This window comes from Bombus affinis, chromosome 2, assembly GCF_024516045.1.
Source record: "Bombus affinis isolate iyBomAffi1 chromosome 2, iyBomAffi1.2, whole genome shotgun sequence".
NCBI lineage: Eukaryota > Metazoa > Arthropoda > Insecta > Hymenoptera > Apidae > Bombus > Bombus affinis.
Window position 1 is genome coordinate 4,896,779 of NC_066345.1, and position 72,089 is coordinate 4,968,867.

Below are 72,089 nucleotides of genomic sequence, written 5' to 3' on the forward strand. Positions count from 1 at the left end.
GTAAGATGATCGCCGGGTGTCGGCATGCCTTTGTAGTGTATGTTTAGCTAACGTGGGGACCCGCTATAAATCTTAAGATTTAGTCAAGCGAAGTCCTTCAAATAGACTTTGTTGCAACTACGGGAAGATAGGAGAAACCTATCTTCCACGAACGATGCCCCCGTCAACAACCTCCCCTCAAGGGCGGCCAGCATCTCTTTCAAAACGCCGATATGGAGATCGACCAATTAGCAACAGCGCTAATTTCCCTCACCTTTGGAACGAAAGCTTTCTTTGACGAATCCGAGGATCTCATGTCCTTAGACACACCCATTATAGTTTTCCTCGACGGCATCGTCGAGACGGAGAGTCATTCTTTCGAGCGATCTCATTGACGAGTGACAGTACTAACCAGTGAATACCTCACGTCTAGTTAACAAAGAGTTAGACTTGAACTGTGCGAGAACATACGTTTATCATCCCGTGACCGCGGATTCGTTTCGAACCTAAGGTCATTATCACTAGTGCTACGAGTGCCTAATCTTGTTAATAAGCCTAATAAACTCTTCATTGTATCACGGCAATGGCTAATTCTAATGAGAATTCATTAAACGCCCCACTCCATAATCCTGACTTCAATCCGACATATATATACATATTATGGAGTAATAGGGTGTTTAAATAATATGTATGTAAACTTCCTAAGAGTTCAAACGCGGATAAACAAAAGGACTTTCTCTGTTAACGGACAATGTGACCTTATTTGTCGTTACGGATAACCGATTTTCTAAACAGTCATTACACAGACGGACGGTTAGAGAAGAAGAAGGATTTCGAACATTAGAAATAGACACGGTCACAAGAAAGAAATTTTTATTTAGAGTATTGAAGATTGACAGAGGAAGAGTGGTAGTTTAGGACGTGGAAAATCGATTCTCGATTTTCAGACTTAGAATCGATCCCTAGATTATCCAAATTTGGACATTATATGTATATTGGGAACAAATATATTACAAATGACTGTGGTACAAATCACGCAAGTGAGAAAATCATGCTATTGGATCGGGGATCAGAAAATCATGCTATAAATGTCATCGAGGGGATACACCGCCACGACAGACGAAGTGTCCGTTAAGACCATTATTGGCGAATCACCATATCACCAACTCCTGGCAGAATTTCCGGACCTCACCCGCTCACCGATTTTTGGAAAAGAGAGGACTCGACACGGTGTGGTACACCGCATCGAAACCACGCCTGGCTCGCCGGTCTTAACATGATCGAGCAGGGCGTGATGCGACCATCAAAAAGCCCGTGGGCATCACCTCTGCACGTAGTGCCGAAAAAGGACGGAAACCTGCGACCATGTGGCGACTACCGTGCGTTGAACGCCCGCACCATACCCGACAGGTACTCATCGCCACATATCGAAGACTTCGCACAACATCTGCATGGTAAGCGAGTCTTCTCAAAGATCGATCTCGTCCGCGTATACCATCAAATTCCGATTGCGCCCGAGGACGTCGAAAAAACCGCGATAGCAACACCTTTCGGTCTTTTCGAAACAACAAACATGATATTTGGGCTTCGGAACGCCGCGCAAACATGTCAGCGATTCGTCGACAAAATCACACGTGGGCTCGATTTCGTCTACGCGTACATCGACGATTTCCTCATAGCATCGGACGACGAAAGTCAACATCGCGAACATTTGAAAATTCTGTTCAACCGCCTCAATAATTACAGCGTCGTGATAAACCCCACGAAATGCGAATTCGGCGTGCACGAAATTACTTTCCTCGGTTACTCGGTAAACTCCGACGGAATTAAGCCGCCGCCCGAACGTGTCGAAGCGATTATAAAATTGTCGAAACCCGCGAACGCTAAACAACTACGTAGGTACCTCGGTATGATAAACTTCTACCAACGTTTTATACCGGGGGCCGCAAAAACACTTAAACCGCTCAATGACCTGTTAAAAGGCACGAAAAAGGGCAACGCGCCCATCGAGTGGTCGGAACAGTCGGAAAACAGCTTTCGCGAATCGCAACGTGCTCTCGTGGATGCCACGATGCTGGCGCATCCGATACCAGGTGCGACTATCAGCCTCACGGTAGATGCATCCGACTACGCAATGGGTGCAGTATTACAACAACGCGTGAATAACGAATTGCAACCGCTAGGGTTCGCAACGAAATCTCTGACCCCCGCTCAGCAAAAATATAGCGCGTACGATGGCGTGGATCATCAAAGTCTCGCCGCCGCGCAAGAAAACGGCAACGAACTAAGCGATATTGTCAACTCCGGCACAACCGCGTTACAATCCTACCAATTGTTTTACGGCTGGCACTTTCCAGAACTTGGAAAGATTATTACAGATAATATAGCATTTGTTAAAACAGTAAAAGTAATTGGAACAAGAGAAAATACTATAAATTCAGATTTATATGAAATATTATCAGAAGATGTAGAGGAAAAAGTAAAATAGGCTGCTGAGATATCTATGGGAACTGGGAAGCTTTAGCAGCTAAATTTCAATAATTTGATCGCATAAATGTCGAATATTTAAAATATCATCTTCAGAGATTTCAGTTCCCATAGATATCTCAGCAGCCTCTTTTACTTTTTCCTCTACATCTTCTGATAATATATCAGATAAATCTGAATTTATAGTAATTATAAAAGTAATTATAAAAAAAACTGGAATGTAATTCTGTTGAGGCAAATTTTAATCCACAGCTTTTTACTCCAATCTGAATTTATAGTATTCTCTCTAGTTCCAATTACTCCAAGTAGTTGGAACTAGAGAGAATACTATAATTACTCCAAATAGTTGGAACTACAGAGAATACTATAAATTCAGATTGGAGTAAAAAGCTGTGGATTAAAATTTGCCTCAACAGAATTACATTCCAGATTTTTTTATAATTACTTGGAGTAACTGGGACTATAGAGAATACTATAAATTCAGATTTATCTGATATATTATCAGAAGATGTAGAGGAAAAAGTAAAGGAGGCTGCAGAGATATCCATGGGAACGGAAGTCTCTGAGGACGATATTTTAAATATTCGACATTTATGCGATCAAATTATTGAAATTTCTCAATATAGAACACAACTATATGATTATCTTAAAGCAAGAATGATGGCAATGGCACCAAATTTAACTATTCTTGTCGGAAAGTTAGTGGGAGCTCGTCTAATCTCACATGCTGGGTCTTTAATTAATCTTGCTAAGCATCCAGCATCTGCTGTGCAAATACTTGGTGCTGAAAAAGCTCTCTTTAGAGCATTAAAATCAAAAAAAGATACTCCGAAATATGGTTTAATTTATCATGCTCAACTTATTGGACAATCTTCAACAAAAAATAAGGGAAAGATGTCCAAAATGTTAGCTGCTAAAGCTTCATTAGCAACTAGAGTAGGAAGGGATTAAACCTAAAAATCTTAGATTAAAGATATGATTAGCAATCATATTTATATCTATTATATTTTGGATATAACGGAGTAGTAGTCTCATTTCATTCAAATTTTAATATCTCTATTTTTATAGATCTTTATATTACCGCATTAATTTGTAAGCGATTCTTTCGTCAAAACACATCTCTCAAACACAAAGAGTTATTTAAAACTTGATTTGATCTAGAATTTGCCTGCCGCTTAGTGTTTTCTTCCACGTGAAATTTAATACACCTTAACGGACAGACAAAATTAGAGTTTGATATCTTCATATTTCATATTACTGTGATACTATGTGCTGAATGTGGAACTCAAATAACTGTTCCATCGTAAAATAAGAAATAGAATTAAATATAATCTTCATTAGCATCATGATGGTTGGAATAGTAATTGAAATTTTCATAGTAATAAAGTCTAAGGGTATCAGATACAAAATACTTAAACGAAGTCATTTTGTTATATATTTCAATATCAATAAATATGCTTGTATGGATGCTTAATCTTTGCAGTTGTATTGGATATAATTTGATTTTATAATTATGACGAATATGTATATCGCGTAATTTTCAATCATATATACATATACTAATTATCATTATGTTACTGATATAAATTCTTTATATTATAATATGTAAATATTATATTCATATATTAATGCCTTTTAGAAAGGCGACTTGCAAGAAAAGTTACCATAAACAGATAATAAATAAAGCACAGACAAGAAAATGTTAGTACTTACGGGAGAAATAAATACCCGCGAACACCATGCTCGTCGAAATTTCTATGTCGAGTTTAATGACCAGACGAAAAATGCATTCGACTCACTATTAGATGCGATATTGTCATTGATATTGCTGTGAAGCAAGGGAAGTCATTATGAAGCCGCTGCCAAATAGAAATTATCGAGTCCCGTGAAAAAAGCGAAAACTGGAAAAAATCTGTAAGAAATCATAGAATTTTATGTGATTGATTTTTAAACACAGTGTTAGTTATTTGTACAGTTTGAAATATTGAAAGAGTGATCTGTTTTAAACATAAGATTTTAATGCAATATCCAATTCAAGAATTTAAAAGTTTAAAGCTTGTTGAATCTTCAAAAAGATTCTCTTATTTAATAATAATTTACATAAAATACAAGTAATAAAATTAAATGAAGCACAGAATACAAAATTACTTACATTCTTGTCTTTGAAAGCTTTACTAGGTCCTTTCCAGGCATCAGCAAGTAGAAGAGTAAAGGAGTGAAAAACCTTTAATAAAATATGAATTATTAAAATTTGTTCTAAAAAAAAGACAATGATGATTGCTTAACAAAATTAAAGGTAGTGAAATATTTCTTTTTTTTTAACGTTTTTGTCGTGATGGACGGCCCTGTGGGTGACCGACACCTCCTTTTAAGGAGGCGATTGTTCCCGCGACTAGCGCGCGGGATTGCTGTTCGCCAGAGACCAGCCTGAGCCTGTCATCGGCTCGCTTTGGTCTCTTGCGTCTCCTCAATATGGTGGTGGATACAATTTGGCGTAATGAAACATATGAAATATTCCAATTTGTTCTCAAAAACACATCGTTAATTGTTTAAAAAGTTGAATATAATGAGAAGTTAATTTTCAAACTTATAATTTTAACAAAAAGAAGAATTGGTATTGTCAAAGCAAATCTGATTAAATTTAGTATAAAGATTAGAATTCTAACATACAAATTTAGAATTTAGAAATTGAGAATCTAATGGTTTTTAAACAATGTTCATCATTTTTATTATATATTTCAATATTAAAACTTAAAGATTCTGTTTTAATAGAAATTAAAAATATCGTTGACCATCGAACAACATGGAGGTTAGGGGCACAGTCATTTCGCGTAGTCGAAAATCCGTTTATAATTTTTGGCTCTCAGAAAACTTAACAGCGTATGTGCATATTTGTATATGTACATACATGTCTTATTACTCTATTTCTACAATAAAATAAGTCAGAGGAAAGAAAATGTTATTAAGAGAATTACTTACATATAAGAAAAAAAAAAAGTATTAAAATACCGAAAAGAACACTAGCGTAAGGAATGCAGATCTAGTTGGTTATTTCGTATAGACTGAATATATTCATACAAATAAGCACGCGTTTGGCCGGTAGTGTCATATACACAAACAAAACAGTACGCCAGTGTCGCCAATCTTCTTTCTAACACAACAACGCACAATACATATAGTAGACGTGCATGTACTAATATGTATATATTTACATTATTTATACGTATATTATATTTTTATGTGATATTGTGATGATCGACATTTGATTGATCTCGCATCGTCAATAATATGGATATTGTTTGCCTGATCGCCTTTAAGCAACGATATCTCATGTTTTTTTATTCGCATGCTCTTAATTTGCCTGCTAATTCTAGTTTGTTACAAAGTCACGTTTAATATTATACAAGTAAATACACAGTATATACTTGTGTACTGTGAAAGTACATAGAACGAGTAAAAGGCCTGTGTACAAAAAAATCCTTGTTATTTAAATATAGTTCAAAGAGAATACGAATAATAAAATAAATAAAAATATAATATATAAAAATACTTACATTCTTGAGATATAGGAGAGACTACGATTCAACTACCGAAAGCAAATGTTAAAAAAGAAAAATAAAAATAAAAATCCACATATTGATTCTAATTTCATGTATTATTAATTTAATTAAATTGTTTTTATATTCCAAGCAGTCTAAATAATATTGAAATTAATACTAAATATTATTAAATATTATTAAAATGAAATTTTTAATATTTTTCTTCCCTTTTCTTCTAGTGACTGTTCATGAAAATAATGTTTCTCCAAAACTGCAAACTAATTATTATTGTACATATTTAAGCATAGGATAAAGATACATCACATTGTACACAAGAATAAAAAAATGTATAGTTATTATATTTAACACCAGAACTACCACACCAGTCGAATCGACTGGTGTTACAATTTTATTTTAAAATTCCTACGTCTTGTTATATCTTTTTTCAGCAATGATATAATGACTTTCGCAACGATAACTAAAAGAATAATATAATGAATTTTATTTTCTTTTTTATGTATTCAAACTCAAAATAATTTTGTATCAAGGCTATTTATACCAATACCAGTCTAAATGATTGGTACTTGTCAAAGCGTAAAAGGGTGCTGTAATCTGTTTATCGAACCCCAATTAACCAGTTTCCTCGTTTTGTACAACTTCCCGCACGTTTTTAAAATTTTTACTGCGTGTCATTCAATATGATGATATCAGTTATCAGGAAAATTCCGGATCGATCGCTGGATCGCTAGATGCTAACGCTACATGTTATGTACTACATAGCATGGAATCGCTTCTGTAAGAAAATAATAAATCAATAAATATAAAAATATTCTATTATTACGTATCTTGTAAAGACCAGTCATTTTGACCGATTTTCGTAGAAATAGCTTCGTGTTAACTATTGATAGCTCTAGTGTTAAAATATAACTGTATCGAAAAATTGAGGGCCATATTGAATATTCGTCGTTATAGTTTCGAATATATCGTACGTGACTACGGTGTCATTAAATGCAATATATACATATATTTTTTTATTTATTACATATAGTATACATTACAGCACGTGACTTTGTAACAATAAAGCATGGCGTATTTTCTCTATACGTTAAGTGAAGCTGCGCAATAAGAGAAATAGAGACGCGCAGAATGTGTTCAAACCTATCTGTAACGTCTTTTTGCAAATAGGAAAAAGCTATCGAAATCTATTATCGAGTTTAAAACAAGCCGAATCTTACCATATCTGTATGAATATTTTCCAGATCCGTGATCGATCATCGTAATATGTATTTGAATACATGTGATCAACCAATAATCTGCGAAAAAGAACATACAAAATATTAAAATAACGGACAAATTATATAAGAATGAAACAATAATCAATGTTACAATCTCATTACACGTAATTAATCAACGTATCATTTGAATTTGATGAAACTTCCTCATAATCAAGCAATAATTTATAGAGAAGAATACACAAAATGTTGAAATAAGCGTATAGAAAAAACAAATTGTATAAAAATGAAATAATAGTTAATATTAAATACTCAAGAAACGAGTTTACCGGCAAATGTGTCTACCAAAATGTGTCTTAACCTAACGTCCAACCGCTTTGATCTCCAAGACTAAACTGATACCTCGATTTATATATCGCCCCGGTTTATGGTGACGAGGAGTGAAGGTATAGGGATACACGCCGGTCAAGCGTGTACGATTAGGACTCGGCAAATTCTTGAAAAACATGTTTTCAGTAGCGACCTTATTACATCCCAAACAAAGAAACGATATTAGACTGAACAAGGATATGTTCGTAGAACGTAATACGCGTCAGCTAATATCTCGAGATATTTCGATAAATTGCAACGAACAAAATATATGTATTTAAAGCGTAAGAACCTGCGCACGAGAATTTAATCGACTACAATTTAATCGATTACAAATTGCAATATTAAAAATTTCAAGGAAAGTTTTGTTTCGTTGGAAATTCATGGAAATTACTATTTTTTAAGCTGGTATGTTATATTTTTTTACATTATTTGATGCATTTTTCTGTAGTTCTCTACAAAGAGGTATTAGAATATTTAGGTTAGGCACGACATATGACCAGTTTAAAACATATTTTAACTGTAATGTAAAACGTATCGTATGAGAGAGACAAATAAAGGCAACGGCGTGCTTTTGTTTTGTTTATGTTTTCGATCGAACGAAACAGTTTAAATTTGTTTGATTTATCAAATTTATTCATTCCGTTTTAGATTTTTAAAATTTATTTCGTGTTTTCTAAATATATTTTATATTTTAACGAATTTGATAGGAAATGAGTTTCTAGTAGAAAGACGAGAAAAAAGATTTCTACGACAACAAGTTTTATTTTTCGAATGCTTTTATCAAGTATAATTACAAAATCAAGCAACAAGAATCTCGTCCTTACATCGTGTAGTCTTAGAACAACGGTCGTCAATAATTTATAGGTACATATTTAACAAACGATATACATACATAGTAGTTGTATCTAACGATAGTAGTCAATACTCGGATAATTTTCTCCATTATTATTTTTTCTGCTCGTTATTTTTCTCATTTTAAATAGCACTATCGCTATACAGTACATTCGTTTAGTATAATTATCGTTATAATGTAACCATATCCTTACTCATCCTTAGCCTACGTCACTAATATTTCTCAAGTATGGAATTGTTAAGCTATCGTTTATTAAGTTACGCATTAAAACGTGTCAAGTGGTCAAAGATCGGGACGCGGGTGTCGATATGAATGAGTCTCAGACGGTCAACTCATAATGAAGTGATAAGAAGAGGAATTCTGGCAGTTCTGGAAGTGACAAGTTACTTTTCTTCCTTTCAATCGTTCCACGTTAGCCTATCGCTTGGCTCGAAATGAATTTTTCTTCTTTGTTGCTCCCAGAATATCATAAATGAGTGGACATTTTGGTACGTCGTGTCGAGTTTTCGCGAGTCGATAAGATAATTGAAAAGAGCAGATTTCGCAATGACTGATTGTTTGGTTGTTTTTCAACGTTTATTGTCATTATACGATTTAGGCTTGTCGCGCGTTTCCTTCTATCGCGAAAAAGTAGTCGTGAATTTAACGAAGCTAGAAATGAACGATTATCGTTGAGCATTGGTAATTCGTGAATTTTGCCAAGGAATCGCAGATTCTCCGACGTTATGTTACAATTTTCGCGAATATCAATCCGCTCGCACGAGACGCAACTAACGATCATTTAACTGCGACAGTACATATTTGTATATAGCGCATAATTATCTAATGAAAATGTAAGTGAAAGGAACGGATGAACACGAAACGGAATAAAAAGGAACGAAGACAACTCACAGTGACATCAACCACGTACTACAGCATTGAACAACGACATCAACGATTGTTCAATGAGCTACATCTATCAGTTTTAGAATTCGTATGCTTTACTTGTTCTTACAGAACTATTGTTTATTATTATCGTAATGTCTCGCGGGTTTCGACTCTTGTTACAAAATACGATATTTTTACAGAGGCGAAGAATAACATATGTGCAACGAAATGTCCCTCGAGATAATATGCATCGAACGACGAACGGGAATTGTTAAGTTATATTTCGTGCTAATTACCGATATATCGACAATGAATACATTGTATGATACGCTAAATATTTCAAAGAGAACAAACGGAAATATTTTACGTCCACGATGTTTTCTTATTTTCCATTTTGTGTGAAATTATGCAAGTTTCAAGAATTGTTTATTATTTAGTGTGTATTATTTAGTTACAGTAATATCTCAAAGAAAGATACTTTCGCATTTTTGTAACTCCATACGCGTTAGACAAATTTTGTAAGAACTTATTTGTAATACGTGTTCTGAAATACGAACTACTGTAATTTCACAAAAAGCTGTTTTTATTAGCACGTTTACATAAAGAAATGGAGTCGTTCGAATTTCGTATAACTTCCAGGAAATCTGTAATTATTTCAAATTGATCAAAGGAAATGTAGCGGATTTCATTAAAAAAGTAATTGGATTCCTATTAGATGCGAAATATATATTACATAATTAACATGATTAATATACGATACGTGATTAAGATTACTGATAAACTTCAATTTAACGCGTTGATAATAGATGAGATATACCCTTTTAATTTCTCACTTTAAATTGTTTCCCATGCGTTTGCAAAAATGTAATAAAAATGCAAAACGAATTACCGTTATAGGTAGATCTATACATAACAAATGAAATATAGTCTTTTAATTTCTCCCCTCGAATTGCTTCCTGCCATTAAATATCCGAAATTAAGGAATAAATGGAAAATACGGTTGCGTGATTTTTTATAAACGTTCGAAAGACAAAATATCGAGTAACAATCTCAAGTGACATTTGGATGCACATACATTCAAATCAATGTTCTCCTCTCCTCCGTTTCTCTTATAGATACATTCGTACAAACGGGTACGTCCCTAAATGTTTACAACTAATCGGTTATACGTAAAGTTACACGCTAGATTCGTGTCGTACAACGAGCTACTTACGATCGTGATACCTAGAATAATTTCTCTTAACATGTCGGGTAAACGGGATATATAAAACATGCGACAGTTTACCTGTGGATGTTCGTAACCCCTAGTCCGGGACCAATCGTATTCACCGTGAACAACGTTTCAACATTCTGTTTGTTCGTTCGATCTACTCGAGCATCCCAGTAGTTCGATCAGAGCCGCCATGGGCTTAGCTAGATTATTATTACAATGTATCGTTAATTAGCTTGTTGCTTTAAGGTAACCCGATTTTATATAGTGGCAGCTTCATATTACGATTTACTTGAGCAGACTATGTAGATATAAGTTCCTTTCCAAAATTGCTCGCAACGTATCGACGAGTCGATCGTTTCTTCTATTCACAACGGCAATACTCGAACGAAGCTAGGAAATAAATCAAGGTTCTTAGACGGTCGATAATCGTGTCGCAGTTGTTCGTTTGTTTAGGTTCGTAACGATCGAAACAAGGAAAGTCACGGGGAATAGATTTTCTCCACGATGCCTCTGGCAAATATATTTTCTCAACCTAAAGCGTTGAAATATAAATAATCTAATTTAATCAAGGAAAAATTAGGAAAAAATTAATTTGTATCTTTTTTAAGTGATCTATTTATTTAAAAATATTTCTATGCACTTTTATATATTGTTAGGAAGATGATACAGTTACACTGTACATGTAATGTGTGTAATGTGTGTATGTAATGTGTTAGAAGTATCTGGAAGAGTCGATTGACAACAAGCGTGCGTGTGAGTAGGTTTTCGAGGTCTTCACAGTATAAGATATATGTATAACTGGTGTGTGCTAAATAGAGGAAATTATTTGTATTTCCGAATCCCTCCTATATCTTTACGTGATAGCAAAGTGTGGTTTATAGTTTTGCAAGTTATTTAGTGCGTGGTTTTTCAATCTTGCGAGTTAGTTCGAGTGAGTTTCAGTAAGGGAAGAAAGGTTCAAAGGATATAAAGAAAAAAAATATACTTTGAGCACGTAAGAACGCTTGAGTAAGAGATAAGGAATTAATTAAAATGGAGAGATCGGAAATTATGATACCTATATTCGATGGTGAGGATTACGGTATATGGATGCAAAGAATAATGATGTTTTTCAGGTATAAAGAATGCGAGATTGTCACAACTAGAGTGGAAACCGAAACAGACAGTGAAGACTGGGATAAAAAGGATCTGAAGGCAATAAATATAATCTACAGTCATCACAAATAGACAATTGGAATATATTAGAGAAGAAAAAACAGCGTATGAAATTGTGAAAAAGTTCGATGAAATGTACTTGAAAGAGTCGAAGGCACTACAGATCGTATGTAGAAAGAGATTGGAAAAGATAAAACTTGATAACTACAGTGATTCAGCATCGTTCTTTAGCGATTTCGAAAAATTAATAAATGAATTAAAAAGTGCGGGCGCACAAGCGAGTAAGAGAGAAAAACTAAATTACATGCTGAATACGTTACCTGAAGAATACAGCTACATAGCGGATATAATAGATGCATTGAAAGAAGAAAATCAAACGATAGCGTATGTGAAAAATGAAATTGAAATAGCGGAGAAGAGAAATAAGTCAAATCGAGGAGAAATGCAACCCCTTTTCTGCAAAAAAGGAAGGATGCTTCAGATGTAGAAGAGTAGGACACTTTGCGAGAGAGTGTCAAAATGGTGTCCAAGCGGGAAACAGTAACAGTTATTGGCGTGGTTCAACATGTGGTCGCAGCAGAGGAAGAGTAAACAAAGGCAATACGAGCAGAGGACGTGGAAATTTCCATCATCAATCAGCAACCGGCACGAGCGAGGATGGCAACTCAAGAGCAGGCACATGGTTAGCAACGGCGCACGCAGCACACAGCAGCGAGGTGAACGAGATAAGTGTTAACGAAATAATGTGGCTATTAGATAGCGGTTGTACAGATCACATAATTAACGATGTCAATTATTTTGATAAATCTATCGACCTTAAAGAACCGGTAAATATATATTTGGGCGATAATAGATCGATAAAGACAACAAAAGTAGGAAATGTTATAAGCTACTTTGAAGTATTTGGAAAACAAAATAAAATAAATATGAGTAAAGTTTTTTATGCGAAAGAAATGTCCGCAAATTTGATTAATTTAGGCAAGTTAACAGATAATAAGAATACGGTTATTTCAAAAGGAAATATTGCAAAAGTAATAGATGAGGACAATAAACTTACAGCTCTAGCGTTCAAAGAGAGTGGGACATATAGAATTTTTCTTTTATTTTTTTTTATTTATTAGAATATTTACAAACAATTTTCGTTGAGAATTTTCAGTAGCTTCATTTGGCGTGATACAATGACATGGCTTATAATAGTTTTATATTGTTGGTTCTAGTAGAATCTAAAGATTTAATCTAGAGGGTATTTTCTTTTTAGTCTGCGGATCTGGTCCGTTGTGTCTAGTAGTTGGGTGACTAATGGGTTGTGATGGTTGTTGACTCTTGCGTTATATCTGCTTCTGGACTTGTGTATTTCATCTTTGACTGTAGGTATCTTGAAGTTGCGGTGGATTGTTTCGTTGGTAACATACCAGGGTGAATTTATTAGGGATCTTAGCGTTTTCGATTAGAAGCGTTGAAGTGTTTCAATGTTGGAATTACTTGCTGTTCCCCATAGTTGGATTCCGTAGGTCCAGACAGGTTTTATTACGGTCTTATAGAGCGCAATTTTGTTCTGCGTACTTAGGTTGGAGCGACGGCCAGTGAACCAATAAAATTTTTTAAGTTTGTCCTTGAGTTACTTCGATTTGTCTACGATATGTTGTTTCCAGGTTAATCTCCTGTCCAGAGTCATGCCCAGGTATCTGACTGTGTCCTTGTTAGGAACTGTTATATTGTTAATGGAGACCTGTGGGCAGGTTTGTTTTCGCAGCGTGAAGGTTACATGTGTGGATTTTTTTTCATTAATTTTGAAGCCCCATTTATGGAATCACTTTTCCATTGAGTCGAGACCTCGCTGGAGAGTGGATGAGGCTATTATCGGGTTGGCGTGGGACGCTAATAGCGCTGTGTCGTCGGCAAATGTTGCTATGGTTATTTCTGTCGATATTGGTAAATCGGCAGTGTAGATGGAGAACTGAAGGGGTCCGAGGACACTGCCTTGGGGTATGCTCGCTTCTATTGGGAAAGTTGTGGTAATGGCGTCTACGTATTTAATCATGAATTGCCTTTTGGTTAGGTAGGACTTTAGGATGGAGTAGTAAGTGTGTGGTAGGACTTTTTTAAGTTTGTAAATAAGCCCTTCGTGCCATACTTTGTTGAATGCCTGTTGAATATCAAGGAATACCGTTGAGCAGTATTTTTTCTTTTCGAGGGTTTGGTTGATATTGTGTGTTATTCGGTGGATTTGCTCTATTGTGGAATGCTGCTTCCGAAAAACGAATTGATGATCTAGCAGGGTTTTCAGATCCTCTAGGAGTGGAATGAGTCGATTCGTTAGCAACTTTTCGAATAGTTTTGACAAAGTAGGTAGAAGACTAATTGGGCGATAGGAGCTAGTTTAGTTTCGTGTATTGGTTTTCCGGGTTTAGGGATGAGCGTAATTTGTGACGTTTTCCAGGTTTTAGGATAGTATTCAAGGCGAAGAATTGCGTTGAAGATTGAAGAAATGAGTGCAATCCCTTTTACAGGTAGTTCCTTAATTGCTTTGTTACTTATTTGATCATGTCCCGGTGCTTTCCTGGGGTTCAGACGATGGATTAATTCAGTAACCTCTAAAGAAGTGAAAGGTTTAATGGGAGAGACATTTGAAAGGGAGAATGTAGGTATTCTGTTATTTCCGGAGCGGTATTGGAGGAATGAGGTTTAAAAACGTTGGATAGGTAGTTGGCGAACAGGTTGGCTTTTTCTATAGAGCTTCGTGCCTATTCGCCTTGCGGACAGTGAATTGGAGGGATTATTAGCGGGGGACGCGTGAGTTTCCTGGAAGCCTTCCATAGTGAGTAGCTGGAATCGGCTGTGGGGGACAAATTGGCGAGATATTTTTGAAAACAATCATTTTTATATTTTTTGATGATTTTGGTTAACTTCCTGGTTGCGTTGTTTAGTTTGCGTTTGTCGTCCGGTGTTCTATCGGTCTGCCATACTCTTCTTAGTCTTCGCTTTCTGTGATGTTGTTTAATATGTAATGGGGATATTCGTGTTTACTGATAGAAGTCTTAATAGGTGTTGAGGAGCGGATAGCGTTTATTATGCTCGTGTTTAAGTATTCTGTGGCTGTTTCGATATCTTCCTTTGTTTTTAGTGAGATTGAGGCAGAGGTTGAGTGATTAAAGACTTCTCTAAAGAGCTGCCAGTTGGTGAGTTGGTTGTGAATGGGGCCATTAGGTGGGTTCTCGATTAATGCTGAACCGACTGTTGCTATTACGGGGGAGTGGTCGGAAGAGAGTTCAGTCGAGGAGTTGATTTGAACATATCTAGGCGAGATATTTTTGATTGTGAAGAAGTCGAGTAAATCGAGGATTTTGTTAGTGTCAGTGGGCCAGTATGTGGGTTCATATGTGGTGAGGCTGTTGAGATTGTTGGTGTTTATGCTTTTCAAGAGGTTTTTGCCTCTTGCTGTGACAAGTCTGCTGCCCCATTGGGTATGTTTGGCGTTATAGTCTCCTCCAGCTATGAATCTATTGCTTAGGGCGTCAAAGAGGCTGTCGAAGTTCTCTTTAGCAATCGAGTGTCTGGGAGGGCAATATACTGCCGAAGTGGTGATTGTACCATGGCAGTCTTCTATTGCTACGTTTGTAGCTTGGAGGCAGTCTTCCTGAAATGATGGATGCTCGTAATGCTTAATGCTGGATTTGATAATGATTACGGTGTCGCCGTGGGCATTTCCACTGAGATGTTGAGTGTGGTAGAAGTTGTAGCCGTGTATTTTGAGATAGTTTTTTCGGTGAAGTGGGTTTCGGATATGAGCATTACGTCGATTTGCTGTTGTTTTAAGAATAGTTCTAGTTCAAATTTGTGCTGAGCTAGACCGTTGGCGTTCTACAGAGCTATACGCATTGGTTTTATTTTGCTTCTGTGCGTATTAATTTGTCCATAAAGAGTGTGAGTAGTGACAGCAAGTTGTTAATTTGCTCAGTTTGCTTCTCGATTAGTTTTTCAAGTCTGGTGAAGTTGTCTGTGTTTTGTGGGGTGGGAACACTATTTTCTGAGTGTCCACTGTGGGTTTTCGAGTTGTTTATGTTTCCTTGCGCCGCCTGGGCATAGGACATTGATGGTGAGGTGAATTTTTGGGGTCTAGGTTCTTGTTTGGTTATCTCCTTGGGTCTCAGTTTTGGATACTTGTTGTGTAGTGTTTTATAGGCTGAGCATCCTTTTTAGTTTGCAGGATGCTCTCCTTGACAGTGGATGTACTTCGCGGGGGTTTCTGTGGATTTAATGCATTGGTCAGTGGGGTGACTACCTGCACATTTTACGCACCGGAAATTATGGTTGCAGTATTTCTGCGTGTGGCCGTACCTTTGACACCTTTTGCATTGTACTATCTCTTTCTTTACAAGAGGTGGTTCGATCTTAACTATGGAGTTCATCAGCCGGTTGACGCTGTAGATTTCTTTGTTACTTTCTTTTTGTTTTATATCTATGAAAAATAGCGATAGTGGATTTTTTGTGATTCTATGTCTTATGTTGCTGATGTTAGTTACCTCGTGGCCAAGCTTTAGAAGTTCGAACTTTAGTTCGTCTAGGTCGACTAAGTGGTGGATATTGCGTAGCACCACACGAAAAGGTCTTTCTTGCTTGAGCTGGTATGTGTGGAAGTTTGCATTCAAGGTTTTTAGCAACTTAGTTAATTTTTTATAGGCGTCTGGGTTGGTCGGCAGAATTTTTACGTGGTTATTATTAATTTTTAACTTGTAGTCCTCTTTGCTGATATCTTTGGGTATGTAGTTTATATGGGGCAATTCTTTGGGTATGTAGTTTATTTACCGTTTCGGTTGTGTTCATGGAGTCTTCTGTAGTCTCAAGTATTGAGAACCTGTTGTAGGTGGTCACTTGGCTAGCTGGTGGTTTAGTTTGACTCTTGTTCACATTTATACGTTATATTTATACGTTATAAGGTAATAGTATATAAGGTCATACGTTAAAAAGTAATGGTATATAACGTTATACGTTATTACGTAATTGTATATAACGTTATGCGTTATATGGTAACACTATAGAACATTCTACGTTATATGGTAATAGTATGTCGGAGATGTAGGGGCATCGGGCCTTTCTTTGGGAATATCCCCAATACTTGGACTCGAGGTGACATAACTAGTCGCCGAACGAAGCCACGGTCACGGGATGAACGTTTTATCTAACAGAGGAACTACCGATGTTGAGGGACACGCTGTATTAACAATCAAGCTCCGGCCAGGAGCAATGTTGGTTTTACGCGGGACTGCCTAGTAACGGCGCTTGGAATTTTGTTAATATCCCCGATCAATATGTAATTGACAAATGTGACCGTATCAGTCTTTTATTCTTGTGATCACCTTGGAGAGTTTACTGATATCCTCTTGGCAGTCAGTCAGAAAGTAACCGAGTGTCTGAGCTAACGTCTCTGTGTGTTACAAAATATATTCTATTGTACAAAGAGTTTACCCGTTGACCGTGGATTTGTTATTGAATCCAAGAACCCAAGAACATATTTATATGTGAAAATACAATCTTTGTTGTGCAACACGATGGCTAATTCTAATGGAGAATTATCACGCGCCCGAAATCCTAACGAAAGCCCGACATATATATATATAATTTATAATACATATACATATATATGTAAACTCCCTAGAGTTCATATGAGACAGGGATTCTTTTTGTTTTAAGGGTAGCACGACAGGCTTTGTTTCACGGACAGAGCAATCTTCTTTTGTTTTATGGACAACCATTTTTGAGAGGCACGCTTTTTCCCAAACGGACGGACAGAGAGTTCCATTAGAGACAGACAAGGTTACAGGATAGTTATTTAAGATTTTAAAGACTGAAGAAGAAAGATCGGTAGCTCAGGACGTTGAAAATCGATTCTCGATTTTCAGGTAAACATTGTACAAAACTTGTTATTTCTCGTTTATATAATTATTGTTATTTATTGTTATAGATGGATATTAATTGTTGTTTACTTTTGTGTTTTATCTAATTACTTTATAATAAAAAAAAACTCAATTTTCAGACTACAGAATCGATCCCTGAATTATCCCAAGATTTACGATCTTACATATATGATAAAATTACATCTCACATACATATAAAATTATCAAATTTTCTAAATTAAAACAGAAAGATAAGGATCTTAGCAAGTAATTTTTAAGATAAAAAATTGTGGTATTTAGATAAAATAGTATCTGAAATGGAAATTTTTGATTCTTGTAAAAGTTATCTTAATAAATCGGCCCATCATCCAAATTATCGTCTTCATCATCGTAACCTTCTCCATTATCGAAATAATTATTCACGTAATCAGTTCCCTCATCCATTTCCTCATCTAGTTCTTCTTCCTCATCTTCTGCTTGCTCATCATCCTTTCCTTCTGCTTCTTCCTCCTCCTTTTCTTCTTCCTCTGCATCACTTTGTTGCAAATTCTCTTTTTTCTCTAATTCTTGCAACTTTGATTCTATATCAACGTTCTTACGTTTTGTCTGTGAGTTCTTACATTTCTGTCCTTTATGCTTTCGCAATTGAAGCTTTAATTCTACAGGCATTCTGCTCCAATCATATCTGCTCTCGTAACTACTTTTATCAGTAATCAAGTCTTGATATCGATCTGAATACCTCTCAATATCTTTTTTAACTACTAAAGGCAAAACATTGTTAGGCGATTCTCTCATATATTCTGCATATCCTTTCTTTAATTCCAACAAATAGCTCATTTCTTTAGTAATATTTAAAGGCAATGGTTTATATTCTAGAAGAGGATATTTTAATAGAGGTTGTAAGACTGGTGGAGGTAATGCTTCTCCTTTAGCAAAGCCTAACTGTTCCGTACTGATTGACATGGAAGGTTTACCTCTTCCCCTGCCACGTCCCGCCATGATAGTATTATATATTTATCTTATTATTATATTCAGTAGGATAGAAAAAGGCAATGTTTATTCCAAATTTATTAGTAGTTACAAGAATATGTGTTTAATTACTCTGGTCATTTTTCAGCTTAAATGTGAGTATGAAAAATATGAAATATCAGTACTTTAGAAAATTACCTCAGACATTTTAGACCATAAGTTATTTTTTACTTTAATAATCAGGAAATAAGAAGGATATTTGACAAAATCGAAGACTTCAGCAGCTAATTCTGTCTTATATATTTTTAACTGATCTCTGCAAGAACATAAGTAGTAATATACTTTAGTATATACTTCAGTAATATACTCAATCTTCAGTTTATAATATGATACATAGATATAATCTCAGTAATATTTAATAGTCAGATTCTGTAAGTAAGCTTAAATAGAATATATTAAATAAATAAAATACATGTTTTTAACAACTATAATATTTGTTTTAATGTATCAAGAAGCGATAAATTTGTTAATATTATTATAAATACATCAATGATACTCTAAATACCATTATATCTGAATAATAATGTAACTCATTGTATATACAACATTTAATATAACTTCTGAATTTTATTTTCAAACATGTTACATTTATTTTCTATGAATAAAATATTTAACTTACGGTGGCTGAACTTCGTTTTGAGCACACCGAATTTGTAACTTTTTTTTATATAATATGATAATTTCTTACAAAATGTAAAATTCAAGTAGAATCCAAAAATACTAGTCCTAAGGCGTGGAGATCAGTATTGTAAAAATACTGTATACTTGTACGTGTATAAAATTAATAACTAATGTATGATTTATTAGTACGTTATATTTACTTCACTCATAGTTATGTCATATTATGATCATATAAACTCATACACTGCGAAAGCACGATCATATAAACAGACTTCGATTCGACGTGACTTCGATTTGACACTCGATTGAAACCAAATATATAGAAGGAACCGTCCGAAGAATGGACCATGATAAATCAACATGGAAGACAAAACAAGGATCTCGTTCTGCACATGCGTGATGTACTATGGATGTTTCAGACAGAGACAGAGACACTATATTTATCTTTGTCTCATACAACATATTTATCATACTTTTGATGTCTTCGATGTTGATTTTTTGTGACACAATTTTCAGACGGTTTACCCTAGCGAGTTTTCATTGATGATTGATGAATGATGACATGTACGTGTGGTTTTGGAAGTTTCATGACAGCACCGTTATGCGGCTTAATAATTGCATACGATACCAAAATGGTGATACCCTCACCAATCCCCCTCCATTACAGTTGCCGGACTTGCGTATACGTGGGTATATATACTATCGCGCAGTACATAGTTTTATACGACCGTGCTTATTGCTTACGAATGTTTCATGAAACTAGCTGGCGCCTTTTATCATGAACGTGAAAATTGTTAAAAACATTAATATTTCTAACCGTGAAAATAAATTAACCAAAATGTTAGTGTTATTTGAAACTCCTGCGGGATATGCAATTTTCAAGGTAAATTATATTAAAAGCTGTAATTTAACACTTAACCTAAAAAATGTTGCACGTGTTCGTGCTGCTAATAATTTTAGGTTTACTTTAACAATTTAAGTCTCTTCTTACGTTTTAAATACGGTGTAAATACCTTATTGGCTTAAATATGTACCATAAAATCACGTTTGTTTCTTACAGTTACTTGATGAGGATAAGTTAACAGAAGTAGAAAATCTTTATCATGATTTTGAAACACCTGAAGCAGCTAATAAGATGTAAGTTGATATTTTTGACTTTAATTTTGCATTATAATTATTTTGATAAGTTCTGTTGTTAAAAAATGCATTAACACCTTTAATAGAAGTAATAAATTCGATAGTGCAAGATATTGCATTCAGAACAATTTTAATTTTAATTTTAATATTAAATATCTTGCATTACAGAGTGAAGTTGAAACACTTTGAAAAGTTTGCAGACACTATTGAGGCTCTTGTAGCTACAACTGCAGCAGTAGAGGGTAAACTGTGCAAAGCATTAAAGAAAATTCTTAAAAAACATTGTAATGAACTTCAAGAACAACTAGCTATGGCCAACACTAAGCTAGGTAATGCTATAAAGGATGTGAGATTAAACGAGCTCTCACTAACTCTCCGACAAGAATAGTTAAATTTGGTGCCATTGCCATCATTCTTGCTTTAAGATAATCATATAATTGTGTTCTATATTGAGAAATTTCAATAACTTATAGTATTCTCTCTAGTTCCAACTACTTGGAGTAATTGGAACTAGAGAGAATACTATAAATTCAGATTTATCTGATATATTATCAGAAGATGTAGAGGAAAAAGTAAAAGAGGCTGCTGAGATATCTATGGGAACTGAAATCTCTGAAGATGATATTTTAAATGTTCAATATTTATGCGATCAAGTTATTGAAATTTCTCAATGTAGAACACAATTATATGATTATCTTAAAGCAAGAATGATGGCAATGGCACCAAATTTAACTATTCTTGTCGGAGAGTTAGTGGGAGCTCGTTTAATCTCACATGCTGGATCACTTATTAATCTTGCTAAGCATCCAGCATCTACTGTGCAAATACTAGGTGCTGAAAAAGCTCTCTTTAGAGCATTAAAATCAAAAATAGATACTCCGAAATATGGTTTAATTTATCATGCACAACTTGTTGGGCAATCTTCAACAAAAAATAAGGGAAAGATGTTCAGAATGTTAGCTGCTAAAGCTTCATTAACAACTAGAGTAGATGCATTAGGAGAAGATGGCAGCTTTAATCTTGGTGCTGAAGCTAAATAAAATTAAATAAATGCTGAATAAAGCTAAAATGGAAGCACATTTAAGGACTTTAGAAGAAGGGAATTTTCATAGAATTAGTGGCACAGGGAAAAGCAAAAGCATTTATATAATGTTACATTAAAAGTGAATATATTCACTATTCTGTTTATGAGGATATAACTCTTTGACATGGAAAAAGAATACATTCTGAAATTGAAGATAAAAATCGCTGATCGAAGAAATTATAAAGTCAGATGAAGAAATGCCTAAGAAAAAGAAAAAGAATGAAGTTAATGACAGTGTAGATGAATCACAGTAACTCAGGAAGTAGCTCAGTCAGAAGAAGTTCTGACGAATCAGGGGGTAAGTTTTTATTTTATCTATTTTATGAATTTTAAATGTATAATATGATATGAATAAGACTACAAGTAGAAAATATAGTATGTACAAACTTAATATACGTATAAAATATGTTTTTTTTTTTTTGTTATAGAGCAAATAAAGAAGAAAAAGAAGAAAAAAGGTAAGGATCAGGAGATTGAAGAGACTACATTTACAAATGAAGAAGCAAGTGAAAAAGTTATGAGAGAAAAAAGGAAAAAAAAGAAAAAGAAATCTCAAGATGAATGAAATTTTTCCAACATATGCAATTTAAAAAAGTAATTTTTTACAAATATGACTGTTCATTATCGATTGTAAACTTATATATAATTAAAAAATTAATTTTCTTTAAATATACATATAATGTTTAAATTTGGATAATCCAGGGATCGATTCTAAGTTTGAAAATCGAGTTTATTATAACAATACTTAAATAAAATACAGAGGTAAACAACAATAAATAATAATTAATAACAATAAATAATAATGAATAACAAAGCTTTGTGTACCTGAAAATCTAGAATTGGTTTTCCACGTCCTGAACTAGCACTCTTTCTCTGCCAATGTTCAATACTCTAAACAAAAATTTCCTTCTTGTGACCGTGTCTATTTCTAATGCTCGAAATCCTTCTTCTCTAATCGTCCGTCTGTGTAATGACTGTTTGGCAAATCGGTTATTCGTAACGACAAATCAAGTCACATTGTCCGTTAACAGAGAAAGTCCTTTTGTTTATCCGCGTTTGAACTCTTAGGAAGTTTACATACATATATCAAATTATGTTTTTATAATAGAATTTAATTATATATTTTTAAATATAAACAATATAATCATACAATTTATTTGTGGTTCAATATTGTACCATTCCTGTTGTGTTCTTTCTCATAATTCATGAACACCTGAAGGTGAATTATATTTTGCCAGCCTTCTTTGCAAAATGGACCACAAATTTTCGATCGGATTCATATCTGGACTTTGTGTTTGCCACTTCATCACAGAAAAATTTTGATTTTCTAGCCAGATTTTAACTATTTGTGCAGTATGCTTAGGATCCCCGTCTTGTTGAAATACTACTTCACGTTCATTATATTCAATAGAATTAACTACAGAAGGTAAATTATTTTGTAAAATGGTCAAATAATGCTCTTTTCGCATTATATCTCCGATTCGAACTAAGCGGCCGACATCTCTGTGAATAAAGCAACCCCAACACATAATTGAGCCAGTTCCAAACTTCATAGTTTGTTTTGTTCCACCTGGTTGATCACTATTCTCGGATGTAGTCCAATACTAGGACCTTCTGTCGGATTCGAATCTGTTAATTTTTGTTTTGTCACTCCATATAACTCTTTACCAATCTTCGATCGTCCATTCTTTGTAGGTGTTAACAAATTGTTTTCGTCATTTAATATTTTTGTTTGAAAGAGCTGATTTACTTTTTTTTTTCCTTCGCTCGAAAACGAATTCTCTTTAAAGAGCGACGAATGGTCCATTCGCTAGCACTTATTTCGATTTCCTGAGCAGCAATTTTTGGTGTTTTGTAACTATCCGACCGAATACAGCGTGCAATTTCACGTGCTGCTCTATCCGAAATAAGTCGCGGTCTATCGTTTTGTAAAGAAATTGGTCCACTAACATACTTTTTTCTTATTCCTGCAACTATCATATGACTGACACTACATTTTTCTGCAATTTGCCGCAATGACAAACCTTTATCACACAAACAAATAATACTGTTCTTTTTATATTCACTAAGTGGTTTAATCTTGGATTAAGCATATCAAACTGAAAGGTAATCTGACAATGGTGTGGAACAGTTGACTGCGAAACAGTGGACAATCAGTGCTTATTGACAGTTTCGTTTCCCTGACATTTACATGCTATTATAAACGTTTCTGACGAAATGCGCAAAACTGTAAACATTGTTTCAAAACACAATTATTATAAAATATTCTGTACATTATTAATTTTAATGAAAATGAACTATTACATTTCGTTAATCAGACGTAGCTTGTAGTTACTGTTACCTAATCTTTACCGATCATTTGAAAAATTAGTCATAGTATCGCCTTTTACATAAAATCAGCGGAGTGTGTTTACACTTTTGCCCGTCACTGTATATCCATCCGTGTCATTTCGCGACAGGTGGCTTTGGCACATTGGTAGATATTTTTCTACCGGTCAAACTCACATTATTGTTATTTTCATTTTAATTGTACGTTTTTCTTCAATACTTCGTTGTAATCTATTATTCTTTTACATCTTACAATCTACAATTCTTTTTATTATTAAAATTTCAAGTTTGAATAAAGTTTTATTTTACATTGTTTTAAGTTTTCTAACAATCACAAGCACGTTTTCAAGAACAAATTATAATATTTAGTATCTTCTGTTATAAGTTTTACATAACTTCCATTTTTTTCTTCTTCTTTAGGAAAGATGTAGCGGTGTTTCAAATTTGAGCATGTAAGAATCTTCGCACTTTATATTTTATTAATTTTATTCCTTGCATTTAGTTGTAATTGTTATCAATTAAAAACTAAAATCTTGTTTTAAATTTTTATATTAGAATTTCAATTTTAATTTTAATTAGAGTTTATTATAATTTTAATTTCTTTTTCTTTTTAATTTCGTTTTAAGTCCTCATAAAGTTTCATATTTTATTATGTTAAATTTTTTGATCCACCATCACATTTCTCAAAACAAATTATAATGATTCATATTTTGTTAAAGATATGTCATTTCTTACCCTTCTTCCTGTTCTCTGGAAAGGATGTAGTGGTGTTTCAAACACCAAAAATGTATGTAACTGTGTATTTTTTATTTTATTTAAGTCGGTTCCTTATATCTCATTTAATAGTAAAATTAAGTAATAATTAGATAATTTAAAAAATAAAATTTGTTTGAAAATTTGACAACTTGTAAATTTTTCATTCTTAAATTGAATATTATTATTAAAAATTTTTATTTAATAGAAATTTTATTATTTCAAACTTTTAAAGTAATTAATACCGTCATTACGAGTAAATTAAAATATTCTATGCTTTGTTACAGTTTTCTTCCATCGAATTCGACGCTTTCAATTTGATGACGACTTGATCACGAATCCCTTGGATCAGAACAATATCGAGGACAACATTTAATCGTGAGTCGTATGCGTTTTTGTTCCTTTGGTCACTCAATCATGTCGAAGGATGAAAGATCCGAATCGACACAGGTAATTGGTTGCATACGTAGAATTTTTGACGAGCATAATGACCGCGGGTATTTATTATACCAGTGAGTAGTAACATTTTCGTTTATATTTTATTTATTAGTTTAGGATAGGTTTTCTTGCACACCGCGTTTTTAAATGTTGATGATAATATATATAATATATGTCGGGTTTGCGTTAAGATTAGAGTTAGGGTTAAGGGCGTGAAACGAATCCCTATTGGCATTAGATGTGATCATTATGCAATAGAGAAGATATTTACTAGTGCAAATATGACTATGATAGAATTTGACAAGTAATCGCGATAATTAGATACTCGAGAAGCTAAAGACAATGATCCTAGGCTCAATAACGAATCCGCGGACAACGGGATGACGAACTCTACTCTTCTGTAGCGTCTAAGTTGTACTCAATGTTAATGCAAGGAGCAATCACTACGTATAAGGATGACAATTCAATCGTTGATGAGGTCGTACAAGAGAGTGTCTCTCCGTCACGGTGACGCTGTCGAAGAAAACTATGATGGGTGTGCCTAAGGGCACGAGATCATCGGATTCGCAGAGGAAAGTCTTCGTTCGAAGGGTGAGGGAAATTGACGTTACTGTTAATTGGTCAACTTCCATATTGGTGGTTAGAGAAGGATGTTAGCTGTCCTTGGGAAAAGTTGCCAGTGGGAAGCGTTCGTGGATAGATTTCTCTTATCTTCCCGTAGTTGGGGCACAGGCTATTTGTCTATTTGAAAGACTTTGTATAATTGAAACTTAATATTCGTAGCGGGTCCACGCCCAGCTAAACATATACTGTGAAGATGCGTTGGCATCTGGCAATCATCTTACCCGAAGGACAAAGTCTGCGTGTGGCGAGCCACGGGGCAGAAACCATTGAAACGTTTACCGTCGTGCCCCGTCCCAAGTATCTCTTTTAAGGAGAGCTATAGAATTACTTCATGCCTTTGTTAGACAAAACGTTTATCCCTTGACCGCGGCTACGTTCGGCGACTGGTAGTCGCCTTGAGCCCAAGCTCACTATCATAAATCTCGAACAATCGGAGTGACATTTGTTTAATCTAAATTACGACATTACGGTATTCCCGAGAATCCAAGGAGAGGTTCCGGTGTTTTTCCATCTCCGACAAATATATAAGTATTATGATATTTACATATTACAGTATAAAGTATTTTGTGTAAATAATATAATGTTGATAATAATATAATTATATGTCGGGTATTCGTTAGAATTTTGGGCGCGTAATAATTAATAAGTTTAACGAAAGCTATTGACAATGTTCTTGGGTTCAATAACGAATCCACGGTCAACAGGTAAACTCTTTGTACAATAGAATATATTTTGTAATACACAGAGACGTTAGCACAGACACTCAGTTACTTTCTGACTGACTGCTAAGACGATATCAGTAAACTCTCCAAGGTGATCACAAGAATAAAAGACTGATACGGTCACATTTATCAATTACATATTGATCGGGGACATCAACAAAATTCCAAGCGCCGTCACTAGGCAGACCCGCGTAAAGCCGGCATTGCTCCTGGCCGGGGCTTGATTGTTAATACAGCGTATTGTAGTATCGTGGACAAAAGGATTAAGATATCGGCCGAATCGTAAACAATGTCGCGAGAGCCGCGGCATCGCCGGGTACATCAATGTGTCGTCGGTCCGTTCAAGTGAACAGTATCGTGGAGAAGGCCTGCGTGACCCTGGCCACGGGCGTTTTCGGGACACGTGCGCGATAGGGCGGGAAAAGACAAAAGAGATGCTAAAGGCGGTGTTAGTTGAGACGCCGGCGAGAACGAATGCAAAAGGCGAACAGTATGAGTTGAGATGCGAGAGCGTGCGAGTGCGGATGCCGAAGACGAGAGTTATAGAGAGTGATTTGATCGGGATAAGACTTTTGTGATTTAGTTCAAGTTGAACATTTATCGTTCTCTGCCCAATTAATCTCTGTTATTTCTATTTATCTTAATAAATAGTATTAGGAAAATTTTACAAATCTAAATTATCCTAATCCTATCCTTTTTCCGATACTACAGTATCCCTCAACATCGGCACTTCCTCTGTTAGATAAAACGTTCATCCCGTGACCGTGGCTTCGTTCGGCGACTAGTTATGTCACCTCGAGTGCAAGTATTGGGGATCTTCCCAAAGAAAGGCCCGATGCCACTACATCTCCGACATACTATTACCACATAACGTAGAATGTTCTATAGTGTTACCATATGACGTAGAACGTTATCTAGTGTTACCATATAACGTATAACGTTATACACTATTACGTAATAACGTATAACGTTATATAGTGTTACATTATAACGTATAACGTTATATACCATTACTTTATAACGTATAACGTTACATAGTATTACCATATGACGTATAACGTTATATATTATTACCTTATAACGTAGAATGATATATACTATTAGCATATAACGTACAACGTTATATAATATTACCTTATAGCGTGTAACGTTATATAATATAACCAAATAACGTGTAACGTTATATAGTATTACCTTATAACGTATAACGATATATACTATTAGCATATAACGTTTAACGTTATATACTCTTACGTTATAACGTATGACGTTATATTGTATTACCATATAACGTATAATGTTATATACTATTACCTTATAACGTATAACGATATATACTATTAGCATATAACGAATAACGTCATATATCATTACTTTATAACGTATAAGGTTATATTGTATTACCATATAACGTATAACGCTATATAGTATTACCATATAAAGTATAATGTTATATACTATTACCTTATAACGTATAACGATATATACTATTAGCATATAACGAATAACGTTATATATCATTACCTTATAACGTATAAGGTTATATTGTATTACCATCTAACGTATAACGCTATATAGTATTACTATATAATGTATAAAGTTATATAGCGTTACATTATAACGTATAACGTTATATAGCATTACCATATAACGTATAACCATATGTAGTATTACCACATAATGTATAACGTTATATACCATAACTTTATAATGTGTAACATTATATAGTATTACCATATAACGTATAATGTTATATACTATTACCTTATAACGTATAACGATATATACTATTAGCATATAACGTTTAACGTTATATACTATTACGATATAACGTATAACGTTATGTACCATTACGATATATCGTATAACGTTATATACTACTACGATATAACGTATGACGTTATATAGCATTACGATATATCGTATAACGTTATATAGCATTGCGATATATCGTATAACGTTATATACCATTACGATATAACGTATAACGTTATGTAGTATTACGATATATCGTATAACGTTATATACTGTTAGGATATAACGTATAACGTTGTATAGTATTACGATATAACGTATAACGTTATGTACTGTTACGATATAACGTATAACGTTATATACTGTTAGGATATAACGTATAACGTTATATTGCATTACGATATATCGTATAACGTTATATAGCATTACGATATATCGTATAACGTTATATAGCATTACGATATATCGTATAACGTTATATAGCATTACGATATAACGTACAACGTTATATACTATTACGATATAACGTATAACGTTATATACTGTTACGATATAACGTATAACATTATATAGCATTACGATATATCGTGTAGCGTTATATACTATTACGATGTAACGTATAACGTTATGTACTATTACGATATATCGTATAACGTTATATAATATTACGATATAACGTATAACGTTATATTGCATTACGATATATCGTATAACGTTATATAGCATTACGATATATCGTATAACGTTATATAGCATTACGATATATCGTATAACGTTATATAGCATTACGATATAACGTACAACGTTATATACTATTACGATATAACGTATAACGTTATATACTATAACGATATGACGTATAACGTTATGTAGTATTTCGATATAACGTATAACGTTATATACTATATCGATATAACGTATAACGTTATATACTATATCGATATATCGTATAACGTTATGTAGTATTACGATATAACGTATAACGTTATATACGATAACGATATGACGTATAACGTTATATACTATTACGATATAACGTATAACGTTATATACGATAACGATATAACGTATAACGTTATATACTATATCGATATAACGTATAACGTTTTATACTATTACGATATAACGTATAACGTTATATACTATTACGATATAACGTATAACGTTATATACTATTACGATATAACGTATAACGTTATATACTTTAACGGTATAACGTATAACGTTATATACTATATCGATATAACGTATAACGTTATGTACGATAACGATATAACGTATAACGTTATGTAGTATTACGATATAACGTATAACGTTATATACGATAACGATATAACGTATAACGTTATATACTATTACGATATAACGTTTAACGTTATATACTATTACGATATAACGTATAACGTTATGTACCATTACGATATATCGTATAACGTTATATACTACTACGATATAACGTATGACGTTATATAGCATTACGATATATCGTATAACGTTATATAGCATTGCGATATATCGTATAACGTTATATACTATTACGATATAACGTATAACGTTATATACGATAACGATATAACGTATAACGTTATATACTATATCGATATAACGTATAACGTTTTATACTATTACGATATAACGTATAACGTTATATACTATTACGATATAACGTATAACGTTATATACTATTACGATATAACGTATAACGTTATATACGATAACAATATAACGTATAACGTTATATACTATATCGATATAACGTATAACGTTTTATACTATATCGATATAACGTATATCGTTATATACTATTACGATATAACGTATAACGTTATATACGATAACGATATAACGTATAACGTTATATACTATATCGATATAACGTATAACGTTTTATACTATTACGATATAACGTATAACGTTATATACTATTACGATATAACGTATAACGTTATATACTATTACGATATAACGTATAACGTTATATACTTTAACGGTATAACGTATAACGTTATATACTATATCGATATAACGTATAACGTTATATACTATATCGATATATCGTATAACGTTATGTAGTATTACGATATAACGTATAACGTTATATACGATAACGATATAACGTATAACGTTATATACTATTACGATATAACGTTTAACGTTATATACTATTACGATATAACGTATAACGTTATGTACCATTACGATATAACGTATAACGTTATATACTATATCGATATAACGTATAACGTTTTATACTATTACGATATAACGTATAACGTTATATACTATTACGATATAACGTATAACGTTATATACTATTACGATATAACGTATAACGTTATATACTTTAACGGTATAACGTATAACGTTATATACTATATCGATATAACGTATAACGTTATATACTTTAACGGTATAACGTTTAACGTTATATACTATATCGATATAACGTATAACGTTTTATACTATTACGATATAACGTATAACGTTATATACTATTACGATATAACGTATAACGTTATATACTATTACGATATAACGTATAACGTTATATACTTTAACGGTATAACGTATAACGTTATATACTATATCGATATAACGTATAACGTTATGTACGATAACGATATAACGTATAACGTTATATACTATAACGATATAACGTATAACGTTATATACTATAACGATATAACGTATATCGTTATATACTATTACGATATAACGTATAACGTTATATACTATAACGATATGACGTATAACGTTATGTAGTATTACGATATAACGTATAACGTTATATAATATATCGATATAACGTATATCGTTATATACTATTACGATATAACGTATAACGTTATATACTATTAAGATATAACGTATGACGTTATATACTATAACGATATAACGTATAACGTTATATACTATAACGATATAACGTATAACGTTATGTAGTATTATGATATAACGTATAACGTTATATACTATAACGATATGACGTATAACGTTATGTAGTATTACGTTATAACGTATAACGTTATATACTATATCGATATAACGTATAACGTTATATACTATAACGATATAACGTATAACGTTATATACTATATCGATATAACGTATAACGTTATATACTATATCGATATAACGTATAACGTTATATACTTTATCGATATAACGTATAACGTTATATACGATATCGATATAACGTATAACGTTATATACTATATCGATATAACGTATATCGTTATATACTATTACGATATAACGTATAACGTTATATACTATTAAGATATAACGTATGACGTTATATACTATAACGATATAACGTATGACGTTATATAGCATTACGATATATCGTATAACGTTATATAGCATTGCGATATATCGTATAACGTTATATACCATTACGATATAACGTATAACGTTATGTAGTATTACGATATATCGTATAACGTTATATACTGTTAGGATATAACGTATAACGTTGTATAGTATTACGATATAACGTATAACGTTATGTACTGTTACGATATAACGTATAACGTTATATACTGTTAGGATATAACGTATAACGTTATGTACCATTACGATATATCGTATAACGTTATATACTACTACGATATAACGTATGACGTTATATAGCATTACGATATATCGTATAACGTTATATAGCATTGCGATATATCGTATAACGTTATATAACATTACGATATAACGTATAACGTTATGTAGTATTACGATATAACGTATAACGTTGTATACTATTACGATATAACTATAACGATTACGATATATACTATAACGATATGACGTATAACGTTATGTAGTATTTCGATATAACGTATAACGTTATATACTATATCGATATAACGTATAACGTTATATACTATATCGATATATCGTATAACGTTATGTAGTATTACGATATAACGTATAACGTTATATACGATAACGATATAACGTATAACGTTATATACTATTACGATATAACGTATAACGTTATATACGATAACGATATAACGTATAACGTTATATACTATATCGATATAACGTATAACGTTTTATACTATTACGATATAACGTATAACGTTATATACTTTAACGGTATAACGTATAACGTTATATACTATATCGATATAACGTATAACGTTATGTACGATAACGATATAACGTATAACGTTATATACTATAACGATATAACGTATAACGTTATATACTATAACGATATAACGTATATCGTTATATACTATTACGATATAACGTATAACGTTATATACTATAACGATATGACGTATAACGTTATGTAGTATTACGATATAACGTATAACGTTACATAATATATCGATATAACGTATATCGTTATATACTATTACGATATAACGTATAACGTTATATACTATTAAGATATAACGTATGACGTTATATACTATAACGATATAACGTATAACGTTATATACTATAACGATATAACGTATAACGTTATGTAGTATTATGATATAACGTATAACGTTATATACTATAACGATATGACGTATAACGTTATGTAGTATTACGTTATAACGTATAACGTTATATACTATATCGATATAACGTATAACGTTATATACTATAACGATATAACGTATAACGTTATATACTATATCGATATAACGTATAACGTTATATACTATATCGACATAACGTATAACGTTATATACTTTATCGATATAACGTATAACGTTATATACGATATCGATATAACGTATAACGTTGTATACTATTACGATATAACGTATAACGTTATGTGCGATAACGGTATAACGTATAACGTTATATACTATAACGATATATCGTATAACGTTATGTAGTATTACGATATAAGGTATAACGTTATATACGATAACGATATAACGTATAACGTTATATACTATATCGATATAACGTATAACGTTATATACTATTACGATAAAACGTATAACGTTATATACTATAACGATATAACGTATAACGTTATATACTATATCGATATAACGTATATCGTTATATACTATTACGATATAACGTATAACGTTATATACTATTAAGATATAACGTATGACGTTATATACTATAACGATATAACGTATAACGTTATATACTATAACGATATAACGTATAACGTTATGTAGTATTACGATATAACGTATAACGTTATATACTATATCGATATAACGTATAACGTTATATCCTATATCGATATAACGTATAACGTTATATACTATAACGATATAACGTATAACGTTATATACAATTACGATATAACGTATAACGTTATGTACGATAACGGTATAACGTATAACGTTATATACTATAACGATATATCGTATAACGTTATGTAGTATTACGATATAACGTATAACGTTATATACGATAACGATATAACGTATAACGTTGTATACTATTACGATATAACGTATAACGTTATATACTATAACGATATGACGTATAACGTTATGTAGTATTACGATATAACGTATAACGTTATATACTATATCGATATAACGTATAACGTTATATACTATAACGATATAACGTATAACGTTATATACTATATCGATATAACGTATAACGTTATATACTATTACGATATAACGTATAACGTTATATACTATAACGATATAACGTATAACGTTATATACTATATCGATATAACGTATATCGTTATATACTATTACGATATAACGTATAACGTTATATACGATAACGATATAACGTATAACGTTGTATACTATTACGATATAACGTATAACGTTATATACTATAACGATATGACGTATAACGTTATGTAGTATTATGATATAACGTATAACGTTATATACTATATCGATATAACGTATAACGATATATACTATATCGATATATCGTATAACGTTATGTAGTATTACGATATAACGCATAACGTTATATACGATAACGATATAACGTATAACGTTATATACTATTACGATATAACGTATAACGTTATATACGATAACGATATAACGTATAACGTTATATACTATATCGATATAACGTATAACGTTTTATACTCTTACGATATAACGTATAACGTTATATACTATTACGATATAACGTATAACGTTATATACTATTACGATATAACGTATAACGATATATACTTTAACGGTATAACGTATAACGTTATATACTATATCGATATAACGTATAACGTTATGTACGATAACGATATAACGTATAACGTTATATACAATTACGATATAACGTATAACGTTATGTACGATAACGGTATAACGTATAACGTTATATACTATAACGATATATCGTATAACGTTATGTAGTATTACGATATAACGTATAACGTTATATACGATAACGATATAACGTATAACGTTATATACTATATCGATATAACGTATATCGTTATATACTATTACGATATAACGTATAACGTTATATACTATTACGATAAAACGTATAACGTTATATACTATTAAGATATAACGTATGACGTTATATACGAAATCGATATAACGTATAACATTATATACGATATCGATATAACGTATAACGTTATATACTATTACGATATAACGTATAACGTTATATACGATAACGATATAACGTATAACGTTATATACGATAACGATATAACGTATAACGTTATATACTATATCGATATAACGTATAACGTTATATACTATTACGATATAACGTATAACGTTATATACGATAACGATATAACGTATAACGTTATATACGATAACGATATAACGTATAACGTTATATACTATATCGATATAACGTATAACGTTATATACGATAACGATATAACGTATAACGTTATATACTATATCGATATAACGTATAACGTTATATACTATATCGATATAACGTATAACGTTATATACTATATCGATATAACGTATAACGTTATATACTATTAAGATATAACGTATAACGTTATATACTATTAAGATATAACGTATATCGTTATATACTATTACGATATAACATATAACGTTATATACTATTAAGATATAACGTATGACGTTATATACTATAACGATATAACGTATAACGTTATATACTATTACGATATAACGAATAACGTTATATACGATAACGATATAACGTATAACGTTATATACTATATCGATATAACGTATAACGTTTTATACTATTACGATATAACGTATAACGTTATATACTATTACGATATAACGTATAACGTTATATACTATTACGATATAACGTATAACGTTATATACTTTAACGGTATAACGTATAACGTTATATACTATATCGATATAACGTATAACGTTATGTACGATAACGATATAACGTATAACGTTATATACTATAACGATATAACGTATAACGTTATATACTATAACGATATAACGTATATCGTTATATACTATTACGATATAACGTATAACGTTATATACTATAACGATATGACGTATAACGTTATGTAGTATTACGATATAACGTATAACGTTATATAATATATCGATATAACGTATATCGTTATATACTATTACGATATAACGTATAACGTTATATACTATAACGATATAACGTATAACGTTATGTAGTATTATGATATAACGTGTAACGTTATATACTATAACGATATGACGTATAACGTTATGTAGTATTACGTTATAACGTATAACGTTATATACTATATCGATATAACGTATAACGTTATATACTATAACGATATAACGTATAACGTTATATACTATATCGATATAACGTATAACGTTATATACTATATCGATATAACGTATAACGTTATATACTTTATCGATATAACGTATAACGTTATATACGATATCGATATAACGTATAACGTTATATACTATATCGATATAACGTATATCGTTATATACTATTACGATATAACGTATAACGTTATATACTATTAAGATATAACGTATGACGTTATATACTATAACGATATAACGTATGACGTTATATAGCATTACGATATATCGTATAACGTTATATAGCATTGCGATATATCGTATAACGTTATATACCATTACGATATAACGTATAACGTTATGTAGTATTACGATATATCGTATAACGTTATATACTGTTAGGATATAACGTATAACGTTGTATAGTATTACGATATAACGTATAACGTTATGTACTGTTACGATATAACGTATAACGTTATATACTGTTAGGATATAACGTATAACGTTATGTACCATTACGATATATCGTATAACGTTATATACTACTACGATATAACGTATGACGTTATATAGCATTACGATATATCGTATAACGTTATATAGCATTGCGATATATCGTATAACGTTATATAACATTACGATATAACGTATAACGTTATGTAGTATTACGATATAACGTATAACGTTGTATACTATTACGATATAACTATAACGATTACGATATATACTATAACGATATGACGTATAACGTTATGTAGTATTTCGATATAACGTATAACGTTATATACTATATCGATATAACGTATAACGTTATATACTATATCGATATATCGTATAACGTTATGTAGTATTACGATATAACGTATAACGTTATATACGATAACGATATAACGTATAACGTTATATACTATTACGATATAACGTATAACGTTATATACGATAACGATATAACGTATAACGTTATATACTATATCGATATAACGTATAACGTTTTATACTATTACGATATAACGTATAACGTTATATACTATTACGATATAACGTATAACGTTATATACTATTACGATATAACGTATAACGTTATATACTATTACGATATAACGTATAACGTTATATACTTTAACGGTATAACGTATAACGTTATATACTATATCGATATAACGTATAACGTTATGTACGATAACGATATAACGTATAACGTTATATACTATAACGATATAACGTATAACGTTATATACTATAACGATATAACGTATATCGTTATATACTATTACGATATAACGTATAACGTTATATACTATAACGATATGACGTATAACGTTATGTAGTATTACGATATAACGTATAACGTTATATACTTTAACGGTATAACGTATAACGTTATATACTATATCGATATAACGTATAACGTTATGTACGATAACGATATAACGTATAACGTTATATACTATAACGATATAACGTATAACGTTATATACTATAACGATATAACGTATAACGTTATATACGATAACGATATAACGTATAACGTTATATACTATAACGATATGACGTATAACGTTATATACGATAACGATATAACGTATAACATTATGTGGTATTACGATATAACGTATAACGTTATATACTATTACGATATAACGTATAACGTTATAAACTATAACGATATAACGCATAACGTTATATACTATAACGATATAACGTATAACGTTATATACGATAACGATATAACGTATAACGTTATATACTATATCGATATAACGTATAACGTTATACACTATTACGATATAACGTATAACGTTATATACTATAACGATATATCGTATAACGTTATGTAGTATTACGATATTACGTATAACGTTATACACGATAACGATATAACGTATAACGTTATATACTATATCGATATAACGTATAACGTTATATACTATTACGATATAACGTATAACGTTATATACTATTACGATATAACGTATAACGTTATATACTTTAACGGTATAACGTATAACGTTATATACTATATCGATATAACGTATAACGTTATGTACGATAACGATATAACGTATAACGTTATATACTATAACGATATAACGTATAACGTTATATACTATAACGATATAACGTATATCGTTATATACTATTACGATATAACGTATAACGTTATATACTATAACGATATGACGTATAACGTTATGTAGTATTACGATATAACGTATAACGTTATATAATATATCGATATAACGTATATCGTTATATACTATTACGATATAACGTATAACGTTATATACTATAACGATATAACGTATAACGTTATGTAGTATTATGATATAACGTGTAACGTTATATACTATAACGATATGACGTATAACGTTATGTAGTATTACGTTATAACGTATAACGTTATATACTATATCGATATAACGTATAACGTTATATACTATAACGATATAACGTATAACGTTATATACTATATCGATATAACGTATAACGTTATATACTATATCGATATAACGTATAACGTTATATACTTTATCGATATAACGTATAACGTTATATACGATATCGATATAACGTATAACGTTATATACTATATCGATATAACGTATATCGTTATATACTATTACGATATAACGTATAACGTTATATACTATTAAGATATAACGTATGACGTTATATACTATAACGATATAACGTATGACGTTATATAGCATTACGATATATCGTATAACGTTATATAGCATTGCGATATATCGTATAACGTTATATACCATTACGATATAACGTATAACGTTATGTAGTATTACGATATATCGTATAACGTTATATACTGTTAGGATATAACGTATAACGTTGTATAGTATTACGATATAACGTATAACGTTATGTACTGTTACGATATAACGTATAACGTTATATACTGTTAGGATATAACGTATAACGTTATGTACCATTACGATATATCGTATAACGTTATATACTACTACGATATAACGTATGACGTTATATAGCATTACGATATATCGTATAACGTTATATAGCATTGCGATATATCGTATAACGTTATATAACATTACGATATAACGTATAACGTTATGTAGTATTACGATATAACGTATAACGTTGTATACTATTACGATATAACTATAACGATTACGATATATACTATAACGATATGACGTATAACGTTATGTAGTATTTCGATATAACGTATAACGTTATATACTATATCGATATAACGTATAACGTTATATACTATATCGATATATCGTATAACGTTATGTAGTATTACGATATAACGTATAACGTTATATACGATAACGATATAACGTATAACGTTATATACTATTACGATATAACGTATAACGTTATATACGATAACGATATAACGTATAACGTTATATACTATATCGATATAACGTATAACGTTTTATACTATTACGATATAACGTATAACGTTATATACTATTACGATATAACGTATAACGTTATATACTATTACGATATAACGTATAACGTTATATACTATTACGATATAACGTATAACGTTATATACTATTAAGATATAACGTATATCGTTATATACTATTACGATATAACATATAACGTTATATACTATTAAGATATAACGTATGACGTTATATACTATAACGATATAACGTATAACGTTATATACTATTACGATATAACGAATAACGTTATATACGATAACGATATAACGTATAACGTTATATACTATATCGATATAACGTATAACGTTTTATACTATTACGATATAACGTATAACGTTATATACTATTACGATATAACGTATAACGTTATATACTATTACGATATAACGTATAACGTTATATACTTTAACGGTATAACGTATAACGTTATATACTATATCGATATAACGTATAACGTTATGTACGATAACGATATAACGTATAACGTTATATACTATAACGATATAACGTATAACGTTATATACTATAACGATATAACGTATATCGTTATATACTATTACGATATAACGTATAACGTTATATACTATAACGATATGACGTATAACGTTATGTAGTATTACGATATAACGTATAACGTTATATAATATATCGATATAACGTATATCGTTATATACTATTACGATATAACGTATAACGTTATATACTATAACGATATAACGTATAACGTTATGTAGTATTATGATATAACGTGTAAACGTTGTATACTATTACGATATAACGTATAACGTTATATACTATAACGATATGACGTATAACGTTATGTAGTATTATGATATAACGTATAACGTTATATACTATATCGATATAACGTATAACGTTATATACTATATCGATATAACGTATAACGTTATATACTATATCGATATAACGTATAACGTTATATACTTTATCGATATAACGTATAACGTTATATACGATATCGATATAACGTATAACGTTATATACTATATCGATATAACGTATATCGTTATATACTATTACGATATAACGTATAACGTTATATACTATTAAGATATAACGTATGACGTTATATACTATAACGATATAACGTATGACGTTATATAGCATTACGATATATCGTATAACGTTATATAGCATTGCGATATATCGTATAACGTATATACCATTACGATATAACGTATAACGTTATGTAGTATTACGATATATCGTATAACGTTATATACTGTTAGGATATAACGTATAACGTTGTATAGTATTACGATATAACGTATAACGTTATGTACTGTTACGATATAACGTATAACGTTATATACTGTTAGGATATAACGTATAACGTTATGTACCATTACGATATATCGTATAACGTTATATACTACTACGATATAACGTATGACGTTATATAGCATTACGATATATCGTATAACGTTATATAGCATTGCGATATATCGTATAACGTTATATAACATTACGATATAACGTATAACGTTATGTAGTATTACGATATAACGTATAACGTTGTATACTATTACGATATAACTATAACGATTACGATATATACTATAACGATATGACGTATAACGTTATGTAGTATTTCGATATAACGTATAACGTTATATACTATATCGATATAACGTATAACGTTATATACTATATCGATATATCGTATAACGTTATGTAGTATTACGATATAACGTATAACGTTATATACGATAACGATATAACGTATAACGTTATATACTATTACGATATAACGTATAACGTTATATACGATAACGATATAACGTATAACGTTATATACTATATCGATATAACGTATAACGTTTTATACTATTACGATATAACGTATAACGTTATATACTATTACGATATAACGTATAACGTTATATACTATTACGATATAACGTATAACGTTATATACTATTACGATATAACGTATAACGTTATATACTTTAACGGTATAACGTATAACGTTATATACTATATCGATATAACGTATAACGTTATGTACGATAACGATATAACGTATAACGTTATATACTATAACGATATAACGTATAACGTTATATACTATAACGATATAACGTATATCGTTATATACTATTACGATATAACGTATAACGTTATATACTATAACGATATGACGTATAACGTTATGTAGTATTACGATATAACGTATAACGTTATATACTTTAACGGTATAACGTATAACGTTATATACTATATCGATATAACGTATAACGTTATGTACGATAACGATATAACGTATAACGTTATATACTATAACGATATAACGTATAACGTTATATACTATAACGATATAACGTATAACGTTATATACGATAACGATATAACGTATAACGTTATATACTATAACGATATGACGTATAACGTTATATACGATAACGATATAACGTATAACATTATGTGGTATTACGATATAACGTATAACGTTATATACTATTACGATATAACGTATAACGTTATAAACTATAACGATATAACGCATAACGTTATATACTATAACGATATAACGTATAACGTTATATACGATAACGATATAACGTATAACGTTATATACTATATCGATATAACGTATAACGTTATACACTATTACGATATAACGTATAACGTTATTACTATAACGATATATCGTATAACGTTATGTAGTATTACGATATAACGTATAACGTTATACACGATAACGATATAACGTATAACGTTATATACTATATCGATATAACGTATAACGTTATATACTATTACGATATAACGTATAACGTTATATACTATAACGATATAACGTATAACGTTATATACTATATCGATATAACGTATATCGTTATATACTATTACGATATAACGTATAACGTTATATACTATTAAGATATAACGTATGACGTTATATACTATAACGATATAACGTATAACGTTATATACTATTACGATATAACGAATAACGTTATATACGATAACGATATAACGTATAACGTTATATACTATATCGATATAACGTATAACGTTTTATACTATTACGATATAACGTATAACGTTATATACTATTACGATATAACGTATAACGTTATATACTATTACGATATAACGTATAACGTTATATACTTTAACGGTATAACGTATAACGCTATATACTATATCGATATAACGTATAACGTTATGTACGATAACGATATAACGTATAACGTTATATACTATAACGATATAACGTATAACGTTATATACTATAACGATATAAACGTATATCGTTATATACTATTACGATATAACGTATAACGTTATATACTATAACGATATGACGTATAACGTTATGTAGTATTACGATATAACGTATAACGTTATATAATATATCGATATAACGTATATCGTTATATACTATTACGATATAACGTATAACGTTATATACTATTAAGATATAACGTATGACGTTATATACTATAACGATATAACGTATAACGTTATATACTATAACGATATAACGTATAACGTTATGTAGTATTATGATATAACGTATAACGTTATATACTATAACGATATGACGTATAACGTTATGTCGTTATAACGTATAACGTTATATACTATATCGATATAACGTATAACGTTATATACTATAACGATATAACGTATAACGTTATATACTATATCGATATAACGTATAACGTTATATACTATATCGATATAACGTATAACGTTATATACTTTATCGATATAACGTATAACGTTATATACGATATCGATTATAACCGTATAACGTTGTATACTATTACGATATAACGTATAACGTTATGTGCGATAACGGTATAACGTATAACGTTATATACTATAACGATATATCGTATAACGTTATGTAGTATTACGATATAAGGTATAACGTTATATACGATAACGATATAACGTATAACGTTATATACTATATCGATATAACGTATAACGTTATATACTATTACGATATAACGTATAACGTTCATATACTATAACGATATAAACGTATAACGTTATATACTATATCGATATAACGTATATCGTTATATACTATTACGATATAACGTATAACGTTATATACTATTAAGATATAACGTATGACGTTATATATACTATAACGATATAACGTATAACGTTATATACTATAACGATATAACGTATAACGTTATGTAGTATTACGATATAACGTATAACGTTATATACTATATCGATATAACGTATAACGTTATATCCTATATCGATATAACGTATAACGTTATATACCATAACGATATAACGTATAACGTTATATACAATTACGATATAACGTATAACGTTATGTACGATAACGGTATAACGTATAACGTTATATACTATAAACGATATATCGTATAACGTTATGTAGTATTACGATATAACGTATAACGTTATATACGATAACGATATAACGTATAACGTTGTATACTATTACGATATAACGTATAACGTTATATACTATAACGATATGACGTATAACGTTATGTAGTATTACGATATAACGTATAACGTTATATACTATATCGATATAACGTATAACGTTATATACTATAACGATATAACGTATAACGTTATATACTATATCGATATAACGTATAACGTTATATACTATTACGATATAACGTATAACGTTATATACTATAACGATATAACGTATAACGTTATATACTATATCGATATAACGTATATCGTTATATACTATTACGATATAACGTATAACGTTATATACGATAACGATATAACGTATAACGTTGTATACTATTACGATATAACGTATAACGTTATATACTATAACGATATGACGTATAACGTTATGTAGTATTATGATATAACGTATAACGTTATATACTATATCGATATAACGTATAACGATATATACTATATCGATATATCGTATAACGTTATGTAGTATTACGATATAACGCATAACGTTATATACGATAACGATATAACGTATAACGTTATATACTATTACGATATAACGTATAACGTTATATACGATAACGATATAACGTATAACGTTATATACTATATCGATATAACGTATAACGTTTTATACTCTTACGATATAACGTATAACGTTATATACTATTACGATATAACGTATAACGTTATATACTATTACGATATAACGTATAACGATATATACTTTAACGGTATAACGTATAACGTTATATACTATATCGATATAACGTATAACGTTATGTACGATAACGATATAACGTATAACGTTATATACAATTACGATATAACGTATAACGTTATGTACGATAACGGTATAACGTATAACGTTATATACTATAACGATATATCGTATAACGTTATGTAGTATTACGATATAACGTATAACGTTATATACGATAACGATATAACGTATAACGTTATATACTATATCGATATAACGTATATCGTTATATACTATTACGATATAACGTATAACGTTATATACTATTACGATAAAACGTATAACGTTATATACTATTAAGATATAACGTATGACGTTATATACGAAATCGATATAACGTATAACATTATATACGATATCGATATAACGTATAACGTTATATACTATATCGATATAACGTATAACGTTATATACTATATCGATATAACGTATAACGTTATATACTATATCGATATAACGTATAACGTTATATACTATTAAGATATAACGTATAACGTTATATACTATTAAGATATAACGTATATCGTTATATACTATTACGATATAACATATAACGTTATATACTATTAAGATATAACGTATGACGTTATATACTATAACGATATAACGTATAACGTTACATACTATTACGATATAACGAATAACGTTATATACTATAACGATATAACGTATAACGTTATATACTATTACGATATAACGAATAACGTTATATACGATAACGATATAACGTATAACGTTATATACTATATCGATATAACGTATAACGTTTTATACTATTACGATATAACGTATAACGTTATATACTATTACGATATAACGTATAACGCTATATACTATATCGATATAACGTATAACGTTATGTACGATAACGATATAACGTATAACGTTATATACTATAACGATATAACGTATAACGTTATATACTATAACGATATAACGTATATCGTTATATACTATTACGATATAACGTATAACGTTATATACTATAACGATATGACGTATAACGTTATGTAGTATTACGATATAACGTATAACGTTATATAATATATCGATATAACGTATATCGTTATATACTATTACGATATAACGTATAACGTTATATACTATTAAGATATAACGTATGACGTTATATACTATAACGATATAACGTATAACGTTATATACTATAACGATATAACGTATAACGTTATGTAGTATTATGATATAACGTATAACGTTATATACTATAACGATATGACGTATAACGTTATGTAGTATTACGTTATAACGTATAACGTTATATACTATATCGATATAACGTATAACGTTATATACTATAACGATATAACGTATAACGTTATATACTATATCGATATAACGTATAACGTTATATACTATATCGATATAACGTATAACGTTATATACTTTATCGATATAACGTATAACGTTATATACGATATCGATATAACGTATAACGTTGTATACTATTACGATATAACGTATAACGTTATGTGCGATAACGGTATAACGTATAACGTTATATACTATAACGATATATCGTATAACGTTATGTAGTATTACGATATAAGGTATAACGTTATATACGATAACGATATAACGTATAACGTTATATACTATATCGATATAACGTATAACGTTATATACTATTACGATATAACGTATAACGTTATATACTATAACGATATAACGTATAACGTTATATACTATATCGATATAACGTATATCGTTATATACTATTGCGATATAACGTATAACGTTATATACTATTAAGATATAACGTATGACGTTATATACTATAACGATATAACGTATAACGTTATATACTATAACGATATAACGTATAACGTTATGTAGTATTACGATATAACGTATAACGTTATATACTATATCGATATAACGTATAACGTTATATCCTATATCGATATAACGTATAACGTTATATACCATAACGATATAACGTATAACGTTATATACAATTACGATATAACGTATAACGTTATGTACGATAACGGTATAACGTATAACGTTATATACTATAACGATATATCGTATAACGTTATGTAGTATTACGATATAACGTATAACGTTATATACGATAACGATATAACGTATAACGTTGTATACTATTACGATATAACGTATAACGTTATATACTATAACGATATGACGTATAACGTTATGTAGTATTACGATATAACGTATAACGTTATATACTATATCGATATAACGTATAACGTTATATACTATAACGATATAACGTATAACGTTATATACTATATCGATATAACGTATAACGTTATATACTATTACGATATAACGTATAACGTTATATACTATAACGATATAACGTATAACGTTATATACTATATCGATATAACGTATATCGTTATATACTATTACGATATAACGTATAACGTTATATACGATAACGATATAACGTATAACGTTGTATACTATTACGATATAACGTATAACGTTATATACTATAACGATATGACGTATAACGTTATGTAGTATTATGATATAACGTATAACGTTATATACTATATCGATATAACGTATAGCGATATATACTATATCGATATATCGTATAACGTTATGTAGTATTACGATATAACGCATAACGTTATATACGATAACGATATAACGTATAACGTTATATACTATTACGATATAACGTATAACGTTATATACGATAACGATATAACGTATAACGTTATATACTATATCGATATAACGTATAACGTTTTATACTCTTACGATATAACGTATAACGTTATATACTATTACGATATAACGTATAACGTTATATACTATTACGATATAACGTATAACGATATATACTTTAACGGTATAACGTATAACGTTATATACTATATCGATATAACGTATAACGTTATGTACGATAACGATATAACGTATAACGTTATATACAATTACGATATAACGTATAACGTTATGTACGATAACGGTATAACGTATAACGTTATATACTATAACGATATATCGTATAACGTTATGTAGTATTACGATATAACGTATAACGTTATATACGATAACGATATAACGTATAACGTTATATACTATATCGATATAACGTATATCGTTATATACTATTACGATATAACGTATAACGTTATATACTATTACGATAAAACGTATAACGTTATATACTATTAAGATATAACGTATGACGTTATATACGAAATCGATATAACGTATAACATTATATACGATATCGATATAACGTATAACGTTATATACTATTACGATATAACGTATAACGTTATATACGATAACGATATAACGTATAACGTTATATACGATAACGCTATAACGTATAACGTTATATACTATATCGATATAACGTATAACGTTATATACTATTACGATATAACGTATAACCTTATATACTATAACGATATAACGCATATCGTTATATACTATAACGATATAACGTATAACGTTATATACTATATCGATATAACGTATAACGTTATATACGATAACGATATAACGTATAACGTTATATACTATATCGATATAACGTATAACGTTATATACTATATCGATATAACGTATAACGTTATATACTATATCGATATAACGTATAACGTTATATACTATTAAGATATAACGTATAACGTTATATACTATTAAGATATAACGTATATCGTTATATACTATTACGATATAACATATAACGTTATATACTATTAAGATATAACGTATGACGTTATATACTATAACGATATAACGTATAACGTTATATACTATTACGATATAACGAATAACGTTATATACGATAACGATATAACGTATAACGTTATATACTATATCGATATAACGTATAACGTTTTATACTATTACGATATAACGTATAACGTTATATACTATTACGATATAACGTATAACGTTATATACTATTACGATATAACGTATAACGTTATATACTTTAACGGTATAACGTATAACGTTATATACTATATCGATATAACGTATAACGTTATGTACGATAACGATATAACGTATAACGTTATATACTATAACGATATAACGTATAACGTTATATACTATAACGATATAACGTATATCGTTATATACTATTACGATATAACGTATAACGTTATATACTATAACGATATGACGTATAACGTTATGTAGTATTACGATATAACGTATAACGTTATATAATATATCGATATAACGTATATCGTTATATACTATTACGATATAACGTATAACGTTATATACTATTAAGATATAACGTATGACGTTATATACTATAACGATATAACGTATAACGTTATATACTATAACGATATAACGTATAACGTTATGTAGTATTATGATATAACGTATAACGTTATATACTATAACGATATGACGTATAACGTTATGTAGTATTACGTTATAACGTATAACGTTATATACTATATCGATATAACGTATAACGTTATATACTATAACGATATAACGTATAACGTTATATACTATATCGATATAACGTATAACGTTATATACTATATCGATATAACGTATAACGTTATATACTTTATCGATATAACGTATAACGTTATATACGATATCGATATAACGTATAACGTTGTATACTATTACGATATAACGTATAACGTTATGTGCGAGAAACGGTATAACGTATAACGTTATATACTATAACGATATATCGTATAACGTTATGTAGTATTACGATATAAGGTATAACGTTATATACGATAACGATATAACGTATAACGTTATATACTATATCGATATAACGTATAACGTTATATACTATTACGATATAACGTATAACGTTATATACTATAACGATATAACGTATAACGTTATATACTATATCGATATAACGTATATCGTTATATACTATTACGATATAACGTATAACGTTATATACTATTAAGATATAACGTATGACGTTATATACTATAACGATATAACGTATAACGTTATATACTATAACGATATAACGTATAACGTTATGTAGTATTACGATATAACGTATAACGTTATATACTATATCGATATAACGTATAACGTTATATCCTATATCGATATAACGTATAACGTTATATACTATAACGATATAACGTATAACGTTATATACAATTACGATATAACGTATAACGTTATGTACGATAACGGTATAACGTATAACGTTATATACTATAACGATATATCGTATAACGTTATGTAGTATTACGATATAACGTATAACGTTATATACGATAACGATATAACGTATAACGTTGTATACTATTACGATATAACGTATAACGTTATATACTATAACGATATGACGTATAACGTTATGTAGTATTACGATATAACGTATAACGTTATATACTATATCGATATAACGTATAACGTTATATACTATAACGATATAACGTATAACGTTATATACTATATCGATATAACGTATAACGTTATATACTATTACGATATAACGTATAACGTTATATACTATAACGATATAACGTATAACGTTATATACTATATCGATATAACGTATATCGTTATATACTATTACGATATAACGTATAACGTTATATACGATAACGATATAACGTATAACGTTGTATACTATTACGATATAACGTATAACGTTATATACTATAACGATATGACGTATAACGTTATGTAGTATTATGATATAACGTATAACGTTATATACTATATCGATATAACGTATAACGATATATACTATATCGATATATCGTATGACGTTATGTAGTATTACGATATAGCGCATAACGTTATATACGATAACGATATAACGTATAACGTTATATACTATTACGATATAACGTATAACGTTATATACGATAACGATATAACGTATAACGTTATATACTATATCGATATAACGTATAACGTTTTATACTCTTACGATATAATGTATAACGTTATATACTATTACGATATAACGTATAACGTTATATACTATTACGATATAACGTATAACGATATATACTTTAACGGTATAACGTATAACGTTATATACTATATCGATATAACGTATAACGTTATGTACGATAACGATATAACGTATAACGTTATATACAATTACGATATAATGTATAACGTTATGTACGATAACGGTATAACGTATAACGTTATATACTATAACGATATATCGTATAACGTTATGTAGTATTACGATATAACGTATAACGTTATATACGATAACGATATAACGTATAACGTTATATACTATATCGATATAACGTATATCGTTATATACTATTACGATATAACGTATAACGTTATATACTATTACGATAAAACGTATAACGTTATATACTATTAAGATATAACGTATGACGTTATATACGAAATCGATATAACGTATAACATTATATACGATATCGATATAACGTATAACGTTATATACTATTACGATATAACGTATAACGTTATATACGATAACGATATAACGTATAACGTTATATACGATAACGATATAACGTATAACGTTATATACTATATCGATATAACGTATAACGTTATATACTATTACGATATAACGTATAACCTTATATACTATAACGATATAACGCATAACGTTATATACTATAACGATATAACGTATAACGTTATATACTATATCGATATAACGTATAACGTTATATACGATAACGATATAACGTATAACGTTATATACTATATCGATATAACGTATAACGTTATATACTATATCGATATAACGTATAACGTTATATACTATATCGATATAACGTATAACGTTATATACTATTAAGATATAACGTATAACGTTATATACTATTAAGATATAACGTATAACGTTATATACTATTAAGATATAACGTATAACGTTATATACTATAACGATATAACGTATAACGTTATATACTATATCGATATAACGTAAAACGTTATATACTATTACGATATAACGTATAACGTTATATACGATAACGATATAACGTATAACGTTATATACTATATCGATATAACGTATAACGTTATATACTATTACGATATAACGTATAACGTTATAAACTATAACGATATAACGCATAACGTTATATACTATAACGATATAACGTATAACGTTATATACTATATCGATATAACGTATAACGTTATGTACGTTAACGGTATAACGTATAACGTTATATACTATAACGATATATCGTATAACGTTATGTAGTATTACGATATAACGTATAACGTTATGTACGATAACGGTATAACGTATAACGTTATATACTATATCGATATAACGTATAACGTTATGTACGATAACGATATAACGTATAACGTTATGTAGTATTACGATATAACGTATAACGTTATATACGATAACGATATAACGTATAACGTTATATACTATTACGATATAACGTTTAACGTTATATACTATTACGATATAACGTATAACGTTATGTACCATTACGATATATCGCATAACGTTATATACTACTACGATATAACGTATGACGTTATATAGCATTACGATATATCGTATAACGTTATATAGCATTGCGATATATCGTATAACGTTATATACTATTACGATATAACGTATAACGTTATATACGATAACGATATAACGTATAACGTTATATACTATATCGATATAACTTATAACGTTTTATACTATTACGATATAACGTATAACGTTATATACTATTACGATATAACGTATAACGTTATATACTATTACGATATAACGTATAACGTTATATACGATAACAATATAACGTATAACGTTATATACTATATCGATATAACGTATAACGTTTTATACTATATCGATATAACGTATATCGTTATATACTATTACGATATAACGTATAACGTTATATACTGTTAGGATATAACGTATAACGTTATATTGCATTACGATATATCGTATAACGTTATATAGCATTACGATATATCGTATAACGTTATATAGCATTACGATATATCGTATAACGTTATATAGCATTACGATATAACGTACAACGTTATATACTATTACGATATAACGTATAACGTTATATACTGTTACGATATAACGTATAACATTATATAGCATTACGATATATCGTGTAGCGTTATATACTATTACGATGTAACGTATAACGTTATGTACTATTACGATATATCGTATAACGTTATATAATATTACGATATAACGTATAACGTTATATTGCATTACGATATATCGTATAACGTTATATAGCATTACGATATATCGTATAACGTTATATAGCATTACGATATATCGTATAACGTTATATAGCATTACGATATAACGTACAACGTTATATACTATTACGATATAACGTATAACGTTATATACTATAACGATATGACGTATAACGTTATGTAGTATTTCGATATAACGTATAACGTTATATACTATATCGATATAACGTATAACGTTATATACTATATCGATATATCGTATAACGTTATGTAGTATTACGATATAACGTATAACGTTATATACGATAACGATATAACGTATAACGTTATATACTATTACGATATAACGTATAACGTTATATACGATAACGATATAACGTATAACGTTATATACTATATCGATATAACGTATAACGTTTTATACTATTACGATATAACGTATAACGTTATATACTATTACGATATAACGTATAACGTTATATACTATTACGATATAACGTATAACGTTATATACTTTAACGGTATAACGTATAACGTTATATACTATATCGATATAACGTATAACGTTATGTACGATAACGATATAACGTATAACGTTATGTAGTATTACGATATAACGTATAACGTTATATACGATAACGATATAACGTATAACGGTATATACTATTACGATATAACGTTTAACGTTATATACTATTACGATATAACGTATAACGTTATGTACCATTACGATATATCGTATAACGTTATATACTACTACGATATAACGTATGACGTTATATAGCATTACGATATATCGTATAACGTTATATAGCATTGCGATATATCGTATAACGTTATATACTATTACGATATAACGTATAACGTTATATACGATAACGATATAACGTATAACGTTATATACTATATCGATATAACGTATAACGTTTTATACTATTACGATATAACGTATAACGTTATATACTATTACGATATAACGTATAACGTTATATACTATTACGATATAACGTATAACGTTATATACGATAACGATATAACGTATAACGTTATATACTATATCGATATAACGTATAACGTTTTATACTATATCGATATAACGTATATCGTTATATACTATTACGATATAACGTATAACGTTATATACGATAACGATATAACGTATAACGTTATATACTATATCGATATAACGTATAACGTTTTATACTATTACGATATAACGTATAACGTTATATACTATTACGATATAACGTATAACGTTATATACTATTACGATATAACGTATAACGTTATATACTTTAACGGTATAACGTATAACGTTATATACTATATCGATATAACGTATAACGTTATATACTATATCGATATATCGTATAACGTTATGTAGTATTGCGATATAACGTATAACGTTATATACGATAACGATATAACGTATAACGTTATATACTATTACGATATAACGTTTAACGTTATATACTATTACGATATAACGTATAACGTTATGTACCATTACGATATATCGTATAACGTTATATACTACTACGATATAACGTATGACGTTATATAGCATTACGATATATCGTATAACGTTATATAGCATTGCGATATATCGTATAACGTTATATACCATTACGATATAACGTATAACGTTATGTAGTATTACGATATATCGTATAACGTTATATACTGTTAGGATATAACGTATAACGTTGTATAGTATTACGATATAACGTATAACGTTATGTACTGTTACGATATAACGTATAACGTTATATACTGTTAGGATATAACGTATAACGTTATGTACCATTACGATATATCGTATAACGTTATATACTACTACGATATAACGTATGACGTTATATAGCATTACGATATATCGTATAACGTTATATAGCATTGCGATATATCGTATAACGTTATATACCATTACGATATAACGTATAACGTTATGTAGTATTACGATATAACGTATAACGTTGTATACTATTACGATATAACTATAACGATTACGATATATACTATAACGATATGACGTATAACGTTATGTAGTATTTCGATATAACGTATAACGTTATATACTATATCGATATAACGTATAACGTTATATACTATATCGATATATCGTATAACGTTATGTAGTATTACGATATAACGTATAACGTTATATACGATAACGATATAACGTATAACGTTATATACTATTACGATATAACGTATAACGTTATATACGATAACGATATAACGTATAACGTTATATACTATATCGATATAACGTATAACGTTTTATACTATTACGATATAACGTATAACGTTATATACTATTACGATATAACGTATAACGTTATATACTATTACGATATAACGTATAACGTTAAATACTATTACGATATAACGTATAACGTTATATACTTTAACGGTATAACGTATAACGTTATATACTATATCGATATAACGTACAACGTTATGTACGATAACGATATAACGTATAACGTTATATACTATAACGATATAACGTATAACGTTATATACTATAACGATATAACGTATATCGTTATATACTATTACGATATAACGTATAACGTTATATACTATAACGATATGACGTATAACGTTATGTAGTATTACGATATAACGTATAACGTTATATACTTTAACGGTATAACGTATAACGTTATATACTATATCGATATAACGTATAACGTTATGTACGATAACGATATAACGTATAACGTTATATACTATAACGATATAACGTATAGCGTTATATACGATAACGATATAACGTATAACGTTATATACTATTACGATATAACGTATAACGTTATATACTATAACGATATGACGTATAACGTTATATACGATAACGATATAACGTATAACGTTATGTGGTATTACGATATAACGTATAACGTTATATACTATTACGATATAACGTATAACGTTATAAACTATAACGATATAACGCATAACGTTATATACTATAACGATATAACGTATAACGTTATATACGATAACGATATAACGTATAACGTTATATACTATATCGATATAACGTATAACGTTATATACTATTACGATATAACGTATAACGTTATATACTATAACGATATATCGTATAACGTTATATACTATAACGATATATCGTATAACGTTATGTAGTATTACGATATAACGTATAACGTTATATACGATAACGATATAACGTATAACGTTGTATACTATTACGATATAACGTATAACGTTATATACTATTAAGATATAACGTATGACGTTATATACTATAACGATATAACGTATAACGTTATATACTATAACGATATAACGTATAACGTTATGTAGTATTACGATATAACGTATAACGTTATATACTATATCGATATAACGTATAACGTTATATCCTATATCGATATAACGTATAACGTTATATACTATAACGATATAACGTATAACGTTATATACAATTACGATATAACGTATAACGTTATGTACGATAACGGTATAACGTATAACGTTATATACTATAACGATATATCGTATAACGTTATGTAGTATTACGATATAACGTATAACGTTATATACGATAACGATATAACGTATAACGTTGTATACTATTACGATATAACGTATAACGTTATATACTATAACGATATGACGTATAACGTTATGTAGTATTACGATATAACGTATAACGTTATATACTATATCGATATAACGTATAACGTTATATACTATAACGATATAACGTATAACGTTATATACTATATCGATATAACGTATAACGTTATATACTATTACGATATAACGTATAACGTTATATACTATAACGATATAACGTATAACGTTATATACTATATCGATATAACGTATATCGTTATATACTATTACGATATAACGTATAACGTTATATACGATAACGATATAACGTATAACGTTGTATACTATTACGATATAACGTATAACGTTATATACTATAACGATATGACGTATAACGTTATGTAGTATTATGATATAACGTATAACGTTATATACTATATCGATATAACGTATAACGATATATACTATATCGATATATAGTATGACGTTATGTAGTATTACGATATAACGCATAACGTTATATACGATAACGATATAACGTATAACGTTATATACTATTACGATATAACGTATAACGTTATATACGATAACGATATAACGTATAACGTTATATACTATATCGATATAACGTATAACGTTTTATACTCTTACGATATAATGTATAACGTTATATACTATTACGATATAACGTATAACGTTATATACTATTACGATATAACGTATAACGATATATACTTTAACGGTATAACGTATAACGTTATATACTATATCGATATAACGTATAACGTTATGTACGATAACGATATAACGTATAACGTTATATACAATTACGATATAACGTATAACGTTATGTACGATAACGGTATAACGTATAACGTTATATACTATAACGATATATCGTATAACGTTATGTAGTATTACGATATAACGTATAACGTTATATACGATAACGATATAACGTATAACGTTATATACTATATCGATATAACGTATATCGTTATATACTATTACGATATAACGTATAACGTTATATACTATTACGATAAAACGTATAACGTTATATACTATTAAGATATAACGTATGACGTTATATACGAAATCGATATAACGTATAACATTATATACGATATCGATATAACGTATAACGTTATATACGATAACGATATAACGTATAACGTTATATACGATAACGATATAACGTATAACGTTATATACGATAACGATATAACGTATAACGTTATATACTATATCGATATAACGTATAACGTTTTATACTATTACGATATAACGTATAACGTTATATACTATTACGATATAACGTATAACGTTATATACTATTACGATATAACGTATAACGTTATATACTTTAACGGTATAACGTATAACGTTATATACTATATCGATATAACGTATAACGTTATGTACGATAACGATATAACGTATAACGTTATGTAGTATTACGATATAACGTATAACGTTATATACGATAACGATATAACGTATAACGGTATATACTATTACGATATAACGTTTAACGTTATATACTATTACGATATAACGTATAACGTTATGTACCATTACGATATATCGTATAACGTTATATACTACTACGATATAACGTATGACGTTATATAGCATTACGATATATCGTATAACGTTATATAGCATTGCGATATATCGTATAACGTTATATACTATTACGATATAACGTATAACGTTATATACGATAACGATATAACGTATAACGTTATATACTATATCGATATAACGTATAACGTTTTATACTATTACGATATAACGTATAACGTTATATACTATTACGATATAACGTATAACGTTATATACTATTACGATATAACGTATAACGTTATATACGATAACGATATAACGTATAACGTTATATACTATATCGATATAACGTATAACGTTTTATACTATATCGATATAACGTATATCGTTATATACTATTACGATATAACGTATAACGTTATATACGATAACGATATAACGTATAACGTTATATACTATATCGATATAACGTATAACGTTTTATACTATTACGATATAACGTATAACGTTATATACTATTACGATATAACGTATAACGTTATATACTATTACGATATAACGTATAACGTTATATACTTTAACGGTATAACGTATAACGTTATATACTATATCGATATAACGTATAACGTTATATACTATATCGATATATCGTATAACGTTATGTAGTATTGCGATATAACGTATAACGTTATATACGATAACGATATAACGTATAACGTTATATACTATTACGATATAACGTTTAACGTTATATACTATTACGATATAACGTATAACGTTATGTACCATTACGATATATCGTATAACGTTATATACTACTACGATATAACGTATGACGTTATATAGCATTACGATATATCGTATAACGTTATATAGCATTGCGATATATCGTATAACGTTATATACCATTACGATATAACGTATAACGTTATGTAGTATTACGATATATCGTATAACGTTATATACTGTTAGGATATAACGTATAACGTTGTATAGTATTACGATATAACGTATAACGTTATGTACTGTTACGATATAACGTATAACGTTATATACTGTTAGGATATAACGTATAACGTTATGTACCATTACGATATATCGTATAACGTTATATACTACTACGATATAACGTATGACGTTATATAGCATTACGATATATCGTATAACGTTATATAGCATTGCGATATATCGTATAACGTTATATACCATTACGATATAACGTATAACGTTATGTAGTATTACGATATAACGTATAACGTTGTATACTATTACGATATAACTATAACGATTACGATATATACTATAACGATATGACGTATAACGTTATGTAGTATTTCGATATAACGTATAACGTTATATACTATATCGATATAACGTATAACGTTATATACTATATCGATATATCGTATAACGTTATGTAGTATTACGATATAACGTATAACGTTATATACGATAACGATATAACGTATAACGTTATATACTATTACGATATAACGTATAACGTTATATACGATAACGATATAACGTATAACGTTATATACTATATCGATATAACGTATAACGTTTTATACTATTACGATATAACGTATAACGTTATATACTATTACGATATAACGTATAACGTTATATACTATTACGATATAACGTATAACGTTAAATACTATTACGATATAACGTATAACGTTATATACTTTAACGGTATAACGTATAACGTTATATACTATATCGATATAACGTATAACGTTATGTACGATAACGATATAACGTATAACGTTATATACTATAACGATATAACGTATAACGTTATATACTATAACGATATAACGTATATCGTTATATACTATTACGATATAACGTATAACGTTATATACTATAACGATATGACGTATAACGTTATGTAGTATTACGATATAACGTATAACGTTATATACTTTAACGGTATAACGTATAACGTTATATACTATATCGATATAACGTATAACGTTATGTACGATAACGATATAACGTATAACGTTATATACTATAACGATATAACGTATAGCGTTATATACGATAACGATATAACGTATAACGTTATATACTATTACGATATAACGTATAACGTTATATACTATAACGATATGACGTATAACGTTATATACGATAACGATATAACGTATAACGTTATGTGGTATTACGATATAACGTATAACGTTATATACTATTACGATATAACGTATAACGTTATAAACTATAACGATATAACGCATAACGTTATATACTATAACGATATAACGTATAACGTTATATACGATAACGATATAACGTATAACGTTATATACTATATCGATATAACGTATAACGTTATATACTATTACGATATAACGTATAACGTTATATACTATAACGATATATCGTATAACGTTATATACTATAACGATATATCGTATAACGTTATGTAGTATTACGATATAACGTATAACGTTATATACGATAACGATATAACGTATAACGTTGTATACTATTACGATATAACGTATAACGTTATATACTATTAAGATATAACGTATGACGTTATATACTATAACGATATAACGTATAACGTTATATACTATAACGATATAACGTATAACGTTATGTAGTATTACGATATAACGTATAACGTTATATACTATATCGATATAACGTATAACGTTATATCCTATATCGATATAACGTATAACGTTATATACTATAACGATATAACGTATAACGTTATATACAATTACGATATAACGTATAACGTTATGTACGATAACGGTATAACGTATAACGTTATATACTATAACGATATATCGTATAACGTTATGTAGTATTACGATACAACGTATAACGTTATATACGATAACGATATAACGTATAACGTTGTATACTATTACGATATAACGTATAACGTTATATACTATAACGATATGACGTATAACGTTATGTAGTATTACGATATAACGTATAACGTTATATACTATATCGATATAACGTATAACGTTATATACTATAACGATATAACGTATAACGTTATATACTATATCGATATAACGTATAACGTTATATACTATTACGATATAACGTATAACGTTATATACTATAACGATATAACGTATAACGTTATATACTATATCGATATAACGTATATCGTTATATACTATTACGATATAACGTATAACGTTATATACGATAACGATATAACGTATAACGTTGTATACTATTACGATATAACGTATAACGTTATATACTATAACGATATGACGTATAACGTTATGTAGTATTATGATATAACGTATAACGTTATATACTATATCGATATAACGTATAACGATATATACTATATCGATATATCGTATGACGTTATGTAGTATTACGATATAACGCATAACGTTATATACGATAACGATATAACGTATAACGTTATATACTATTACGATATAACGTATAACGTTATATACGATAACGATATAACGTATAACGTTATATACTATATCGATATAACGTATAACGTTTTATACTCTTACGATATAATGTATAACGTTATATACTATTACGATATAACGTATAACGTTATATACTATTACGATATAACGTATAACGATATATACTTTAACGGTATAACGTATAACGTTATATACTATATCGATATAACGTATAACGTTATGTACGATAACGATATAACGTATAACGTTATATACAATTACGATATAACGTATAACGTTATGTACGATAACGGTATAACGTATAACGTTATATACTATAACGATATATCGTATAACGTTATGTAGTATTACGATATAACGTATAACGTTATATACGATAACGATATAACGTATAACGTTATATACTATATCGATATAACGTATATCGTTATATACTATTACGATATAACGTATAACGTTATATACTATTACGATAAAACGTATAACGTTATATACTATTAAGATATAACGTATGACGTTATATACGAAATCGATATAACGTATAACATTATATACGATATCGATATAACGTATAACGTTATATACTATTACGATATAACGTATAACGTTATATACGATAACGATATAACGTATAACGTTATATACGATAACGATATAACGTATAACGTTATATACTATATCGATATAACGTATAACGTTATATACTATTACGATATAACGTATAACCTTATATACTATAACGATATAACGCATAACGTTATATACTATAACGATATAACGTATAACGTTATATACTATATCGATATAACGTATAACGTTATATACGATAACGATATAACGTATAACGTTATATACTATATCGATATAACGTATAACGTTATATACTATATCGATATAACGTATAACGTTATATACTATATCGATATAACGTATAACGTTATATACTATTAAGATATAACGTATAACGTTATATACTATTAAGATATAACGTATAACGTTATATACTATAACGATATAACGTATAACGTTATATACTATATCGATATAACGTAAAACGTTATATACTATTACGATATAACGTATAAAGTTATATACGATAACGATATAACGTATAACGTTATATACTATATCGATATAACGTATAACGTTATATACTATTACGATATAACGTATAACGTTATAAACTATAACGATATAACGCATAACGTTATATACTATAACGATATAACGTATAACGTTATATACTATATCGATATAACGTATAACGTTATGTACGTTAACGGTATAACGTATAACGTTATATACTATAACGATATATCGTATAACGTTATGTAGTATTACGATATAACGTATAACGTTATGTACGATAACGGTATAACGTATAACGTTATATACTATATCGATATAACGTATAACGTTATGTACGATAACGATATAACGTATAACGTTATGTAGTATTACGATATAACGTATAACGTTATATACGATAACGATATAACGTATAACGTTATATACTATTACGATATAACGTTTAACGTTATATACTATTACGATATAACGTATAACGTTATGTACCATTACGATATATCGCATAACGTTATATACTACTACGATATAACGTATGACGTTATATAGCATTACGATATATCGTATAACGTTATATAGCATTGCGATATATCGTATAACGTTATATACTATTACGATATAACGTATAACGTTATATACGATAACGATATAACGTATAAAGTTATATACTATATCGATATAACGTATAACGTTTTATACTATTACGATATAACGTATAACGTTATATACTATTACGATATAACGTATAACGTTATATACTATTACGATATAACGTATAACGTTATATACGATAACAATATAACGTATAACGTTATATACTATATCGATATAACGTATAACGTTTTATACTATATCGATATAACGTATATCGTTATATACTATTACGATATAACGTATAACGTTATATACTGTTAGGATATAACGTATAACGTTATATTGCATTACGATATATCGTATAACGTTATATAGCATTACGATATATCGTATAACGTTATATAGCATTACGATATATCGTATAACGTTATATAGCATTACGATATAACGTACAACGTTATATACTATTACGATATAACGTATAACGTTATATACTGTTACGATATAACGTATAACATTATATAGCATTACGATATATCGTGTAGCGTTATATACTATTACGATGTAACGTATAACGTTATGTACTATTACGATATATCGTATAACGTTATATAATATTACGATATAACGTATAACGTTATATTGCATTACGATATATCGTATAACGTTATATAGCATTACGATATATCGTATAACGTTATATAGCATTACGATATATCGTATAACGTTATATAGCATTACGATATAACGTACAACGTTATATACTATTACGATATAACGTATAACGTTATATACTATAACGATATGACGTATAACGTTATGTAGTATTTCGATATAACGTATAACGTTATATACTATATCGATATAACGTATAACGTTATATACTATATCGATATATCGTATAACGTTATGTAGTATTACGATATAACGTATAACGTTATATACGATAACGATATAACGTATAACGTTATATACTATTACGATATAACGTATAACGTTATATACGATAACGATATAACGTATAACGTTATATACTATATCGATATAACGTATAACGTTTTATACTATTACGATATAACGTATAACGTTATATACTATTACGATATAACGTATAACGTTATATACTATTACGATATAACGTATAACGTTATATACTTTAACGGTATAACGTATAACGTTATATACTATATCGATATAACGTATAACGTTATGTACGATAACGATATAACGTATAACGTTATGTAGTATTACGATATAACGTATAACGTTATATACGATAACGATATAACGTATAACGGTATATACTATTACGATATAACGTTTAACGTTATATACTATTACGATATAACGTATAACGTTATGTACCATTACGATATATCGTATAACGTTATATACTACTACGATATAACGTATGACGTTATATAGCATTACGATATATCGTATAACGTTATATAGCATTGCGATATATCGTATAACGTTATATACTATTACGATATAACGTATAACGTTATATACGATAACGATATAACGTATAACGTTATATACTATATCGATATAACGTATAACGTTTTATACTATTACGATATAACGTATAACGTTATATACTATTACGATATAACGTATAACGTTATATACTATTACGATATAACGTATAACGTTATATACGATAACGATATAACGTATAACGTTATATACTATATCGATATAACGTATAACGTTTTATACTATATCGATATAACGTATATCGTTATATACTATTACGATATAACGTATAACGTTATATACGATAACGATATAACGTATAACGTTATATACTATATCGATATAACGTATAACGTTTTATACTATTACGATATAACGTATAACGTTATTTACTATTACGATATAACGTATAACGTTATATACTATTACGATATAACGTATAACGTTATATACTTTAACGGTATAACGTATAACGTTATATACTATATCGATATAACGTATAACGTTATATACTATATCGATATATCGTATAACGTTATGTAGTATTGCGATATAACGTATAACGTTATATACGATAACGATATAACGTATAACGTTATATACTATTACGATATAACGTTTAACGTTATATACTATTACGATATAACGTATAACGTTATGTACCATTACGATATATCGTATAACGTTATATACTACTACGATATAACGTATGACGTTATATAGCATTACGATATATCGTATAACGTTATATAGCATTGCGATATATCGTATAACGTTATATACCATTACGATATAACGTATAACGTTATGTAGTATTACGATATATCGTATAACGTTATATACTGTTAGGATATAACGTATAACGTTGTATAGTATTACGATATAACGTATAACGTTATGTACTGTTACGATATAACGTATAACGTTATATACTGTTAGGATATAACGTATAACGTTATGTACCATTACGATATATCGTATAACGTTATATACTACTACGATATAACGTATGACGTTATATAGCATTACGATATATCGTATAACGTTATATAGCATTGCGATATATCGTATAACGTTATATACCATTACGATATAACGTATAACGTTATGTAGTATTACGATATAACGTATAACGTTGTATACTATTACGATATAACTATAACGATTACGATATATACTATAACGATATGACGTATAACGTTATGTAGTATTTCGATATAACGTATAACGTTATATACTATATCGATATAACGTATAACGTTATATACTATATCGATATATCGTATAACGTTATGTAGTATTACGATATAACGTATAACGTTATATACGATAACGATATAACGTATAACGTTATATACTATTACGATATAACGTATAACGTTATATACGATAACGATATAACGTATAACGTTATATACTATATCGATATAACGTATAACGTTTTATACTATTACGATATAACGTATAACGTTATATACTATTACGATATAACGTATAACGTTATATACTATTACGATATAACGTATAACGTTAAATACTATTACGATATAACGTATAACGTTATATACTTTAACGGTATAACGTATAACGTTATATACTATATCGATATAACGTATAACGTTATGTACGATAACGATATAACGTATAACGTTATATACTATAACGATATAACGTATAACGTTATATACTATAACGATATAACGTATATCGTTATATACTATTACGATATAACGTATAACGTTATATACTATAACGATATGACGTATAACGTTATGTAGTATTACGATATAACGTATAACGTTATATACTTTAACGGTATAACGTATAACGTTATATACTATATCGATATAACGTATAACGTTATGTACGATAACGATATAACGTATAACGTTATATACTATAACGATATAACGTATAGCGTTATATACGATAACGATATAACGTATAACGTTATATACTATTACGATATAACGTATAACGTTATATACTATAACGATATGACGTATAACGTTATATACGATAACGATATAACGTATAACGTTATGTGGTATTACGATATAACGTATAACGTTATATACTATTACGATATAACGTATAACGTTATAAACTATAACGATATAACGCATAACGTTATATACTATAACGATATAACGTATAACGTTATATACGATAACGATATAACGTATAACGTTATATACTATATCGATATAACGTATAACGTTATATACTATTACGATATAACGTATAACGTTATATACTATAACGATATATCGTATAACGTTATGTAATATTACGATATAACGTATAACGTTATACACGATAACGATATAACGTATAACGTTATATACTATATCGATATAACGTATAACGTTATATACTATTACGATATAACGTATAACGTTATATACTATAACGATATAACGTATAACGTTATATACTATATCGATATAACGTATATCGTTATATACTATTACGATATAACGTATAACGTTATATACTATTAAGATATAACGTATGACGTTATATACTATAACGATATAACGTATAACGTTATATACTATTACGATATAACGTATAACGTTATATACGATAACGATATAACGTATAACGTTATATACTATATCGATATAACGTATAACGTTTTATACTATTACGATATAACGTATAACGTTATATACTATTACGATATAACGTATAACGTTATATACTATTACGATATAACGTATAACGTTATATACTTTAACGGTATAACGTATAACGTTATATACTGTATCGATATAACGTATAACGTTATGTACGATAACGATATAACGTATAACGTTATATACTATAACGATATAACGTATAACGTTATATACTATAACGATATAACGTATATCGTTATATACTATTACGATATAACGTATAACGTTATATACTATAACGATATGACGTATAACGTTATGTAGTATTACGATATAACGTATAACGTTATATAATATATCGATATAACGTATATCGTTATATACTATTACGATATAACGTATAACGTTATATACTATTAAGATATAACGTATGACGTTATATACTATAACGATATAACGTATAACGTTATATACTATAACGATATAACGTATAACGTTATGTAGTATTATGATATAACGTATAACGTTATATACTATATCGATATAACGTATAACGTTATATACTATTACGATATAACGTATAACGTTATATACTATAACGATATGACGTATAACGTTATGTAGTATTACGTTATAACGTATAACGTTATATACTATATCGATATAACGTATAACGTTATATACTATAACGATATAACGTATAACGTTATATACTATATCGATATAACGTATAACGTTATATACTATAACGATATATCGTGTAACGTTATGTAGTATTACGATATAACGTATAACGTTATATACGATAACGATATAACGTATAACGTTGTATACTATTACGATATAACGTATAACGTTATGTGCGATAACGGTATAACGTATAACGTTATATACTATAACGATATATCGTATAACGTTATGTAGTATTACGATATAAGGTATAACGTTATATACGATAACGATATAACGTATAACGTTATATACTATATCGCTATAACGTATAACGTTATATAATATTACGATATAACGTATAACGTTATATACTATAACGATATAACGTATAACGTTATATACTATATCGATATAACGTATATCGTTATATACTATTACGATATAACGTATAACGTTATATACTATTAAGATATAACGTATGGCGTTATATACTATAACGATATAACGTATAACGTTATATACTATAACGATATAACGTATAACGTTATGTAGTATTACGATATAACGTATAACGTTATATACTATATCGATATAACGTATAACGTTATATACTATATCGATATAACGTATAACGTTATATACTATAACGATATAACGTATAACGTTATATACAATTACGATATAACGTATAACGTTATGTACGATAACGGTATAACGTATAACGTTATATACTATAACGATATATCGTATAACGTTATGTAGTATTACGATATAACGTATAACGTTATATACGATAACGATATAACGTATAACGTTGTATACTATTACGATATAACGTATAACGTTATATACTACAACGATATGACGTATAACGTTATGTAGTATTGCGATATAACGTATAACGTTATATACTATATCGATATAACCTATAACGTTATATACTATAACGATATAACGTATAACGTTATACTCTATATCGATATAACGTATAACGTTATATACTATATCGATATAACGTATAACGTTATATACTATTACGATATAACGTATAACGTTATATACTATAACGATATAACGTATAACGTTATATACTATATCGATATAACGTATATCGTTATATACTATTACGATATAACGTATAACGTTATATACGATAACGATATAACGTATAACGTTGTATACTATTACGATATAACGTATAACGTTATATACTATAACGATATGACGTATAACGTTATGTAGTATTATGATATAACGTATAACGTTATATACTATAACGATATAACGTATAACGATATATACTATATCGATATATCGTATAACGTTATGTAGTATTACGATATAACGCATAACGTTATATACGATAACGATATAACGTATAACGTTATATACTATTACGATATAACGTATAACGTTATATACGATAACGATATAACGTATAACGTTATATACTATATCGATATAACGTATAACGTTTTATACTATTACGATATAACGTATAACGTTATATACTATTACGATATAACGTATAACGTTATATACTATTACGATATAACGTATAACGATATATACTTTAACGGTATAACGTATAACGTTATATACTATATCGATATATCGTATAACGTTATGTACGATAACGATATAACGTATAACGTTATATACTATAACGATATAACGACTAACGTTATATACTATAACGATATAACGTATATCGTTATATACTATTACGATATAACGTATAACGTTATATACTATTACGATATAACGTATAACGTTATATACTATTAAGATATAACGTATGACGTTATATACTATAACGATATAACGTATAACGTTATATACTATATCGATATAACGTATAACGTTATATACTATAACGATATAACGTATAACGTTATATACAATTACGATATAACGTATAACGTTATGTACGATAACGGTATAACGTATAACGTTATATACTATAACGATATATCGTATAACGTTATGTAGTATTACGATATAACGTATAACGTTATATACTATATCGATATAACGTATAACGTTATATACTATATCGATATAACGTATAACGTTATATACTATAACGATATAACGTATAACGTTATATACAATTACGATATAACGTATAACGTTATGTACGATAACGGTATAACGTATAACGTTATATACTATAACGATATATCGTATAACGTTATGTAGTATTACGATATAACGTATAACGTTATATACGATAACGATATAACGTATAACGTTGTATACTATTACGATATAACGTATAACGTTATATACTACAACGATATGACGTATAACGTTATGTAGTATTACGATATAACGTATAACGTTATATACTATATCGATATAACCTATAACGTTATATACTATAACGATATAACGTATAACGTTATATACTATATCGATATAACGTATAACGTTATATACTATATCGATATAACGTATAACGTTATATACTATTACGATATAACGTATAACGTTATATACTATAACGATATAACGTATAACGTTATATACTATATCGATATAACGTATATCGTTATATACTATTACGATATAACGTATAACGTTATATACGATAACGATATAACGTATAACGTTGTATACTATTACGATATAACGTATAACGTTATATACTATAACGATATGACGTATAACGTTATGTAGTATTATGATATAACGTATAACGTTATATACTATAACGATATAACGTATAACGATATATACTATATCGATATATCGTATAACGTTATGTAGTATTACGATATAACGCATAACGTTATATACGATAACGATATAACGTATAACGTTATATACTATTACGATATAACGTATAACGTTATATACGATAACGATATAACGTATAACGTTATATACTATATCGATATAACGTATAACGTTTTATACTATTACGATATAACGTATAACGTTATATACTATTACGATATAACGTATAACGTTATATACTATTACGATATAACGTATAACGATATATACTTTAACGGTATAACGTATAACGTTATATACTATATCGATATATCGTATAACGTTATGTACGATAACGATATAACGTATAACGTTATATACTATAACGATATAACGACTAACGTTATATACTATAACGATATAACGTATATCGTTATATACTATTACGATATAACGTATAACGTTATATACTATTACGATATAACGTATAACGTTATATACTATTAAGATATAACGTATGACGTTATATACTATAACGATATAACGTATAACGTTATATACTATATCGATATAACGTATAACGTTATATACTATAACGATATAACGTATAACGTTATATACAATTACGATATAACGTATAACGTTATGTACGATAACGGTATAACGTATAACGTTATATACTATAACGATATATCGTATAACGTTATGTAGTATTACGATATAACGTATAACGTTATATACGATAACGATATAACGTATAACGTTATATACTATATCGATATAACGTATATCGTTATATACTATTACGATATAACGTATAACGTTATATACTATTACGATAAAACGTATAACGTTATATACTATTAAGATATAACGTATGGCGTTATATACGAAATCGATATAACGTATAACATTATATACGATATCGATATAACGTATAACGTTATATACTATTACGATATAACGTATAACGTTATATACGATAACGATATAACGTATAACGTTATATACGATAACGATATAACGTATAACGTTATATACTATATCGATATAACGTATAACGTTATATACTATTACGATATAACGTATAACGTTATATACTATAACGATATAACGCATAACGTTATATACTATAACGATATAACGTATAACGTTATATACTATATCGATATAACGTATAACGTTATATACGATAACGATATAACGTTTAACGTTATATACTATATCGATATAACGTATAACGTTATATACTATATCGATATAACGTATAACGTTATATACTATTAAGATATAACGTATAACGTTATATACTATTAAGATATAACGTATAACGTTATATACTATAACGATATAACGTATAACGTTATATACTATATCGATATAACGTATAACGTTATATACTATTACGATATAACGTATAACGTTATATACGATAACGATATAACGTATAACGTTATATACTATATCGATATAACGTATAACGTTATATAATATTACGATATAACGTATAACGTTATAAACTATAACGATATAACGCATAACGTTATATACTATAACGATATAACGTATAACGTTATATACTATATCGATATAACGTATAACGTTATGTACGTTAACGGTATAACGTATAACGTTATATACTATAACGATATATCGTATAACGTTATGTAGTATTACGATATAACGTAT

General features: G+C 28.8%; 2 protein-coding genes, 1 long non-coding RNA gene and 1 pseudogene across 3 annotated transcripts; 3 read left to right on the plus strand and 1 right to left on the minus strand.

Annotated features, from left to right (window-relative positions):
- Positions 1-2,911: 2,911 nt before the first annotated feature.
- On the plus strand, positions 2,912-3,417 carry LOC126927893 (nucleolar protein 58-like). Its single transcript, XM_050743885.1, has one exon. It carries the CDS (start codon positions 3,013-3,015, stop codon positions 3,415-3,417), a length of 405 nt encoding a protein of 134 aa, XP_050599842.1. The 5' UTR covers positions 2,912-3,012.
- A 7,850-nt stretch (positions 3,418-11,267) lies between these two features.
- On the plus strand, positions 11,268-12,481 carry LOC126913855 (uncharacterized). The gene is made up of 2 exons (XR_007709485.1): positions 11,268-11,536; positions 11,658-12,481. It is a non-coding gene; the product is annotated as an uncharacterized LOC126913855 (long non-coding RNA).
- Positions 12,482-17,808: 5,327 nt separating this feature from the next.
- LOC126913797 (DNA-directed RNA polymerase III subunit RPC7-like) lies at positions 17,809-19,606 on the minus strand. The gene is made up of 2 exons (XM_050717073.1): positions 19,240-19,606; positions 17,809-18,876 (listed from the first exon to the last, which is right to left on the minus strand). The coding sequence occupies exon 2, from the start codon at positions 18,588-18,590 to the stop codon at positions 17,940-17,942; it is 651 nt and encodes a 216-aa protein (XP_050573030.1). The 5' UTR covers positions 18,591-18,876; positions 19,240-19,606; the 3' UTR covers positions 17,809-17,939.
- A 260-nt stretch (positions 19,607-19,866) lies between these two features.
- Positions 19,867-23,781, plus strand: LOC126929013 (nucleolar protein 58-like; annotated as a pseudogene).
- Positions 23,782-72,089: the final 48,308 nt, after the last annotated feature.

Excerpts from the sequence above, each read along its gene's own strand:
- LOC126927893 (XM_050743885.1), top strand. The coding sequence starts at position 3,013 with ATGGGAACGGAAGTCTCTGAGGACGATATTTTAAATATTCGACATTTA.
- LOC126913797 (XM_050717073.1), bottom strand. The coding sequence starts at position 18,590 with ATGGCGGGACGTGGCAGGGGAAGAGGTAAACCTTCCATGTCAATCAGT.